This window comes from Dendrobates tinctorius, unplaced genomic scaffold (genome assembly GCF_039654945.1).
Source record: "Dendrobates tinctorius isolate UK_male_01 unplaced genomic scaffold, ASM3965494v1 ptg000104l, whole genome shotgun sequence".
Lineage (NCBI taxonomy): Eukaryota > Metazoa > Chordata > Amphibia > Anura > Dendrobatidae > Dendrobates > Dendrobates tinctorius.
Genome location: NW_027361772.1, coordinates 6,475,440 through 6,547,528, shown reverse-complemented (window position 1 = coordinate 6,547,528; position 72,089 = coordinate 6,475,440). Strand labels below are relative to the sequence as shown.

The 72,089-nt window shown below is 44.9% G+C and overlaps 1 protein-coding gene across 1 annotated transcript; it reads right to left on the bottom strand.

Moving 5' to 3' along the window:
* Positions 1-13,942: 13,942 nt before the first annotated feature.
* On the bottom strand, positions 13,943-70,317 carry LOC141100293 (peptidyl-prolyl cis-trans isomerase-like). The gene is made up of 5 exons (XM_073588644.1): positions 69,281-70,317; positions 36,077-36,107; positions 34,523-34,611; positions 15,214-15,386; positions 13,943-15,088 (listed from the first exon to the last, which is right to left on the bottom strand). The coding sequence occupies exons 1-5, from the start codon at positions 69,347-69,349 to the stop codon at positions 14,938-14,940; spliced, it is 513 nt and encodes a 170-aa protein (XP_073444745.1). The 5' UTR covers positions 69,350-70,317; the 3' UTR covers positions 13,943-14,937.
* Positions 70,318-72,089: the final 1,772 nt, after the last annotated feature.

The window sequence follows — 72,089 nt, the reverse complement described above, 5'->3', positions numbered from 1 at the left end:
TACTACTTACATACAAGCATATATTACACACATATACATGTCCTGTCTTACAGAACTGTCTACAGTTTCCCACCCCACTTTTCTCTTCTAGCTGTTATGACACAAATATTGCCTGGCTTAAGTTACAACAGCTAGTAAAAAAAAAACGGATTACTTACCGGTAATACTCTTTTTGTAGAGTCCAGGACAGCACCCACTGAGAGAGGGGATCCGCCCCTAGGAACAGGAAACCTACAGAGAGATAAATGGGGCGGTCCCCCTCGCTCCCTCAGTTTGGATTACAGAGAACAAAGAGGAACCGCCATACATGTTTTAGTCAATTTGCTAGGTAAATGATTCACATCTATACATATTTATACGTTTGCTATACAAATCTATATTTTTACTCCCAATTCTTGTTTTCCGCCACCAAGGAGAACCACATGTATGTTTCTAAATTAAGGGAGGGAAGTGAACGGGTGCTGTCGTGGACTCTACAAAAGAGTATTACCGGTAAGTAATCCGTTTTTTTTCTCTTCGCCACGACAGCACCCACTGAGAGACTTTCAGAGATAGTCACTTGGGAGGGCACACCGTGTTAAGGACCGATCTACTGAAGGCCAAATCCTCGGAGGAGGATAAATCTAGTCTATAGTGGCTATAAAACCTAGATGGAGAAGACCAAGTTGCAGCCTTACATATTAGCTCAATTGGGACATCTGCCCTCTCTGCCCAGGAGGATGATATGGCTTGAGTAGAGTGCGCCTTTATACCCTGTGAAGGGTCTTCTCCCTTTGCTGAATATGCCATCGTGATCGCATCTCTGATCCACCTGGACAGCGTGCTTCTTGTAACTTTGGACCCCTTCTTGTTACCTTGGAAGGAGACAAAAAGAGCCCTACACTGCCTCCAGGGACTGGTTCTATCTAGGTAGGTTAGGCCTGTTTCACACTTACGTTTTTCTTGTCAGTTGTAATCCACCAAAATGGCGGAGAATGGATCCGTAGGCATCAAAATACCAACGGGAGCCACCGGACCGTTGGTGCGCCGGGATCCGCCGATCTGGGAAAGTTAAAGGAGCTGCGCTGAAAAAAAAATACCGCCGATGTAGCAGAGGAGAGCCGGGATATCGAGGCTCGAATGGGGCCTGAGTGAAGGCATCTAAGATCAAGCTAAGGTTCCATGTTGGTAGCTGAAGGATGTGGACTGGATTTGCTCGCTGACAAGCCGAAATAAACCTGGCCACCCATTTATTGCCTGCCCCATTGTGGTTATATAAGGCTCCTAGAGCCGATACGTGGACCTTTAGGGTGTTAACTGAGAGTTTCAACTCTCGGCCCTTCTGCAGGAGTTCTAGAATAGCTCCAATGGGCAATTCCCTGGAAAAATTTGCAGTGTGAAAAGCTAAAAATTTCTTCCATACTTTCACATAAATTTTCGTTGTGGATTCTTTTCTACTCTGTAGTAGCATGTTAATAAGATTATTTGAGAACCCTCTCAATTTCAATAACCCCCTTTCAAATTCCATGCAGCTAGGTGCAGGGATTTGACTCGGGGATGGTGACAGGGTCCCTGTGAAAGAAGGTCCCGATGTAGTGGGAGAATCCATGGGTCGGCTATTGACATTGCTCTCAACCATGAAAACCACGGCCTCTTGGGCCAAAATGGGGCTATTAGGATGACCTTCGCCCCTTCCTCCCTTATTTTCCTGACCACTGTTGGTAACAATACCATTGGAGGGAAGGCATAGGCCTGTCGGAATGTCCAGGGTGTCTGAAGGGCATCGAGCACGTCTGGATTGTCTGCTCTGTATAGCAAAGCGAACCTTTCTACACGTCTGTTGGCTCTTGTTGCGAACAGATCTATGTCTGGTCTGCCCCATCTGGCCGCTATCATCTCGAAGATGTGCTGACTGAGAACCCACTCTCCTTGATGTAAAGCCTGGCGGCTGAGATAGTCCAATCTGGAATTGTCCACTCCTCTGTTGTGAATAGCGGATAAGGAGCGGAGGTGTGATTCGGCCATCTCTAGAATTCTCTCCGCGATAGACATGAGCGGTCCTGATCAAGTACCTCCTTGCCGGTTTATGTTTGCCACTGAGGTGGTGTTGTCTGTTTGGATTCTCGTGTGGGTACCTTTTAGCTGTGTGAGAAAGTTAGATATAGCATGATATATCGCTGTTAGCTCCTTCATATTAGACGAGTTCTCCGCCTCGGACTACTGACCCTGCACCATATCTTCTTCTGGATGGGCCCCCCACCCCAAGGGGCTAGCATCCGTGGTGACGATTCTAGAGGGGACAATCCACCATGGAACCCCTCCTGTTAGATTGTTTGGGTTCAACTACCACTTCAAGGAGCTGATTACTTCTGGTGATAGGGACATTCTCCCATCCAACCGCCCCTGCAGCCTATCTGTTTCTCGTAAAATGGCCCATTGCAATTTTCTGGAGTGGAATTAGGCCCACTGCACCACCGGAATGCATGATATTAGGGACCCCAACAAGGACATGCCTTATCTCAAGGACATCGTGTTCCTATCACCCGTCATCCGTACCTTGTTAATTATAGCCCGTATTTTTGTTTCCGGCAAAAAGCATTTTTGACTTACAGAGTCTATCTGAAGGCCCAGGAACGTCTGACAGGTTACCGGTTGCAGTCTGCACTTTTCCCAATTGACCAGCCAGTCTAGTGTCTGCAGGGATGAGATAATATCAGCTATCCTACTTTCGCATTGGGAAACCAAATTTCCTACTATGAGCAGGTCGTCCAAGTACAGAACTATTTAGGTGTCATTTAGCCTTAAATACGACATCACCTCTAGCATTAGCTTGGTAAAAACGCGGGGTGCCATGGATAACCCGAACGGCATCGCCTTGAACTGGAAATGTTGTATCCGGCCCTCTAACGAGACCGCCACTCGTAGGAATTTTTGGTGCTCTCTGCATATAGGGAGATGGTAATAGGCATCCTTCAGGTCCAATACTGCCATATAGCACCTAGGAAACAAGAGCTTTATTGCCGAACGTATTGATTCCATCTTAAAGGACCGCAGCCTCAGAAATGTATTAAGCTTTTTTAAATTAATTATCGTTCTAAAGGAACCATCCGGCTTTAGGGACTAGAAACAGGGGAGAATAGAATCCCATTCCCCATTCATCTCTTGGCACTTCTACCAGTACATGCTTAGACAAGAGCCCTTGTTATCTCTATTTCCAAAGCTTCCTGCTGTGTTGGGGACTTCAAGGAAGTCAATAGGAAGGAGTTCAGTGGGTACTGAACAAATTCTAGCCTTAGGCCTGATGACACAATATTAATGGCCCAGGAGTTTGATGTTATTTTTTCCCATTGGTGGCTGTATTTTAGTAGCCTGCCACCTACTGGTGATTTATCGCTACCGGAACCTGTCCACCGATCTGAAGGGACGTTCCCAAATAGGCTGCCTCTCTGCTTGGGATCTTGGGGTTTGAAATCTTTCTTTTTCCCAAATGGAGGCTTCCTGAAGGCTCTCCTGTTGAAGGGAATGTATGGGTTGGGGAATCCCTTTTTCCTCTCACCCGCTTTTGTCAGGATCTCGTCCAACTGTGTGCCAAACAGTTACTTACCCTGACAGGGCATAACGCAGAGTTTAGTTTTTGTCTGCACATCGCCTCTCCACCCCTTCAACCACAAGGCCCGTCGGGCTGCGTTGGTTAATCCTGCCGCTCTGGCAGATAGATGGAGGGAGTCAGCTGAGGCATCAGATAAGAAGGCGGCTGCACCCTTAATCAGGATAGAGGAATGGAGCCTGTCTCTGGATGCTCCACTTTTTATTTTCTCCTCCAATTCATCTAACCATATTATCATGGACCTTGCCGTGCACGTGGCTGCTATAGCCGGTTTGAAGGCCCCTGTGCATGCCTCCCAAGATCACTTGAGGAAAGTATCCGCTTTGCGGTCTAATGGGGCAGATAATGTTCCTGCGTCCTCTACTGGCAAGGAAGACCAGTGGGAGGTGGAGGCTACTGCCGCATCCACCTTGGGGGCTCTTGACCTAGAAGCCAAATCGTCATCGGCAAATGGGTATTTCCGTTTGGAAGCTAAGGGGATAAAGGTTCTTTGCCCCTGTTTCTTCCATTCCTTTTTTACCAGCTCCTTTATTGCTGGCACTACGGGGAAGGCCCTGACCTTCTTTTGGGAGATACCCGCGAACATTATTTCCTGCGGGGTTTTGGACTCTAATATCGGATAGCCCCATGGTATTCCGCACAGATTTGACCAAATTATTCACACTGTCTGTGGGGAAGCAATTCTGCTCTTCCTCTTCTGAGGTTGGATATTCCTGAGACCTATCTGTGTCCAGTTCCCCAGCCTCTGAAGGCGACCTAGACGCCGGTGACATTATCCCCCTAACGAAGGTCTGTCCACCTTGACTACTGGAACTGCCTAAGGCCCGCAGTTCTTCTCTGATTATTGTACGGATATCCTCCTTTCTACCCGTGGACTCCTCCCGTAGGGTCTGCTCAATACAGATCTGACATAACCGCTTAGGCCTCTTTCACACTTCAGTTTTTTACAATCAGTCACAATCCGCCAGGTTTTGAAAAAAACGGATCCTCAATTTTCTTTTGAGGATCCGTTTTTTTCCCCATTGACTTCCATTACTGGCGGATTGTGACGGATTGCCGTCCGTTGCATCCGTTTTCTGGCGGATCCGGACAAAAAAAAAAAAAAACTCCCTCTCTCCCCCTCTCCCTCTCTCTCCGCGTTTCCTTTAAATTTCCTCATTTTCAGGATCCGTCTGAAAACGGATCCTGTGCCATCCGTTCACATCACTTCAGAACGGATCCGCTTGTCTGCCTTTTTGGCAGATTTGAACTGATGCAAAAAACTGAAGTGTGAAAGAGGCCTTAGTGTGACTATCCGGGAGGGGTTGGGAACATAAGGCACATTCCCTGTGTTTATTTTTCTCCGTTCTTTTGGCCTAAGGGTATATAAACAGACTAAAACGGAACGTCATCATCTAGGAGCTTGACTCCAAACACTCACCCGTGAATTTCGTCAGCTTAATACTGGCTGCGGGGTTCGAGACTCAGGCTGAGGCGAAGCGCGAGATGCCTTCTTCCGCTTTTTCTCCAAGACTTCACTCTGCCTAGAGCATCCACTAGTCTCTCTCCTGGAGCTGCTGCTTCTTCTAGTGCTATCACCTCTTGTGCTGCCACTTTTCCTAGTACCGCTCTGAGAGGATTCTCCTGGCTGTACTTCCTGGAGCGAAACTGGGTCGTTTGCTGACGACATGGCTGTGCACCGTTATACCTCTGGCCGGTGCTTTTATGCGGTTTCACTTTATATCCCCTCTTTCTTTTTTTTTCCAAAAACTTTTTTTTTCCCCTCTCTTCTGCACCCGGCGATACCGCAATGTTTCCTCCTGCCCCGGAAGTTCCTCCTCCACTTCCGGGCCGCCTGGTCTCTGAACAATGGCGCCAGCTATCTTACCTCCTCTGGCCACCACGCGTCTCCCGACCGCTGCCCCTGCATCGCCGAAGCGACATACTGCTGAATACCATCAGGTATGTCGATTCTCCCCTTCAGCTCTCATTCCCCGGTTCCCCGACGCTGTGCCGCAATCAGTAATGCTGTATCCCCTGCAGGGGAAATTTTCAGGTGCTGCTCCAATGCACCCTTAGGTGAGCCAGGCACCCTTATCGCCAAGGCCTCACCCACATTACCAGCTGAGGGGGGAGTCCCGGTCTTGGATCCGCCCGTCGCTGCTTCCAGCTCTGGGGCCCCCGTTGCTCATATAATGCCGCGGGCGGCTACCAGGTCAGGAATCCTCTTCTCTGTGGGTTCCTTCTAGGAACAGGAAACCAAACTGAGGGAGCGAGGGGGACCGCCCCATTTATCTCTCTGTAGGTTTCCTGTTCCTAGGGGCGGATCCCCTCTCTCAGTGGGTGCTGTCGTGGCAAAGAGAAAAATAATGTCTATCTCCTGTATCTTAAAGGAACACAAGCAAGAGAAGGAGGGTGGTAGCAGGGTTGCCTGCGCCGTCCTCTACATACCTACCTGGCTTCACCCAGTCACAGTGCTTCCACCGTTCCCCCTGTTATGCCCTTGGCCTCTACCATTGTTCACTCCTGATCTTTTAATTGAACATTTTGACATTGGTTTTGCTATTTTCTTATCATTTATCACATTTCTGTGGATAGGTGATAAATTGAAATCTTGGGAAAGCTCCTTTGAAAGGAATCTATCACCACGTTATTGCTATGTACACTGAGAGCAGCACGATGTAGGGACTGAGGACCTGATTCCAGTAATGTGTCACTTAAAAGTCTGCACTCTTATTTTTTTTTTATACAATCACTTCTCTCTGTTGTATATCTAGCAGAGCTCTGCATGCTGAGCCCTGTATAACCTTACCCACATGCCTGATTGGCTGCTTTGTATTTGTACGTACACTTTACAGAAATCTGCAAATCAGTGGTGCTGGGGGGTTACACAAAGCAAATGACCGGGAGGCACAAGATAACCAGTCCTGTAGTGATAATCTCCTCCTGATTTTTTTGAAACAACAACCCCGCCCAGTAAGTGACACATCCCTGCTGTAAGGCTCTCTGCCCCTGAATCATGCTGCTCTCAGATTACATAGCAACAAACAGCTGACAGATTCATTTTAAAGAAAAACTTGGTGTTCATCCCTGGTAAGTAGGCTAAGAATGTGACCAAGAATAAGGTGACAAGATTAAACTACAGGTGGAAACGTGAGAAATGGACAAATGCAATAATTTTGCTTGTATCCTTAACCAGAGATTACAGACTGTACTACTATATAGTCTGAATGCCATCAACAGATTGTTGTAACTGAAGGCCTGGGGCACGGGTCTGGTTTACAAGACGGCCAGCAGGAAATTTGAGATTCCTTCAAGGGCTCGCTCATACTTGCTTAAAAATCGGACAAATTGAGAAATTACATATCTGCAAGATATCTACTGTATCTATTTATTTATTATCTATCACATATCTATCTATTATCTATCATCTATCTCATATCTATATATTATCTATCTATCTATCACATATCATCTATCTATTATCTATCATCTATCTCATATCTATATATTATCTATCTATCTATCACATATCATCTATCTATTATCTTTCTGTGTATCACATATCTATTATCTATCTAGCTACTATTTATCTATCTCATATCTATCTATCATCGATCTATCTATCACATATCTATAATTTATTATCTATCTATCTACTATCTATATATCTATTATCTATCAATGTACTATTTATTTATCACATATCTATCTATTATCTATCTGTCTCTCTATCTATTTCACATCTATATGTCTCATCTATCCAGTAGTGTAGCTACCAGGGGGGCAGAGGGGACGTTCGCCCTGGGCCTTGCGCTCTGAGGGGCCCACTCGAAGCTACACTAGTGTAGCTGTATCAGTGTGCACAGCACGCTCATACAGTTACACTCTATGGCAGGGCAGGAAGACATGATCTCCTTACATTGCCACCCGGCTGCTATGGGTTGCCTGAGCAGGCGGGGGGCCCAGTGCTAGCAGTACCCCCCGTCCATCATCGCACGTTCAACTGTATCCACTAGATACATTTTAACACATTGATGAGAGAGGGAGTGTTACACTCCCTCTCCCATCATCCCCCTCTGACGTCTGACGCAGACACTGACACTATAGAGTCTGCTTATGGGGGGTGCATTATTCAATAGAATCTGACTATGGGTGGTGCTTTATACTATAGAGTTTGTCTATGGGGATGCATTATACTATAGAGTCTGCCTATGGGGGTGCATTATTCTATAGTGTCTGCCTATGGGGGGGTGCAGTATACCATAGAGTCTGCCTATGGGGGGTGCATTATACAATAGAGTCTGCCTATGGGAGGTGCAGTATTCTATAGAGTCTGCCTATGGGGGTGCAGTATTCTATAGAGTCTGCCTATGGGGGGTGCAGTATACTATAGAGTCTGCCTATGGGGGGTGCATTATACAATAGAGTCTGCCTATGGGGGGGTGCAGTATACTATAGAGTCTGTCTATGAGGAGTGCAGTATACTATAGAGTCTGCCTATGGGGATGCATTATACTATAGAGTCTGCCTATGAGGAGTGCAGTATACTATAGAGTCTGCCTATGGGGGTGCAGTATACTATAGAGTCTGCCTATGAGGAGTGCAGTATACTATAGAGTCTGTCTATGAGGAGTGCAGTATACTATAGAGTCTGCCTATGGGGATGCATTATACTATAGAGTCTGCCTATGGGGGGTGCATTATACAATAGAGTCTGCCTATGGGGGGTGCAGTATACCATAGAGTCTGCCTATGGGGGTGCAGTATACTATAGAGTCTGCCTATGAGGAGTGCAGTATACTATAGAGTCTGTCTATGAGGAGTGCAGTATACTATAGAGTCTGCCTATGGGGATGCATTATACTATAGAGTCTGCCTATGGGGGGTGCATTATACAATAGAGTCTGCCTATGGGGGGTGCAGTATACCATAGAGTCTGCCTATGGGGGTGCAGTATACTATAGAGTCTGCCTATGAGGAGTGCAGTATACTATAGAGTCTGTCTATGAGGAGTGCAGTATACTATAGAGTCTGCCTATGGGGATGCATTATACTATAGAGTCTGCCTATGGGGGGTGCATTATACAATAGAGTCTGCCTATGGGGGGTGCAGTATACCATAGAGTCTGCCTATGGGGGTGCAGTATACAATAGAGTCTGTCTATGAGGAGTGCAGTATACTATAGAGTCTGCCTATGGGGATGCATTATACTATAGAGTCTGCCTATGAGGAGTGCAGTATACTATAGAGTCTGTCTATGAGGAGTGCAGTATTCTATAGAGTCTGCCTATGGGGATGCATTATACAATAGAGTCTGCCTATGGGGGGTGCAGTATACCATAGAGTCTGCCTATGGGGGGTGCATTATACTATAGAGTCTGCCTATGGGGGGTGCATCATTGTATAGAGTCTGACTATGGGGGTGCATTATGCTATAGAGTCTAATATTAAAATATGTTGCATTTTGGTGCGCTTGGCGCACCTTCAAAAGTGCGCAGCGCACGCAAAAATCCTACTAGCGCACGGCCAGCGCACGATCTGCGCACCCTATGCTAAAGATAGGGTGCGCAGATCGCATGCAGCCGTGTGCGATAGTAGGAGATGACCGGACGGGGCGGGCAGGGGGCGGGACTTAGCGGCGCCGTGCGCTGCCTGTAAAATGCGCTAGTGTGAAACTAGCCTAAAATAGGGGGATTTAACAATCCACTGCTCTTGTCCTGTAGAAAGAACAAGAATAGCAAACACCATTTAGTAAAATCAGATATGGGTCCAATTAAAAAATCATATCAAGTCTCCTTAACGGGAAAAGAGAGGAAGGGTTGTTCCCCATGTCTAATGTGTGTTAATTGTTCTCTTATGCTGAAGAGGAACCAGTTTTCAACATCCTTATATCTCTAAAATCTACACAGTTAATGACTTCTTACCATGTAACTCACATTATGTTTATCTCCTCCAATGCCCCTGCAAACTATGGTATGTGGGGGGAACAACTTGTGATTTTAAAACCCGAGTAAATCACCACAGATACACCATTAGAAAGAAAAGGTTAGATCTCCCGGCTTCTCATTGTGACATTTCTTGTTCCTTGCTGTATATTTGAGAGCGGGAGCATCTGGTATGTGGAAGTGCGCATGCGCGAGCACCAGAAGTATGCCACACATACTTAGTGATTGGCCAGCTACCTATGACGCGCTGGAACATGCGTAGTAAGTACCAAGGAACGCAGTCCGCAGTCTGTGGAAATTCACGAGTACACTTCGCCACACTCAAGATGGCTTGGGACCGTCTGAAATGTAGAAGTGCGCATGCGCGAGCACCAGAAGTATGCCACACATACCTAGCTGCCTATGACTGTGTAAGGATGCGCTGAAAAATGCGCAGTAAGCATCTAGGAACGCTGGCTATGGCGTTCTCAGCGTCCTCCATGTGATCGCCAGTAATCCAGACTGGGTGATGAGACACATTTATAAGTATTTACACAGCGGTATTGATTATGACATTATTATCAATTAACCATTACTGGTTTTTAAATGTATGTATAAGGCACGTTACAGCACGGAGCACTCTTCATGATCTAATAAAGTACGGTATATGATTGCTGCACTATGGAAAAAGGTCAAAGGAATTATGGATTTAAACGTATTTTATTGCACTTTATGATGAAATTACAATTAATTGATGTTTGTTAAATAGTATGTGAGTGAAAGACATTGCTTGAAAAAGGCTCAGTGTGAGCTGAAACGTCGCCATGCCATGTGGGTCTGAATAAAATCCAAATTTTTTCACTTTAAAAGTTTATGGAGTGCTGTCTTTCTTTTTCTCTTTATCTATCTATCTATCTATCTATCTATCTATCTATCTATCTATCATCTACTGTATCTATTATCTATCAATCATATATATATATATATATATATATATATATATTATATATCTATCTATTTATCTATCTATCATCTATTATCTACTATCTACCGTATCTATTATCTATTTATCTATCTCATATTTATCTATCTTATCTACAGGTGAATCTCACAAAATTAGAATATCATCAAAAAGTTAATTTATTTCAGTTCTTCAATACAAAAAGTGACTCTCATATATTCTATAGAGTCATTACACACAAAGTGATCTATTTCACGTGTTTATTTCTGTTAATGTTGATGATTATGGCTTACAGCCAATGAAAACCCAAAAATCATTATCTCAGTAAATTAGAAGCTTTAAAAATGATTTTAAAATCCAAAATGTTGACCTACTAAAGTGTATACTCAGTAAATGCACTCAATACTTGGTCGGGCTCCTTCTGCATCAATGCAGCGTGGCATGGAGGCGATCAGCCTGTGGCACTGCTGAGGGGTTATGGAAGCCCAGGTTGCTTTGATAGCAGCCTTCAGCTCGTCTGCATTGTTGGTCTGGTGTCTCTCATCTTCGTCTTGACAATACTCCATAGATTCTCTATGGGGTTAAGGTCAGGCGAGTTTGCTGCCAATCAAGCACAGTGATACTGTTGTTTGTAAACCAGGTATTGGTACTTTTGGCAGTGTGGACAGGTGCCAAGTCCTGCTGGAGAATGAAATTTCTATCTCCAAAAAGCTTGTCGGCAGAGGGAAGCATGAAGTGATCTAAAATTTCCTGGTAGACGGCTGCTCTGACTTTGGTCTTGATAAAACACAGTGGACCTACACCAGCAGATGACATGGCTCCCCAAACCATCACTGATGGTGGAAACTTCACACTAGACCTCCAGCAGCTTGGATTGTGGCCTCTCCACTCTTCCTCCAGACTCTGGGACCTTGATGTCCAAGGTCTAGTGTGAAGTTTCCACAATCAGTGATGGTTTGGGGAGCCATGTCATCTGCTGGTATAGGTCCACTGTGTTTTATCAAGACCAAAGTCAGTGCAGCCGTCTACCAGGAAATTTTAGAGCACTGACCTTAACCCCATAGAGAATTTATGGAGTATTGTCAAGAGGAAGATGAGAGACACCAGACCCAACAATGCCGACGAGCTGAATGCTGCTATCAAAGCAACCTGGGCTTCCATAACCCCTCAGCAGTGCCACAGGCTGATCGCCTCCATGACACGCCACATTGATGCAGTAATTGATGCAAAAGGAGCCCAGAGCAAGTATTGAGTGCATATACTGAGCATACATTTCAGTAGGCCAACATTTTGAATTTTAAAATGTGGCGTGCTAGTTTTTCCAGCTGGTGTTATAAAGTATTCTAATTTCCTGAGATAATGACTTTTGGGTTTTCATTGGCTGTAAGCCATAATCATCAACATTAACAGAAATAAACACGTGAAATCGATCACTCTGTAATAACTCTATAGAATATATGAGATTCACTTTTTGTATTGAAAAACTGAAATAAATTAACTTTTTGATGATATTCTAATTTTGTGGAATGCACCTGTATATCTATCTCATATTTATCTATTATCTGTCTATTATATATCTAATATCTTTCTATCATCTATCTATATCTCTATATAAGATTGCTTAATTATTTATGACAACTGTAAGTTACATAGAGCACTATAGCATGTAAAATAAGAAGTAAAAAACACATTGCATGCAGATTGCATACGCATGTGAGCCAAGAAAATAATCACACACTTACATTGCACTCGCATGAAAAAATGTAAACCATACGGATTCCACTGGTCCAACTTTTCTGGATGAGAATTGGACTGATTTTTTATACTCCAAGCCCTTAGGGTGGACTTCATAAACTGGAAGTCCTGTGTTCTCATATTATACACCTACATTATAACAATGCTTCACCTACTGTAACGTCGACCATCTGACTCCAGTGGCAGGAGCCATGTTGCCTTTATGGCCTTTTCCATACTAACTGTAATTGTATATTACACATCCCCCATCATATACATGCACTGTAGCAACAAGGACATTTCTTGGATATAGGGTTATATCATTATTTCAGCATTTTATTTATAAGTGTACACATCACATAAACATTAAATAAGAGAGAACCCTGAGATGGGTCTTCTAGACGTAAACAGTTGACTTGCGTGGCATTGCCCCTTAAGCAGCGACATGGTGGAGTCAGAAGGCTAGGATTCGTCTTTGGTGTCACGCAGGTAGATCCTGATGCAAAGGTGGCCAAGACTCTAAGGCTCAATTCACAGAGCAGAGCTGCTCGCTATTCCAAGCACTTTGCAATTTTACCTATTTAAGAAGTTGAGAAAACTCCTTAAGGGAACTACTGAATGTCAACTACATGATTAGCTGCACTTAGGCCACGTTCACACGTTCAGTATTTGGTCAGTATTTTATATCAGTATCTGTAAGCCAAAACCAGGAGTGGGTGATAAATCCAGAAGTGGTGACGGGTTTCTATTAGACTTTTCCTCTGAGTGTTCCACTCCGGGTTTTGACTTATACTGAGGTAAAATACTTACCGAATACTGAATGTGTGAAGTGGTTGTCTATTAAAGGGGATGTTCCCTTTCAGTAAAGGAACATCCCTGGCTGTGGGTTATTATAAAGACACAAACCGCACTGTACTCATCTTTCCCTGGGTCCTCCGGTGAGCCTCCACCACTGCTCCTGGTGTCTGGCACTGGCTGTGGCGCTCACGCCACGTCGACAGGGCGGCAGCCAATTTGGTGAGCTCAGCGGCTCCACCAGTGTAGACGTGACGTCAGCGCCAAAGCCAATGTCAGACACCAGGAGACTCACAGGCGGACCTGGTAAGATGGGTACATAGAAGTGTGTTTCCTTATAGCAGTGTTCCCCAACTCCAGTACAACAGATCCTGTTTTCAGGATTTCTTTAGTATTTGCACAGGATATGGAATTATCACTTAGGCAATACTAAGGAATTCCTGAAAACATGCTCTGTTTGGTGGCCCTTGAGGACCGGAGCTGAGGAACACTACTTTATAGAAACCTGCAGCCGAGGACATTCATTTACTCTAAGGGAACATCTCCTTTACAAATCAATTATTATCACAGAATAGGTGAGAAATATATGACTGCTGTGAGTCTGATCACCGGCACCCCTATTAATCCTGAAGACATAAGTCCACGAGTCCAATGTGTGAATGGAGCGGTGGAATATATGTATGACCACCACTCTATTAAAGGGAATCTGTCACCGGACGTTGGCGGGCTATTTAAATGACCTGCCTCCGGTCCGATGGGTGGTGTTTCTTCTTTTTTTTTCTCCACCAATCTTGTCTCGCGCATGCGCAGTATGCTTTGCCCAACTGTGGGCAAAGTCGAAAATCATTACTGCACATGCGCCGGTGCACTATGTCCCGGTACACAGCAAAATACTTCCTGGACACAGTGCATCGGCGCATGCGCAGTAATGATTTTCGGCTTTGCCCGCAGTTGGGCAAAGCATACTGCACGTGCGTGAGGCAAAATTGCTTTGCGCACGCGCAAACTATGGAGAGTAACTCTAATTCCGGAAAAGATCGCGGACGGGGGCCACAGATGGGGTGGAGAAAAAAAAGAAGAAACACCGCCCATCGGACCGGAGACAGGTCATTTAAATAGCCCGCCAACTTCCGGTGACAGATTCCCTTTAATTGCTTGCGGACTACTACTTCATTCAGACATCAGGCTTAATGATTGGTGGGGTTTCCAGTAGGTGGACCCCCAGTAATCACACTTTTATCACCAATCCTATGAATAAATTATGTTTCTGCTAAAACTACTTTATGGCTATTATGGTTTTAAATGGATATCCTAGTTGCCAATTTTGAAAAAATGACTTTGAATTAATCCAAAATCCTAATATGTTAAGGCATCCTGTCCAACTTAGCTAGTTATCACCTTTCAACCGGACAGGGTGATAATATATTGACCTAACACATGGGTTGCACGTCATTGCATGACTTGATTCCGGTGCATGATACAACTTAGCAAATACTTTTATCACTGATCCGTAGGGCAGGTGAAAAATGTTTGATCGGTGGGGATGCCACTACTAGGACCACCACCAATCCAGAGAACAAGGCATTGAAGCTCACTGTTTGCATGCACCATGCTGACCAGCCTCTGTCACAAACACATTATTGGAGCTTTAAGGGCCCATATACTGTTCTTGCACAGGGGCCCTCTTCTGTATGTGTCCGCCTCTAGACAGATGATAACTTGCTAAATTTGGACCACCCCTGTAAGCGGTAGGAGGCAACGTCGTTGATAATGGTAAGGCTACAGTGGTCGGTAGAATGAGATGATGAGTCCTAGCCACATTAGGACGTGGCTAAGAGATGGGCCTGTGATGCCGAGAAGCGTTATGCTCAGCTCTTTAACATGATGAATGCATTTTTGTCACGTATGCCAGTCGTATAGTGTGGTATGCAATGTATGGTTTAATGGAGGGCTACTAAGCAGTGGGTGCCTCTTCTAGCACCCCACAATCATCAATAACAATCTTCTTGCTTGTCTTTCCGCTGTTGGAGCCATAACTTTCCATCTTCTTTATTACCTCCATCCCTTCTACCACGGTGCCAAACACCACGTGTTTACCATTCAGCCTGCGAGGAAGGAGAGAGCAATGGATTATTGTGGGCGATAATGCAGATGAAGAACAAGGGATACTAGACATTGGGTGCATTTTTATAAAACTAATGAATATGTCGCTCAAGTTTGTTCTTCTTACCAATCAGCCTTAATGGTTGAGATGAAGAACTGGGAGCCATTGCTGTTGGGTCCTGCATTGGCCATAGAGATGGTACCTGGAGCGTTGTGCTTTAAGATAAAGTTCTCATCTGCAAACTTACCACCGTATATAGACTTACCACCCGTGCCATTGTGATTTGTGAAGTCACCACCCTGGAGAGAGGGGAACAGAGCAGAAAGACGAGGGTGTGACAATATGTAATGCTGGTGGTTATGGAGAAGAAAAGACAGGCAAAGAAGGAAGACAAGTTGTCCCGGATTAATCACTTGCTGTTTGCTTCTTTTTTTTTATAAAGTAATGCCTATAAGCTTGATGTACAATCCTAAGACCACGAAAAAAAAAGCAAAAACCATGTCCAGAAAAGACCATAATAGGTTACTTATCTGAATCCAGTCCCAATAGCATCGTCCCCTGATGAGCCCTGACACTAGGAGAGGGTGAAACACGTAGGGACGATGCTATTTGGACTGGATTCAGATAAGTAACCTATTATGGTCTTTTCTGGGCATGCTTTTTTTTTTTTTGTGGTCTTGGGATTTATTGTACCAAAGACCAAAACTGTGATATAGGATTCCTGTATTTGATAAGGACTATAAATTACTAAGCATGTTCAGCTATTTACTAGCTGAGTAGCATGTCTGTACATCAAGCTTATGTGCTTTTCATTATAAGAGCCCACTTTCTCTATTGCTTGAGGGAAAGCTTCTAGACTAGGCATATTACATCCAGGTAGTGGAATTCTTGGCCATCTAGTACTTTATCTGGGCCAGTCTACGGGATGACTAGCTGGCGAAGAATGCCTCTTACTGAGGGTCAGTTTTTTATGGGCATTTTCTGAGACAATGTTTTCACCAAGTTTAGTGAGCTATACTATAGTTCACACTGCTTCAGTTTAGGAGCAGGTGCATGTTTCCTCAAAGACATATAACCTCTACTGGCTATTCAGCTGTTTTTTTGTGTTTTTGTGGTTGAGTGGGTGATAGGTTGGTTTTGTTTTTTGTAATATATTATTAATTTATGTCGTCTTTGTAGCCCTCTATTGCAATAGGACTACTTTTATATATTTTTTGTCAAATAAAAATATTGTCTTTATTGGTACTAAGAGGGCTTATATCTGATATTCCCTCTTTTTTTTAGATTATCTGTATTGTTTTTTTCAAAACCTACCTTGTTCTAGGTGCTGTCAGTTATATTTGTCTCGATTGTATCAAAAAATTTTAAAAAAAGGCCTTGGGTTTTCTTTATGGTGGTTCAACTGAGGATACATAGAGGTCCAGGATGGGGGAGGATACATAGAGGCCCAGGATGGGGGGATACATAGAGGCACAGGATGGGGAGGATACATAGAAGTCAAAGATTGGGGGGAATATATAGAGGCCCAGGATGAGGGGAGTACATATAGGCTCGGGATGGGGGAGGATACATAGGAACCCACGATGGAGGATACATAAATGCCCAGGATTGGGGGGATGCATAGAGCCCCAAGATGGGGGGATACATAGAGACCCAGGATGGGGAGGATACATAGAGGCCCAGTATGGGGGGATACATAGAGACCCAGGATGGGGAGGATACATAGAGGCCCAGTATGACTGGATACATAGAGACCCAGGATGGGGAGGATACATAGAGGCCCAGTATGGGGGGATACATAGAGACCCAGGATGGGGAGGATACATAGAGGCCCAGTATGACTGGATACATAGAGACTCAAGATTGGGGGGGATACATAGAGGCCCAGGATGAGGGAATACATAGAGTCCCAGGATGGGGGAGAGTGCATAGAAGCCCAGTGTCACGCCGGCGCTGCCTGTCAGGTCGGGGCCGGCGTCACCTGTCATGCCGGATCCTGCTCTCCCCGTTCCTGCTCCCAGGGTCCCCCCTCGACTCCCCGCTCACCGCTCCAGCCGCCGCGCGGCACCCCCGGTCTCCCGTCCTGCAGCCCAGCACAAGGGTTCCTCCTCCTCTGCTCCTGGTCCAGGCATGCGCCTTAGGCCACGGGCACGCACTCTTCCCCTCACTTAACCCCTTCTGCACCATCCCTGTGGAGCGATCACCAATCAAGCTCCAGCACAGGGTATATCAGGCGGCTCCTCCCTCATGGAGGCGCCTGATTATCGTGTGCCTTCCGTACGGTACTCTGGCCCCATCTGGTCGCTTCTGACTCCAGTCGCTTCTGACTCCGTTCGCTTCTGACTCCGTTCGCTTCTGACTCTGGTCGCTCCTGACTCCGGTCGCTCCTGACCCTCTGCCTTGTTGTCTCATCCACACCTGAGCCGCCCCTCTTGGTATCAGCTGTCGCGGTATTCGACTCCTTCGGGCCTGCTCCTAACGGTCCCTGTATAAGGGTCGGCACCACCTGGCCAGCTCGCCCCAGGGATCCCGGTACCGCGATCCAGAGGGTCCACTCTTGCTACTCCTTACAGTATAATCAGGCCATGGACCCCGCTGGTGCCTCGGCAGCCACCCAAAAAGAATTACTCTTTTTGCGGGAGAACCAAACCCGGATTATGGCTTTTATGACGTCCATGGACACTCGGTTATCCGCCATTCAAACCTCCGATCCAGGGAGCGCCCCTCTGTTGGCGGGACTCCAGCAGGAGCTCGCGCAGCAGCGCGATACACAGTCCCATATTCTTATATGGCGTCTGTTGATGACCGTTTGCAGTCCCTGCAGTTGTCTGCAGCGGCCTCTGCCCCGCCCCACGACCCTGCACCTCACCCACCACCACGTTTGGGGAAGCCTCCAAGGTATAGTGGGGATCCCAAATTGTGCTGGGGGCTTCTCAATCAGTGCCGCCTACATTTCGAACTGCTGCCCCAGCAATACCCGTCTGATAGGGCTAAGGTGGCATTTATCGTGTCCCATCTCCAAGGGGGAGGCCTTGGCATGGGTGAACCCCCTGTGGGAACGGTGGTATCCAGCATACAAGACTTCCTGGATACTTTCCACCGGGTCTTTGACAAGCCTGGGTGTCTGGCCTCCAACACGGAGTCCCTTTTCAATCTCTGACAAGGAACTCTTACCGTGGGACAGTACGCTATTCACTTCCGCACACTGGCCTCAGAGCTGGGGTGGAATAATGAGGCATTGGTAGGGGCCTTTTGGAGGGGGCTTTTGGGGAAAATCAAGACGAGCTTGCTGGTCGGGACACCCCCACCTCTTTAGAGGACCTTATATCTCTGGCTACTCGTATTGACTTGCGGTTCCAGGAACGCTCCCGCGAGACAGTCAGGGAGAGAGGCCCGTCTAGATTCAACCCAGCCCCTAGCCCTCGTTCGACCAAGCCTGCCAGTATTTCAGCCCCGGAGCCCATGCAAGTGGATCGCGTTAAGCTATCGGAGCTGTGGCTCAGGGAAAGATTAGAGCAAGGTTTATGCCTCTATTGTGGTGGAACCAACCACTTTCTGCGTTTCTGTCCGGAGAGGCCGGGAAACTCCTCCGCTTGGCCAGGTAAGAGAGGCCTCTCTAGGTGACTCTGTTCCCTCTCTACCCCTTACTATCTCAGCATTAATTTTCCTGGGTCGGGAGCGTAGATCTGTGGAGGCGTATGTGGACTCGGGTGCGGCGGGCAACTTCATTCGGATGGAAGAGGTGGACAAGTTCCGGATTCCTGTTGTCACCCTTGAAGAGCCGCGTGTGATCACCTCGGTGGATGGCAAGCCGTTACTTGTCCCCATCACCACGGTCACTCTCGAGCTGGAGATGCAGATCGGAGCCCTACACCGGGAGAGAATTGCTTTTTATGTTTTGCCTAATTTGTCTCACGCTCTGCTCCTTGGCCTGCCCTGGCTCAGGTCGCATGAGCCAGTCCTTGCTTGGCGCTCCGGGGAAGTCCTTCGTTGGGGTCACTCATGCCAAGAACGTTGTCTGCTGCCTGTTACCAGTACCAGTCTGCACCAAGTGCCCGCGGACCTTCCTGGGCTTCCCTTGGCCTACCATTCGTTTGCGGTTGTCTTCAACAAGAAGGAAGCTGAGACCCTTCCTCCGCATCGGGCCTACGATTGCCCAATCGAGCTAGTTCCTGGAGCTACTCCTCCCAGGGGGAGAATATACCCGTTGTCGCCTGCAGAAACCTCAGCCATGACGGAGTACATCCGGGAAAACTTGGCCAGGGGCTTCATCTGGAAGTCGTCTTCTCCAGCAGGGACCAGGTTTTTCTTTGTTCGGAAGAAGGATGGATCCCTTCGACCTTGCATTGACTACCAAGGCTTAAATAACATCACGGTCAAGAATAGGTATCCTCTACCACTTATCCCCAAACTGTTTGACCGCCTGCGTGGGGCCCGGATCTTTACCAAACTGGATCTATGGGGGGCCTACAATTTGGTCCGAATAAGTGCCGGAGATGAGTGGAAGACCGCCTTCAACACGCGGGATGGCCATTACGAATATTTGGTCAGCCCTTTGGACTTTGTAACGCCCCAGCGGTCTTCCAAGAATTTGTTAACCATGTCTTCCGGGATCTTCTGTACTCGTGCCTTGTGGTGTATTTAGATGACATCCTCATCTTTTCACCAGACCTGTTCTCTCACAGGAGGAGTGTTCGCCTGATCTTGCAACGCCTGTGGGAGAATCAACTTTATGCCAAGATAGAGAAGTGCCTGTTTGAACAGACCTCCCTACCCTTCTTGGGGTATATTATCACGGACTTGGGGTTGCAAATGGACCCAGAGAAATTGTCCACGGTGCTCAAATGGCCGCGACCTGTCGGAGTGAAAGTCATTCAACGATTACGATTACTGTAGGCAATTCGTCCCGCACTTCTCCGCTTTAACCAGGCCTATTGTTGCCCTTACCCGGAAGGGAGCAAGACCGAAAATCTGACCCTCGGAAGCTGAAGACGCATTTCTCACCCTGAAGCGGGCCTTTGCCACGGCTCCGGTTTTGCATTGGCCAAAGGTCGGCAAGCCCTTCGTCTTGGAGGTAGACGCATCTTCTACAGGGGCTGGGGCGATTCTTTCCCAAAAGACATCTACTGGGCGCTTGGCTCCGTGTGGGTTCTTCTCCAAGTCATTTTCACCCGCAGAATGTAACTACACGATTGGGGATCGAGAGTTGCTGGCCATAAAGATGGCGCTGGAGGAGTGGCGTTATCTACTGGAAGGGGCAGTCCATCCCTTCACCATATTCACTGACCACAAAAACCTGGCCTACCTCCAGTCGGCTCAAAGACTCAACTCCAGACAAGCCAGGTGGTCATTGTTTTTCTCCCGCTTCGACTTTGAGTTCCACTTCCGACCCGGTGACAAAAATACCAAAGCAGATGCACTTTCCCGATCCCTGCAGTCACTCGAAGTGGAGGAGGCTCCGTCGCATGATATCGATCCTGCCGGGTTTATCACAGTAGCTCCTGTGAAACTTCATTCCGTGCCGCCTGGCAAGACCCTTGTCCTGCAAGGCAAAAGGGTAGAAGTACTACGCTGGGGTCACTCCTCCAAGATCGCTGGACATGTTGGCATCAAGAAGACCCTTGCGCTGGTTTCCCGCTATTACTGGTGGCCTTCTCTTCGCCAAGATGTGTTAGACTTCGTGGCCTCCTGCTCAATTTGCACCAGGAACAAGGTACCTAGAAGCTTGTCCTCCGGCCTCCTTCAGCCGCTGCCTGTTCCTGAAGCTCCTTGGCAACACATCGCCATGGATTTTGTTACCAACTTACCCCGCTCTTCCGGATGCACAACTATTCTGGTAGTAGTCGATCTGTTTTCCAAAATGGCCCATTTTGTTCTGTTACCTGGCTTGCCCACGGCCCCTGAATTGGCTAAAATCTTCATTCATCAGATTTTCAGATTACATGGGCTTCCTCAGCGGATCGTGTCTGACCACAGGGTACAGTTTACCTCCCGCTTCTGGAGAGCACTCTGTAAACTCTTGGGCATATCTCTGGATTTCTCTTCCGCTTATCACCCACAGACAAACGGGCAAGTCGAACGGGTCAACCAAGTCTTGACCTCCTACCTGCGGAACTTCTCTAACGCCCATCAAGACAATTGGGTCGATTTTCTTCCGTGGGCAGAGTTCGCCCATAACAATCATTCCAATGAATCCACCACTAAGTCTCCATTTTTTGTGGTCTCCAGTCAGAACCCAGGTGTACCTCTTCCAGTATCTTCATCCTCTGGCGTACCTGCTGCCGATGCCCTCTCCCAAGAGTTTTCCCAAGTCTGGAGGAAGACCAAGGAGGCTCTCATACAAGCCGCGGTCCGGATGAAAAGACATACCGACAAGAGGCGGAGGGATCTCCCACCATACCATCCAGGAGACAAAGTCTGGCTGTCGAACAAGCACATCCGCTTGAAAATACCTTCTTATTAGCTGGGTCCCCGGGACATCGGCCCCTTCGAGATTCTTGGACGCTTCAACAATACGGCCTATAAATTGAGGCTGCCTGCTTCACTCCGGGTCCATAACGCCTTCCATGTCTCGCTCCTGAAACCGGTCATCCTCAATCACTTCTGCCCTGCGCCTCCTGTTATTCCTCAGCCAGTAGGGGCTGATGACGTCTTTGAAGTGAGAGATATTTTGGCCATGAAAACGGTTAGGGGAAAGACCTTTTTTCTCATCGATTGGAGACGGTTCGGTCCTGAGGAATGGTCTTGGGAACCGCGAGAGAATGTTGATGCTCCACGCATCATGGACAGATACTTGGCTAATCTCAGAATGAGGAGACGTAAAGGGGGGGTACTGTCATGCTGGCGCCGCCTGTCAGGTCGGTACCAGCGCCGCCTGTCAGGTCGGGGCAGGCATCACCTGTCATGACGGGTCCCGCTCTCCCTGCTCCTGCTCCCTGGGTCCCCCTCGGCTCCCGGCTCCCCGCTCACCGCTCCAGCCGCCGCGTGGCACCCCCAGTCTCCCGTCCTGCAGTCCAGCATGAGGGTTCCTCCTCCTCCTCTGCTCCTGTTCCAGGCATGCGCCTTAGGCCACGGGTGCGCACTCTTCCTCTCACGTAACCCCTTCTGCACCATCCCTGTGGAGCGATCACCAATCATGCTCCAGCACAAGGTATATCAGGCGGCTCCTCCCTCATGGAGGCGCCTGATTATCATGTGCCTTCCGTACGGTACTCTGGCCCCGTCTGCTCGCTCCTGACTCCAGTCACTTCTGACTCTGGTCGCTCCTGACTCCAGTCACTCCAGACTCTGGTCGCTCGTGACTCCAGTCACTCCAGACTCTGGTCGCTCCTGACTCCAGTCACTCCAGACTCTGGTCGCTCCTGACTCCAGTCACTCCTGACTCTGGTCGCTCCTGACTCCAGTCGCTCCTGACTCCAGTCGCTCCTGACTCCAGTCACTCTTGACTCCAGTCACTCCTGACTCCAGACACTCCTGACTCCAGACACTCCTGACTCTGTTCGTTCCTGACTCCAGTCGCTCCTGACCCTCTGCCTTGTTGTCTCTTGGTATCAGCTGTTGCGGTATTCGACTCCTTCGGGCCTGCTCCTAACGGTCCCTGTATAGGGGTCGGCACCACCTGGCCAGCTCGCCCCAGGGATCCTGGTACTGCGACCCAGGGGGTCCACTCTTGCTACTCCTTACACCCAGGATGGGTTGGGATACATAGACACCCAGGATGGGGGGGGTACATAGAAGCCCAGGATAGGGGTGGATACAAAGAAACTCAGGATAGGGGAATACATAGACGCACAAGATGGGGGATATATAGAGGACCAGGATGGGGGGTGATACATAGAGGCCTAGTATGGGGGCATACATAATGGCCCAGGATGGGGGGGATACTTTAGGGATCCAGGATGGGGGAGGATAAATAGAAGCGCAGGGTGGAGGAGGATAAATCGAAGCCTAGGATGGGGGGATACATAGAGACTCAGGATGGGGGGGATATATAGAGACCCAGGATGGTGGAGGGCTAATAGAAGCCCAGGATGGGGGAGGATAAGTAGTAGCCTAGGATGGGGGGATACATAGAAGCCCAGTATGGGGGTTTACATAGAGACCCAGGATGGGGGAGGATAAATAGAAGTCTAGGATGAGAGGATACATAGAGGCCAAAGACAGGGCCATTCATAGAGGCCCAGGATGGGGGAGATACATAGAGGCCAAGGATGGGAGGGATACATAGGGACTCAGGACAGAGCAACATAGGGGCTTAGGATGGGTGGCATTATCAAGTATAGGGGCCAAGGATGGGGATATAATTAAATAAAGGGGGCCAGGATGGGTGACAATTACTGTATGGGGCCAGAATGAGGAACGTACATTATTTATGGTGGCAAGTGGGGACATAATTACTGTAGGGGCCTATTAGGGGTTATTGCTGCTATAATATAATTTACTTTTGAGGATACTGTCTTCCATGGGGGAAACAAAAGGTAGGTCCTGTTACTGTGCAGGGCGGCACCATGTGGCTTTTTTCTTCATCTGACGTAGTGTATTCCATTAGAATGAAGTGGCATGTGCAAATTGAGCACTGATACATTCATTCCCTCAGTAGCTGCACGGTGCACTTGGCTTTTCTGGAAGCCCTTAAGAGGATGAATGGAGCTGCGGTCAGACATCTGAGCTGCCACCGCATTGTAAAATGGGGATAAAAATGCGCTGTGATTTATAAAAGTTCCCTGTTTTTCCTATCGGTGCTGTTTTCAGTTGTTGGATTCCGCCGATCAATACATCATCACCTACCTAACCTGTGAATCGGTGATAACGTTTTTTCACCAAAGAACACCTTTAATGGAAACTACTGTAATTGTACATCCCAGTTATAGCAGGTGCACAGGTGATATGCAGGATCCGCTTGTGTTTTCCAGTCGGTGCTTCACTATAACATGGATAACAGCTAACAGGTATTTGCATAGAGCAGTGGGCCCCTAGAGTTAATTCCACCTGTGGGCCCCAGACACACCAGTCTAACCCTGGCAATCTTTACCGTTAACTCTCACATAACTGTCCCTGTTATCTGTTGCTGGGTAGAACTTAAGCTTTCATAATGTGAGGACATTATGAGAAACTGGATTTAGGGACATTTTGAGGGTCTGGATGTGGGGATTTTATGAGGGGCTGGCTATGGAGACGTTATTATGGGATTGCTGTGGGGACTTTACAAGAGGGGCTGTGGGGACATTACAAGAGTGTGAAGAAGGCACCGAATGGATATGGAAAGGGGAAACGTGAAATGGGGGCATAGTATTAAGAGAAAATAGCATGGTGGGTGATAGTGTGCTAATATAGAGATTGTAAGAGAAAACGGGACAGCCATAGAATCATAGAATGTTAGAGTTGAAAGGGACCTCCAGGGTCATCGTGTTCAACCCCCTTGTCAAAGCAGGATTCCCTAAACCATGTCAGACAGATGTTTGTCCAGCCTCTATTTTAAGACTTACATTGAATGAGAACTCACCACCTCACGTGGCAGCCTGTTCCATTCATTGATCACCCTCACCGTCAAAATTTTTTTTCTAATATCTAATCTGTATCTTCTCCATTTGTTTCATTAAATTGCTTCTCGTGTTTCCATGTGTAAAGGAGTATTATGATGATCCCACTGCACTGTGACAGCCCTTCAGATATTTGTAGACAGTTATTAAGTCTCCTCTTAGCCTTCTTTTTTGCAAGCTAAACATTCGCAGATGCTTTAACTGTTCCTCAAAGGACATACTTTCCAGTCCGCTGTCCATGGTATACCATGGTATGGGTCGTTTGCCATGGTGTAGGTCGTGGTTCATAAGGATAAACAGTGTGGCTGTTATAGCTGGTAATGGCTGACAGTGTGGCGGGTGAAGCTCATAAGTGCAGACAGTGTGGTGGTCATATTATGGACACAGTATGGACAGATATTTTCATGCAGAGGACATTTTAATAACACTTTTATTTTTAAGGGCACCATGTTGTGATTTGCATCAAAAGAGCGGAGCAGTGGGAAATCTGCAAAGAAGAGCTGTGGATGTGAAAAGTCATCATGGCATCTGGACAAGATGAAGATGAAAAGAAGGTAACAAAAGGGAAGGTGTCACCTTTAAGGTACCTGGATGAAAATGTCTACTTATTGATACTGACTACATCTCTTCAGTACTGTGGTTTCTATATGGTCCACAGTCTGATAATGACTGATAACTCCCAGCATCTCCTTACTCCTTACTATTGTTTAAGACATACTGTGAGTTGGAGTTTCATGAGATACAAATGTATATAGTCCTGGCTTGACATTACAAATTATTACTGTACTAAACTTGGTTATATAGTCATGTACTGATGGTGGTTCTGCTGACATATGCATGTACTGATGATGGTCTTGGTGTTGTATGTATTTACTGACTGTGGTTCTCGTGATGCATTAATGTACTGATGGAGGTTCTGGTGACCCAATAATGTACTGATAGTGGTTCTAGTGATGTATTCATGTACTGATGATGGTTCTGGTGATGCATTTATCTACTAATGGTAGTGGTTCTGGAAGTTTCAACCACCGTACCCCAGACCAGATGTACCTCTTAACACCTTCAGTCCGTGTAAGTGTCATCCCCAATGAGTATTCACTACTTATTTTCCATTTCAATAACACAGCATTCATCTGATGAAGGTCCATTGGGACCAAAACGTCATATCTACTAGCTGTTGATCTATGGATTGATTCACTGTAAATAAAGTCACCATTTTTTTGCAACATATCCTTTTGAGTGTTGAATTTTACTACTATTACTGTCAACTAAACGTGTGCTGTCTTGCTCAATGGAATTGTATTGAGCTGCGCCTCACAAGCCTAGTCGGAATGTGGTCGGAAGTAGAGTGACTGTAGACTTGTAGCCTAAGGCTGGAACAACCCCTTTAACCCATTCCTGACTTGCGCCGTACACATACGGCACCGCAGGAGCTGCGCTCCCACAAACCGCTGTATAGGTATGGCACCGCGATCACATGGGCTCATGTTGAGCGCCGCCTCGATTAGGTGTGGGTGTCAGCTCTATGTGAGACTTGACACCCTGCAGCAATGCACACGATTGGTGTTAGCACTGATCATAGATGTTTAACCCCTCTGATGCCGCTGTCAATAGTGACAGTGACATCGAGGCGCATCGCAGAGGGAGTGAGCACTCTGTCTGCTTCCATTGGCACAACACAATGAGATTATGTTGTGTCAATGGTCTCCATGGTGTCCCCCGACTGCGGGGTCCTTCAGGGTCCTGCAGGGAAGGTGGCCTGTGAGCGCCAGCTAAGAGCAGGAGCTGACACGCCTCCTCCCCTGCCTGTCAGACGCTCCTCTGATGTCCTGCAGTGCGATCTGTTACTATACAGTGATTTCCCATCCTGGGACAATGTAAAAAAGTTTTTAAAAAGTTATTAAAAAATGTAAACATATTTTTTAAAAATCCCCAAATAAAGAACAAAAAAGGAGAAAATATTAGTCCAATAAAAGAAATTTATTTATGTAAAGAAAAGTACTCATATTTGGTATCACAACATCTGTAATGACCTGACCTATAAGACTGTCCCACTAGATAACCCCTTCAGTGAACACCGTAAAAAATAAAAATAAAAAAAGACAATAAAACGATAAAAAAGCGAATGTACATAAAAATGGTACTGCTGAAAACATCATATTTTCCTGCAAAAGACAAGCTCCCATAAGCTCCATCAGTGGAAAAATAAAAAAGTTATAGTTCTTAAAATAAAGCGATGCAAAAATAATTATTTTTTCTATAAAATAGTTTATACTGTGTAAAAGCACCAAATATATTAAAAAAATTATATAAATGGGCGATCGCTGTAATCATACTGACCCAAATTGCTGGTTTTTGTTCATTCAACCCCCCAAAAATCAGTAGAACGCGATCAAAACATGTCACGTGCCCAAAAATCGTACCAATAAAAACGTCAACTCTTCCCGCAAAACAGAAGCTGTCACATGACTCTGTTGGATGAAATATGGAAAAATTATAGCTCTCAAAATGTGGTGATGCAAAGACTAGTTTTCGCAATAAACAAATAGAAAAACCTGATATAAATTTGGTATCGCTGTAAGCACACTGACCCGAAGAATAAAGACATCTAATCACTTATACCGCATGAGGAACGTCGTAAAAAATAAATAAAATCAATTTCTCACCTGCTGTTGACTTGTTCATTCTGCCTCCCAAAGATCACAGTAAGGCTCTGCGCACATTTATCCTGTGCTCTGCGCTGAGTGCTTGCATCCTGGTTTCCTTGTAAATCTCTGAAATACGTAATTCAGACGGAACCTCTGATGGAAGATTCCCTATAGTGAGGTAAATGGAGGCACTGTGGACGCCATAGGACCTGTGATCTGGTTGTGTCTGTCTTTTTAGGTGAGCAAAAAAGTGCGGTCGACCATAATTTTGTGCACTTCTGAAAAGAAGGACAGAGGCCAGACGGAGTCACTCTGAGGCCTCATTATAGTGAATAGATCTCTTGGGGGTTTTATCTGAATCACATCACTCGGAGATTTAGGCACAAACTTCAAAGTAAGTTCTCAATGTAGAGCACCAGATAATTGTGATCCTAAAAGTTATGTAAAATGTTCCCAATAAAAGCTTCAACTCAATCCACAAAAAAAGAAAGCCCTCACTCAGGTCTGTCATCTGTCGATGGAAATATAGGGAGTTTCCATGTTACTGGTAGTACAAAGGCTCCGGAAAAGCAAAATGGCTCCTCTCCCCTCAAAAGAAATTCAGCAAATTCTGAGCTCCCAAATCCAAATGTCCCCCTCCCTACTGAGCCCCAGTGTGCCTAAACTACATTTAGCACCCACATGTTTGTCAGTTCTGTAGTGAGGAAAACCCGCATAATTTACAGGTGCATGTCTCCAGAATCATAAGCTGGGCATAATGTACTGGTAACTACAATGTACTGGTCACTACAATTCCAGTTTGCAATTTTCACTCAGCAACATCCACTACTGCTTGTTTCTGGAAAACACTCATGGTGTCAAAATCATCACTACATCTGAAGATAAATTTCCAAAGCGGTATAATTTCCAAAATGGCATCACGTGAGGGGAAATTCTGCGTTTCTAGCACTTAGGGGCTCTGTATATGGAGTTTTCTAGGAAAATCTGTGCTCCAGGAGGCAAATAATGCTTCGTCCCTCCTGAGTCTCACCATGTGGCTAAGCAGTACTGTACAGCCATATATAGAGTATTTCTACATTCAACAGAAATTATGGGACAAATCTTTGTGCCATTTTACACAGTATGAAAATGTAAAATTTGAGTATAACACACAATGTTGGTGGTAAAAATGTAAATTATTTTTTCTTCACTGCCCAAATGGTATAGAATTCTGTGACAGACCTGTGGTGTCAATATGATAATGCACCCCTAGATGAATTCATTAAGAGGTGTAGTTTGTAAAATGGGGGTCCTGCTGTTCTGGCACTTCAGGGGCTCTGCCAATGTGACATAGCATATGACCTAATAGGGGCTGGACAGACATCTGTCTAAGATGGTTTAGTGAATCCTGCATTGAGCAGGGGGTTGGACATGATGACCTTTGAGGTCCTTTCCAACTCTAAGATTCTATGATTCTATGGCACTCTCAAACCAGTGAAGCAAAATCTGCACTGCAATATGGCGCTCCTTCCCTTCTGAGCTTTGCACTGTGCCTCAATAGTAGTTTTCAACACATATGGGGTATTGGTGAACTGAGAAGAAATTGCACAACACATCTTGGGGTCCAATCTCTCCTGTTACCCTTGTAAAAATACTAAATTTTGACTTAAAAAAATATTTTTGTGGGAAAAATTCAAATTTTTTTATTTTTATGGCTCAAAGTTATAGAGCTTTGTGAATCACCTGGGTGTTCGGAGGTGCTCAAATCACTTCTAGATAAGTTCCCTGAGGGGTCTAGTTTCCAAAATGGTGTCACTTGTGGGGGGTTTCCACTGTTAAGCACATCTGGGACTCTCCAAACGCAACATGGTGTCTGCTAATTATGCCTGGAAATTTTACATTCAAAAGTCAAATGGCGCTCCTTCCCTTCCGAGCTCTGCCATGTGCCCAGTGGTTTTCCCCCACATATGGGATATCGGCATGCTCAGGAGAAATTGCACAAGAAATTGTGTGGTACATTTTCTCCTGTTAAGTAAGGTAAAAAAAAATTTAGGTCTAAAGGAACTTTTTGTGAAAAAAAAGTTAAATGTTTTCCTTCCACATTCCATTAATTCCTTTGAAGCACCTGAAGGGGTAATAAACTTCTTGAATGTGGTTTTGAGCACCTTGATGGGTGTAGTTTTTAGAATGGTGTCACATTTTTTGTATTATCTGTCTTATTAACCTCTCTAAGTGACTTCAAATGTGATGCGGCCCCTAAAAATAATTGTTTTGTAAATTTTGTTGTAAAAATGAGAAATCGATGGTCAGCTTTTAACCCTTATAACTTCCAAACAAAAAAAAAATTGTTTCAAAATTTGTGCTGATGTAAAGTAGACATGTAGGAAATGTTATTTATTAACTATTTTGTGCGACAACGGCACTGTAGTTGTTCAACTGGAAAATTACGGTAATCATCGGAAATACAAATTGACTAATAATTGAACAGACTGCGTAGATCACAATCTAGGACAAGATACAGAACCCCCATTTTTATTTGGCTATGGCTACTGCCCTCTTATCTATATGTCACTGCTTAAAAACAGAAACTATATAAAAATGAATTTGAGTAATGGGAAAATATAATAATAAATTTTATTTCTATAGCGCCGACATATTCCGCAGCAATATATATTAATACATATGAAAAAATAAAATGTGTTATCCCAAGAACCATTTTCATACCAAAGGACCTAAAAGTTTGGCAATAACTGTTTAATGGTAGTATTTCTAGCATAAAAATAGTTTGCTAATAATTTTTTGCTGACGTTCCTTTTTTATCGTTTGTGGAATCTTCCCCTTTCATTTATAATTAGCTCTGGAGGCGGATTCTCAGGGAGATCTATGTCCGGCCCATAGATCTAAACAGCTAATTTACATATTAAGAAAAACATGGATTTCTCTGAAATAAGACATCGGATCACAGATATCAAGGCATCATTTTACTCAGCTTCCTATGACCTGCATGCCCATATAGATGGATGAGGAGGGTTCATCCTACACACAGATTCTCTTTAACCCCTTACCTACAATTGACGTAATATTCCGTCCATGTGACCATGGACCTAATTACCATGGACGGAATATTACGTCATCGCGATCAGCGGCGCCCACGTGGTGAGCGCCGCTGATCGCGGCCGAGTGTCAGCTAATTATCATAGCTGACACCCGGCACAATGTGTCAGCCCGACACGTAAACTCCTTGCACACCGCGATCAAACACGATCGCGGTGTACCGGGGGTTAAAGGGAAGCATCGGCAGGGAGGGGGCTCACTCCTTGCTTCCCTGAGACCCCCACGGCAGCGCAATGTGCAGCGCTGCTGCGGAGGACTCCTTTCCTGCAGGTCCCCGGATCCAATATGGCGACGGGGGCCTGCAGGAAGCTGGCTTCCTCAGTGCCTGCAAAGCGCAGGCATGAGGAAGCCTGTGCAGTGCCTGTGACAGATAGCTGATCTGTCACAGTGATCTGTGATGTGACAGATCAGCGATCTGTCACAGGACAGTGATGTCCCCCCTGGGACATTGTAATAAAGTAAAAAAAAAAATATTCCCCAATAAATTCATTTTTTGGAAATAAAAAAAAACAAAAACAATAAAAGTACACATATTTGGTATTGCCGCGTCCGTAACGACCCGCCCTATAAAACTGTCCCAATAGTTAACCCCTTGAGCGAACCCCTTAAAAAATAAAAATAAAAAACGAAGCAAAAAATAATGATTTATTATCATACCGCCGAACAAAAAGTGCAATATCGCGCGATCAAAAAGACGCATATAAATATCCATGGTACCACTGAAAACGTCATCTTGTCCCGCAAAAAACGAGCCACCATACAGCATCATCAGGGAAAAAATAAAAAAGTTATAGCTCGCAGAATAAAGTGATGCAAAATAATTATTTTTTATATAAAATTGTTTTCATTGCATAAAAGCGCCAAAACATAAAAAAAGACCTAAATGAGGTATCGCTGTAACCATACTGACCCGAAGAATAAAACCGCCTTATAAATTTTACCGCACCCGGAACGGCGTAAACGCACCACCCAAAAGAAATTCATGAAACGCTGGTTTTTGTAAATTCTGCATCCCAAAAAACGAAATAAAAAGCGATCAAAAAATGTCACATGCCCGATTATGATACCAATAAAAGCGTCAACTCGTCCCGCAAAAAAACAGACCTCACATGACTCGGTGGGTCAAAATATGGAAAAATTATAGCTCTCAATATGTGGTGATGCAAAAACTATTTTTACAATAAAAAGCATCTTTTAGCGTGCGACAGCTGTCAAACATAAAAACCGCCATAAATAGTAAATCAAACCCCCCGTTATCACCCCCTTAGTTAGGGAAAAATAATAAAATAAAAAAAATGTATTTATTTCCATTTTCCCATTAGGGTTAGGGCTAGGGTTAGGGTTAGGGCTAGGGTGTCACGTTTCCGCCTGACTTAGGGCCTGCTGTTCCGGTCGCGGCCACTAGGAGGCGCCGGACCGCCACTTTATTGTCAGACTCAGGGACGGCTGTTCCTGCCTCGGCCACTGGAAGGGGCCGTGGTTCTGTCACGTCAGGCTCAGAGCCTACTGTCCCGGCTTTAGCCTCTAGGAGGCGCCGGTCTGTCACGTCGCCGTTAAATTCTGGGTCTGCTGCTCCTGTCGCGGTCACTAGGAGGCGCCATGGCTCGCCCGGGAGTTATGGTGCTGACAGAGTAAGGGCACCTGCGCAGGCATCTGGTGGACGCAGGCTCCACCCCTCTGTCAGTCATCAAGAGGTTACTGCATCTCCATCTGGCCTGGTCCTGGGGGCGGTACTGATGACATCATCAGTCCAGGAACCTATGAGGGGTGACCTGATCCCTGAAATACCTTGGGACTGGTCTTGCAAGCCGCCGGATATATTCTTGGTTCCCCTGTGTGTTGCTGTGTGAATTACTTTCTGACTGACTGACTTTGGCCTGGACTTCTGACTCTCCTTCTGCCTAACGATTCTGTACCTCTGCGACTCTCCTGGTTTATGACTTTCGGCCTGAATCTGACTCTGCTTCTGCCTAACGATTCTGTACCTCTGCTACTCTCCTGGTTTATGACTTTCGGCTTGAATCTGACTCTGCTTCTGCCTAACGATTCTGTACCTCTGCTACTCTCCTGGTTTATGACTCTCGGCCTGAATCTGACTCTGCTTCTGTCTACCGTTTTTGTACCATTGCTGCCCGACTGGTTTAGACCCGCATATCTCCACGTTTGTGTCCTGTATTGGAACACCTTTCTGACGACCGTCCTGCTCTGGTCACTGCTCCTACTCAGACAGCGCCTCCTGGGCTCTGCTATAAATCCAGATCCCTGTATAGGGGTAAAGGGTATCAGTGTTTCTCGGGGTGTTGCCTGGCTGCAGCCCAGACCCGCAGGCGGACGTCACATTGGGTTAGGGCTAGGGTTAGGGTTAGGGCTAGGGTTAGGGTTAGGGCTAGGGTTAGGGTTAGGGTTAGAATTGGGGGTTTCCACTATTTGCGCACATCAGGTGCTCTCCAAACGCAACATGGCATCTGATCTCAATTCCAGCCAATTCTGCGTTGAAAAAGTCAAATGGTGCTCCTACCCTTCCAAGCTCTGCCATGCACCCAAACAGTGTTTTACCCCCTCATATGGGGTATCAGCCTACTCAGGACAATTTGCAAAACAACTTTTGGGGTCCTATTTCTCCTGTTACCCTTAGGAAAATAAAACTTTTGGGGCAAAAATATCATTTTTGTGGAAAAAAATTTTTTTGTTATTTTCACGCCTGGGCGTTATAAACTTCTGTGAAGCACTTGGGGGTTCAAAGTTCTCACCACACATCTAGATAAGTTCCTTGGGGGGTCTAGTTTCCAAAATGGGGTCATTTGTGGGGGGTTTCCACTGTTTTGCTACATCAGGGGCTTTCCAAACGCGACATGGTGTCCGATCTCAATTCCAGCCAAAAAAGTCAAATGGCGCTGCTTGCCTTCCGAGCTCTGCCATGTGCCCAAATAGTCATTTATACCCACATATGGGGTATCAGCGTACTCAGGACAAATTGCACAATAACTTTTAGGGTCCTGTTACCCTTGGGAAAATAAAAATTGGGGGTGAAAAGATCATTTTGTGGAAAAAATATGATTTTTTAATTGTACAGCTGTACATTATAAACTTCTGTGAAGCCCTTGTGGGTTCAAAGTTCTCACCACATATCTAGATAAGTTCCTTAGGGGGTCTAATTTCAAAAATGGGGTCACTTGTGGGGGGTTTCCACTGTTTAGGTACATCAGGGGCTCTCCAAACGCGACATGGCGTCCAATCAGAATTCCAGCCAATTTTGCATTGAAAAAGTCAAACGGCGCTCCTTCCCTTCTGAGCTCTGCCATGCGCCGAAACAGTGGTTCCCCCCCACATATCAGGTATCAGCGTGCTCAGGACAAATTGCACAATAATTTTTGCAGTCCAATTTCTCCTGTTACACTTGGTAAAATAAAAAAAATTGAACCTGAAGTAATTTTTTTTGTGAAAAAAAGTTAAATGTTAATTTTTTTTAAATATTCAAAAAATTCCTGTGACGCACCTGAAGGGTTAATAAACTCCTTGAATGTGATTTTAAGCACCTTAAGGGGTGCAGTTTTTAGAATGGTGTCACTTTTGGGTATTTTCTATCATATAGACCCCTCAAAGTGGCTTCAAATGTGATGTGGTCCATAAAAATAAAATGGTGTTGCAAAAATGAGAGATCGCTGGTCAACTTTTAACCCTTATATCTTACTAACAAATAAAAATTTTGGTTCCAAAATTGTGCTGATGTAAAGTAAACATGTGGCAAATGTTACTTATTAACTTTTTTGTGTGCCATATCTCTGTGATTTAAGGGCATAAAAATTCAAAGATGGAAAATTGCGGAATTTTCAAAATTTTCGCCAAATTTCCGTTTTTCTCATATATAAACGCAAGTTATATGAATGAAATTTTACCACGAACATGAAGTACAATATGTCACGAGAAAACAGTGTCAGAATCACCGGGATCCACGGAAGCGTTTCAGAGTTATGACCTCATAAAGGGACAGTGGTCAGAATTGTAAAAATTGGCCCGGTAGTTAACGTGCAAACCAACCTTGGTATTGAAGGGGTTAAGAGCCTGTAAATGGAAAATGTTGCTCATACATATTATCTGCGCGATGAATGTGATATGTAATGGTGTGACAACCACTTTTAAGCCACAGTTAATTACCTGGCACATGAAGTTTGGGATGATGCGGTGGAAAGTGCAGCCCTTGTATCCAAAGCCGACTTCGCCTGTGCAGAGTTTAAGGAAATTTTCTAGAAACAGGAAACAAAATGAATGCAATGAATGGCCCATTCAAAGGCTTAGAATAAATTAGGTCTCCAGGGAAAAACAAGCCAACATATTAATATCTGTCTATATATTTCGAGCAGCATAGTCGCTCATTGGTTGGCACAATTTCCTTGCAGAGTCCAGTCTTATATATGTCTAAGACCATGATGTCTGTATGTTCGGCCCATTTTTTGTGCATTTCCTCTGAGTATCTTAATTTATCACATATCCTCTAAATATATAGGTAGGATATCTAGCCGTCTAAGAAAATGGCTCGTGACAGCTAATAGAACTACGATATTTTTTGAGGACAGTGAATGTGATTGATGAGGAGCACTGAACAACGCGGCAGAATATGTTGTCCATGGCCGCCACACCAGAGCACTGAAAGCCTCCTCCTACCTGCCAGAATCCTTAGTCCCACTTCTGATTAGTATGACTAGAGTGATGTCATACGTGGCTAGTGCCACAATGGTGACATCGAGCCGGGTCTATGAATCAGAAGATGCGTCCAATGGCCATTGACTACTGACGTGGCCACTGGACCAGGGTCAGGAAAATCTTTTTGATCATCTCTATTTCACTCTAAGGCCAATGGCTTCTGGTCCTCCAGAATATTCGTAAAATATCAACATGGTCTTTGGACTGGTTTTAAAATTGTACGGCCATTTATGACTATGATAGAGACAGGATAATCCAGCTCAACGGACTCGAAATCTTATTTATTCAAGTAGGTATCATACATCATGGTTAAGGATGCTGTGGCACCTGAAACGCGTAGACATCATCTTTTATCCTAACATGTTGTCCTCTTTATGATACCTACTTGAATAAAGAAAATTGCATGTCCATTAGGCTGGATTATCCTTGCTCTATCATAGTTACCTCGTGCCAAGGCAAAGCCTCTCTCCATACTCAAGTCTCCATAGGAATAATCTCACAGTGAGCTGGAACATTCTTTTTCTATCAACTATGACTATACCACCGGATAGGTGATCAATGTATAATTGGGGGGGATCCCAATAATCTCAAAGTCCTGTGTGAAAGAAATGGTTGCGTGGATGCGTGACCACCACTCCATTGACTTCTATGAGTCTATTGGAGCAGAAGTGCAAGTATTTGACCACTGTTCCCATAGTGGTGATGATGAATATAGGCTACCGCTTCCTCTAAATGGGAGTATCTGAACCCCCATTCATTTTTTGACTTGTGGGGGGGCTCCACTAGGATCATACTTTTGATCACCTATGTATAGGACATAAATGTACAGTTTATATCATCTGTTTATATCACGCACTGGAATCAGATCATGTAATGATGTGCTAAAACACACTAATGGCCCCGTTACACACAACGATGTCCCAGCGATCCCTCCAACGATCCGACATGGATGGGAAATAAGAAATGCTTTCATATCTCATTGATCTAAAACCGAAATGTGCTATTTACCTGCAGTCTTGGGCACTACATCAAAGCGGAGCTAAGGAGAAATAGGAACACGGATTAGTCCACCACATTACATACAGTATGTACAGACTTATGACTGAGCTACAGAAGCCATTTCTTCCCACGCTAGTTTCTACAGATACAACAATCAGCGCTCAGACTCCAGCTGGACACAGATACTATTCTTACCACTTTTATATAATTTGTAGATGCCTATCCAAAGGCATACTGGGTCATGGCAGTGATATGTTAGAGGGGTATTCCAGTTTCAGTAAAACTTACAGTAAAGCTCAAAAGTTTTGGCACACCTTTTTATGCAATGATTTTCCTTGTTTTTGTTGGAAAGTGCACAATATAGATTCAGACCATAGGCAACAAAACTACACATGGAAACAAGGTTGAATAGAAACACGTCAAACAAACCAGAATATCTCTCAAACCTTAGACCCTCTCAAAGTGCCCATCTTTTAGTCTCTTGGCAGCTTTACACCCCTTGGTATTCTATCAAACAGCTTCAACTGGTAGTCATCTGGAAAGGCTTCCAATGAACAAGTATGACATGTGAAGAGTTAATCTGTGGAATCACCAGCCTACAGGATATGTTTTCAACCACAGGTGTTTTTTACGAGGCACAATTAGTACACAGCTCCATACAGTGCTAAGTCCTGTTATACAACTGGTCTAAGCCAGAATAAGGCAAACACTACTAAACTAAGGAAAGAGTAATAACAGTCCATCAAAGACATAAGTCCAGTCAGTCAATACAGATAATTGCTAGAACCTTGAAGGTGTCCTCAAGTATAGTCATGAAACTGGAGCAAGTTCAGAGAAGAGCTACCAAGATGGTGAGCGGACTGCAAACTATGACCTACGAGGAACGGTTAAAGGCTCTTGGAATGTATAACTTGTAAAAAAGAAGGCTAAGAGGAGACTTAATAGCTGTCTACAGATATCTGAATGGATGTCACATTGTGGAAGGATCATCATTATTCTCATTTGCACACGGAAACACGAGAAGCAATAGAATGAAACTGAAAGGGAGAAAATACAGATTAGATATTAGAAAAAATACATTTTGACAGTGAGAGTGATCAATGAGTGGAACAGGCTGCCATGAGAGGTGGTGGGTTCGCCTTCAATGGAGTTTTCAAACAGAGGCTGCATAGACATCTGTCTGAAATGTTTAGTGAATCCGGCATTGAGCAGGGGGTTGGACACTATGACCCTGGATGTCCCTTCCAACGCTAACATTCTATGATTCTATGAACCTATCAAACACTATGGTAAGGACTGCCTCAGTAAAGGAAGACTAAGAATTACTTCTGCTGCAGAGGATAAGTTAATTAGAGTTACAGTACCAGCCTGAGAACACTCAAATTGACAGCACATCAGAAACAGACATCAAGAAAGATCTCAATATCAGCTTTCCAGAAAAGACTATGAGGAGCAGGCCTTTATGGTCAAATTGCCACTAGACATTAGTTCAGTAGAAATCTGTACTGTGGTCAAAATGTCAGATTTTTAGTAACCAACTGCCATGTTTTTATAAGAAGCAGAAAGGTGATTTCAACATGTGTGGTGCCGACACTGAAGCATGGAGGGTGAGGTGTGATAGCGTGGAGGTGCTTTTCTGTTAACACTGTTGGTAATTTATTCTAAATTCAATGCAAACTTACCCAACATGACTATCACAGCATTCTGTAATCTCATCCCATCATCAGTGTGACCATCATCATCAAAACACAAGTCCAGGCTATATTAGGGCTGTGTGATCAAGAAGGAGCGGGATGAAGTATGGCGTCAAATGACATGGCTTCCACAATCACCCAGCAATTACCAAATTTTCGATGGCTTGAGATGAGCAGGAGGTCGACAAGTGCTCAGCACCTCTGGGAACTTCTTCAACACTGTTGGAAGCCATTCCAGATGATGACCTGATATGGCTGCTTGAGAGAAAGCAATGTGGATGTAACAGGGGGTGCTTTGAGGAATCTAAGGTTTATCACATATTCTGATTTGTTAAACACGTGTTTCTTTACTCCTTGTTTCCATATGTGTCCCTCCAGGGATTTGTTGCCTCCTGAATCTACAATGGCTGAGTGAGGCTGCTGAGTGGGACTCCAGTAGGGGCACCTACCTTCACCTGCTAACACCATGACTTCAGGTATACCTTTTCCCCTTTCCTAAAGGTTTTTTTTGCATTATAGCATAGGTTACCACTTATTAAATGAGAATAGGCTAGTTTTATTCATTGATCTGGTTGTTTTATTATATGGCATTGTGTATTAGCAAACCAGTCATATTGCACTGTCTTTCTATTGAGCCCCAGTAGGTTTATGCTCCTATTTTGTAGTCCCAGTCGTTCCTGTTATGTAGTCTCATATTATGTATCAGCTCTCACAATTATTGTAATGATCTATTATTAAATACATTGTAAGTACTTTTCTAATAAATTTTGTACTATTGATTAACATCCTTTTATGGTGACCTTATTTCTATGTAGTTAATTTACTCTTTAGATTAAGTGTTCACATTTTGCTTTATACCAATAGATAACCATGAACGAGCATTCTTAAAAATTCTTGTTTCATTATTACATTGCAGTGTAAGCAAAACGCTCATTCATTGGATGAAATGCAAAAGATCATCATTCTCGGCAGTGCATCGTCCTGTATAAATAGAACTCACACTGCCGAGAACTTTGGATTGCCCATATAAACCGGCTACTACATGACCGCTGATCGGTTAAGGTGTATTGACCAGCGGTTGGATCATGCCGCTAGTTGGCCCATGTAAACGGACCCTTGAGGCCCCGTTACACGCATCAATGTCCCAGCGATCCTACCAACGATCCGACATGGATGGGATCGCTGGGACATAGCTGATCGCTGGTGAGCTGTCACATAGACAGACCCACCAGCGATCAGGACCAGCGAGCAAGCTGGTATCCAATGTAAACAGCGGGTATCTAAGAGCTGCGCGGCTCTTAGATACCCGCTGTTTACCCTGGAAACAGCGGGTATGATTACGTTGGATACCAGCTCCCAGCGTCGCTGATTATTGCTCTCCTGCTGCCACACGCAGCGATGCGCGCTGGCCAGCGGGAGACCAACGATCAAAAAATGGCCCAGGACGATCCTGCACGATCAGCGATACCCGGCAGGGGGGCCAGTCGCTGATACGTGCCACACACAGCGATCTCGCTGTGGCGTCACAAACTCAGCGATCTCGCTGTGTGTGATGGGGCCTTTATCCTGACTCTTCCACAACATATAATGTCCAGGGAAAGAAGGATCAGGTTTGTTGAAATTCCACATCTGTTCTTTTTTATCTTTTGATTCTCATTGGAGATAATCCATCTCCAGAAGTGTTTGCACTGGCTTAGTTGCTTATATGCTAGCCTGCCAAACTAAGGGTACCGTTACACTAAGCGACGCACCAGCGATCTCGACAACGATACGACCTGGTAAGGATCGTTGGTGCGTCGTTAACTTACATGATCGCTAGTAAGCTGCCAAACAGGCAGATCTCTTCAACGACGCAGCAACGATACGGCGATCCGTATAACGACCTCGGCGGTCGTTGGGACCTTGTCACACAGCAGCTATTCTGACAACTCACGCCTGCGTCCATGAGTTCTGCGTCGCCAACGAGGTCGCTCATCAGCGTCAAACACAGCGATGCATGCTGGCCAGCGGGACGCCAACGATCAAAAAATGGCCCAGGACATTCGAGCACGATCAGCGATATCCAGCAGGGGGGGTGACTTTTCAGCGATCTCGCTAATGGTCTCGTTATGTGAGACGGGGCCTTAAGTCTGAATATACTGTATTTAGGTGCGGAGGGGAGTAGCAAACCGCTGCTGAAGACATACGAGCATCCTTACTTTGACTGAATATCTGACGTAATGATCACACACGGTGCAAGTTCTCACAATCATGAGCTACATACGAGTCTTCCAATATCCTTTTATTTCTTGCTTTTATTTTACTGGTAGAATAAAAGGAAGGAACCTGCAACAAAGGAAGGATCTTGTCGGGCAGGAGAATGCATAACCTGTTAACCATGCATAAAAAGGACATTGTTTGTAAAAGCTGGTTTTGCTTCCTTATTGAAAGGGCTAAAGAGAACGGTACTGCACCACGAGTATCAGAATCTAATGTAATGTCACACATGCACACTTGTAAGATGCCCCAGTCATGGGTGAGCTTCTGTTCCCTGCTGGTTTTGGCATCCTACAGACAATACATGTTCCAGTCCCGGTGTGCTGCTGCGTGAAAGGTGCATCTCATTTGCTTCAGGGCAGCAGGCCTCTTCTGAAACCAATCCAGGAGACAACGAGGTCCAGAAAAACAACCAAACTTTTACTTGGAGAATGGCAGCATTTACAGGCAGGTATAGAGGATAAGGCCTAATGGGTTGTCATCTTTCCCACAGGTTCCGGATGCAATTTCAGTCCTAGTTCTCGGTATAGGTAAAACATCCCTTTTTACTATCTTCTCTAGCTCTAGGGGATCTTCTCCTTTTCTAGCAGTATAACTGGATTCCATCTCACTCCGCCTCTTATTATTTGATTCCAATTTCTCCTGCAGCTTCACAGGAGTGTGCCTTCGGGCCCCGATGTCTATCTCGAAGTTCCTAGGCCGTCAAAAAAGGGACTCGTGCAGAGGGGTTCTCTGGCAATCCACTGCCTTGAGGTTTTAGGCTCACACTGTCCCTAGCAGCCCCTGACCTGAGCCTGATTCCTGTTACTGCTCCCAACTGACTGTCACTTCCTGTACTTGACACTAAGGCTAAGTGCACACGTAGCACAAAATTTCTGCTGGAAAACCTGACTCCCTTCCCAGAAACCGCGCGTTTTTTTCTGCGGTTTTTATGCGCATAGAAATAGTCAGAAACGCGGAAAAATCCACGAAATTAAAGAGCATGTTGCGTTTTTTACCGCAATGCGGTTTTTTTGCGGTAAATAACGCATCAGTATGCACAAAAAGTGCAAAATGCATAGAAATGACTGGGAAGCTTATTTTTAGCGGTTTTATAACGGTTTTATTGGCAAAACCGTTAAAAATACCGCTAAAAAAGCACTGTGTGTGAACACAGCCTAAGGCTATGTGCCCACGTTGCGTGTTAAAACGCACACAGAAAACCGGACTCCTTTCAGAAATTGCGCGTTTTTTTCAGCACGATTTCACCGCGATTTTACCGTGATTCTGTTCGTGATTTTGCCGCAATTTTCTCAAGCACTTTCCAAGCGATTTGAAGCATCGCTTGGAAAGTGATTGACAGGTTGGTCACACTCGTCAAACATAGTGTTTGACAAGTGTGAGCAGCTTTTTACTATTGAGGCTGCCTATGCGGCATCAATAGTAAAAGATAGAATGTAAAAAATTATAAAAAAATAAAAAATCGGGGTATATTTACCTTCCGACGTCCCGCGCTGCCATCCCGGGCCTCAGCGTTCCCAGCGATGCCTCGCGAGACCTGTGATGACGTTGGTCTCGCGTTACTATAGCGATCTCGCGAGACCGCTAGTCACGCGAGACTACGTCATCACAGGACCTTGCCGCAAGGCATTACTGGGAACGCTTAGGCCGGGAATGCAGCGCGGGACGTCGGAAGGTAAATATACCCCGATTTTTTATTTTTCATTCTTTTTTTTACAGGGGTATGGTACCCAGGGCCTGGAGGACAGTCTCCTCTCCTCCACACCGTGGGTACCAACCGCACATGAGACGCTTCACTTCCCGCATGGTGGGCATAGCCACATGCGGGAAGTAAGCGATTCTCATGCATTCCTATGGGTGCGGAATTGCGACAATTCTTTGCGATTCTGCACAAAAGAATGATCATGCTGCGATTTTTTCCGCGATGCGATTCCGCCGCGGAAAAAAGCGCAGCATTAGCACAGCATGTGCGGAATGCCATAGGAATGCATGGGGTGCGTCATGTACAAGATTTTTAAATGTTTTCGCAGCGTTTTTGCGCCGAAAATAGCGGCAAAAACGCTTAAAAATCGCATCGTGGGCACACGGCCTCACTCTCAGTTCCCCCTCCCAAACTGGACTGGCCCTTACAGTTAACCCTACCTAAACAAAACTGCAGCCCCAGTGAGTGTCGCCCTTTTATAGCATACATGAACATCAAAAACATTTAACCCTTTAGAGTGTCAGGGAGCAGATCATCAGCTCCACCACTCACACACTCAAAACACTAAACTTCCTATAACTGACCCAAGCATAGAAAAGGCATCGTACTCACACAGCTAATGCCTTGGGCCAAGTTATACAGGGATTCGAGTGGTAGTATAGGTCTGTGCCCGTTACTGATCCAGCCATGGTGCCATCCATGTGGTCCATCAAAAGTCACTCTCATCTCATCAGTCTATAAAACTTTTGAAAAATCTGTGTTCAGATATTTCTTGGCCCAGTCTTGATGTTTCCACTTCTATGTCTTGTTCAGTGGTGATCGGGTGTCAGACTCCTCACCTTGGCTAAGTCTCTGAGCACTGAACATCTTGTATTTCTGTCTCTTGTTCAGTGGGGGTCAATGGGAGTTCAGTGGGGGTCGCGTATCAGTCGCCTTACCTCAGCCATGTCTCTGAGCACTGAAAACCTCATACTTCTGTGTCTTGCTCAGTGGTAGTCGGGTGTCAGCCTCCTCACCTCGGCCATGTCTCTGACCACTGAACACCTTGTACTTCTGTGTCTTGCTCGGTGGTGGTAGGGTGTCAGCCTCCTCACCTCGGCCATGTCTCTGAGCACTGAACACCTTCTACTTCTGTGTCTTGCTCAGCGGTGGTAGGGTGTCAGCCTCCTCACCTCGGCCATGTCTCAGACCACTGAACACCTCATACTTCTGTGTCTTGCTCAGTGGTAGTCGGGTGTCAGCTTCCTCACCTCGGCCATGTCTCTGAGCACTGAACACCTTCTACTTCTGTGTCTTGCTCAGTGGTGGTCGGTGTCAGCCTCCTCACTTCGGCCATGTCTCTGAGCACTGAACACCTTGTACTTCTGTGTCTTGCTCAGCGGTGGTTGGGTGTCAGCCTCCTCATCTCAGCCATGTCTCTGAGCACTGAACACCTTGTACTTCTGTGTCTTGCTCAGTGGTGGTCAGTGTCAGCCTCCTCACCTCGGCCATGTCTCTGAGCACTGAACACCTCGTACATGTGTGTCTTGCTCAGTGCTGGTCGGGCGTCAGCCTCCTCACCTCGGCCGTGTCTCTGAGCACTGAACACCTTGTACTTCTGGGCCTACAGGGAGGCTGCAGTTCTGGAATATGACAGCACTGGAGGATAATGTGTGTCTTCTTTTCCTAACATGTTTTTTGCAACCCTGTTGACTATTTTCAACAAAACTTTTGACGGTTCTGTGATTGCCCCAATATCTTAACAATTACGATAATGATGAAGTAAGACTGGGGAATGGGGTACATCAAATAATAATTAATTGAGACCGGGGGATAGGGGACAGCAAATGATTATGAATTGAGACTAGAGGGTGGGGAACAGCAAATGATAATGAACTGAGGGTGGGGGGAGAGCAAATGATGAATTGAGGAGGAGGTCCTGTTACTGTGCCGGGCAGCACCAGGTCGCTTTCTTTTTAGCTGACATAGTGTAGAAGTTGGGGAAAAAGTGGGGAATGTGCTCTGGAAGCTGCGCTTTAGATAAGTGTAATCTTTTGGCCAAAAAGCTGATGGCTATGTATATGATATGGTGTTCAATAGGGACTGTTAATGTGTGATTGGTGAGGACGTGGTGCAGAAGTGTGGATTTTCCAAGAGTGGACGGTGGGACCATGGGAGGTTCGAGAGGTGGAGGCAGAGCTGGGGTGGAGCCTGAGCAGAGTCTCGAGGGGGCCCAAATTTTTTGCCAGTATTGGGCTATGAAATTTCTGTTGGCAGCCCTGTCCATATAATAGCTGCACGGGAGGTGTGAAAGATGGCATCAGAGAGATCACACAGAATCCCACTGCTTCTACCACTTGTGAAGGATGACACCAGAGAGATCACCCAGAATCCCACGCTGCCACCACTTGTGAAGAATCTGCACCTCCCCACCCCACCTGATGTCACGATTATGTCAGATGGATCTTATAGTGCGTTATTCCCACTTTCACCAACGTGACGTTCTACACCCCCTGCGGACACGTGAGGTCAGCTTGGTACAGTTTTACACAGATATCCAAGTCCACACCGGCCCAGGGAGGCATGTGGAGTGAGAGGATATGGCCCATGCAGTCACTGACGTGGCAACATACTCGCCCACAACCCTGACAGTCTGAGAGGCCCCTTTTACTAGCACCAGTGAAACAGAGCACTACCAGGCCAGTAGGACAGCCACCAGTTCCTCGTTAGATATAAACATGGTCCATTAACCAGAAACCAGCCCCGGTAGTATGGAAAGTTAAATGGATGTGTCGATTTGTGAATCGAAATAAAAAAGAGCAGCCCAAGGTTAAATTATATATTTAATCGTCTTAAGGGCTCACTAGACAATACACTATATACACAATAGCTATACATATACAATGGTCAGATATGCAAATACAATAGTGGTAGGACAAAAGATATAAGCAGATAAACAATGTCAATTACCAGGTGATATTCAATCAGAGAGAGAGACCACATGGCCTTACACTAGCCTTTATCCCCTTTGGGTCACATCCCTCCTGCCCTCTGGGCTGAAATTAAATCCCCCTCTTGCCTCTAGCAGCTAAAAACTCCAAAAGCTAAGATAAAGCCCCCGTTACACATAGCTGGCTTTGTGACGCAGCAGCGATATTGCTAGCGCTATCGCTACATGTGATACTTACCTCCGACCGGCTCGCCCGCTGGTTATCGCTGATTGCGCGAGAAGGTCCTGGCCCATTTCTCGTCGGGTGCTTCCTGCTAGGCTTCCTGTGGCGCCGACGAGCAACGCGTGGACACGGGCAGGAGGACGTCAGGATCACCGCATCTGACAGGTAAGTAGCGACCCCCGACTGCTGCTATGTCGCTGGTGAGATCTGCCTGTGTGGCAGCTCACTAGCGACCACTTAGCGATGCACCAGCGATCCATATCGTTATCGGGATCGCTGGTGCATCACTAAGTGTAACGGTACCCTAAATCATAATTCTTTAATAGACGGTCCTTCAGAGGCGATTTTGGCACCACTGGATCTGGCTGGGCACCTACTATGCATTTGGACTAAACATATCTTGGCTATCTGGTTCCTATTAGCTGTTCTATGTTCTCCATAGCCCTGAGTGTTGGAAAGGGTCGAGACGGATGTTCCCCATGTTCTGGGGATCTCGGAAATATGGACAATATACGGGTAGGACGTATAGTATCACCATAACTCCTTATGGAATTATGTTTCTGGAATGTTTTAGAAGGTGTCTCCAGCTTTTCAGCATGACTATATTGCAAGCAAGTCTTTGTCCTGAGCTGAACTGCTCAAGGTGTGAGATCTGTCACTCCCCGTCTTTGAGGCCTGATCCCCCTGCTGCTGCTAAGTGTTCTGTTACAGCTGCACACTGAAGAGATTTTTATAATCCCATGACACATTACAAATGATTGACATGAAATTATATCTCCAATTTTCTTCTCTGGAGGGCATATAGGGAGTCAAGCAGTGTGGGGAAGGGGAGTCAGACAGCTTTAAAAGGGGGCTTGCAAAGAAACAAGTCTCTAATAGATCTGGCAGTGAAAGATGGGTTTAACATGCTGCCTGACATAACAGGTTATGAGTAAGAACTGTATAGCAACACCACCAGACCCGACGCGCGTTTCGCTATTGAAAGCCCCAGGACGAAGCTTTCCTTAGCGAAATGCACGTTGGGTCTGTTGGGTCCCTGGCTTGCGGCTACTTTTGGGTAAATATTATTTGTGCATATTGTGTGAGGGGTTAGTTCTTTACTTTGTATTACTTCATATACTTTGATCTGCTTTAGCCATGATTTCTCTTGAAACCACAATACTTTGAGTTTACTTTATTCATATAATTTCTTTATTTGCATTGTACTTTGTTTATTTGTGTGTTTTGGTTTCCCTCATGGACTAAGCAGAGCTGATATATTATAGTATTTGTATGCACATTATTCTGATTGTATGTATTGACATGAGCACTTGCACTTTATAATATATAATACGGTACCCCTCAATTATGCAATATATATTTTGCCATACTTAGGCTAGTTTCACATTAGCGTTTTTTTGCGCAGCACATCGTGCGCATAAAAAACGCAAAGAAAAACGCAAAACAAACGCGTGTTTTTTTAGCATCATGCGTATGCTGATGCGTAAAAAAAAAACGCAGCGTTGCTTGCGTTTTACATGCGTTTGCGATTTTTATGCGCATGTGTTTTTAGGTGTGACATTTTTTCCATTGTCTAGACCACATTCCAGACTTGTTTACCTCAAAAACGCATGTGCAAAAAAACGCAAGCGTGCGCAAGACCATGTGCACGCATGCGTTCCCATAGACTTCAATGTGTTGTTTTTGCGCATTCCGTGCGCAAGCGTTTTTTTGCTGAGACAGGGCGGACCAAAAAATGCAACATGTTACGTCTGGCGCGCCTGGCGTGAAAGACAAAAAAACGCATGCGCACGAAAACGCAAGTGTGCGCAAGACCATGCGCACGTCATGTTAAACATAGGTGCGCAGTGCGCATGCGCATGGGTGCGCACGATGCGCTGCGCACAAAAAACGCTAATGTGAAACCAGCCTTAGCCATACCCACCGTCTTCTTCTGTACTGTGTTATCCCCATTAGTGTTTTATCTTTTTATGAACCTTTGTGGTTCTTATTTTATTGAATGTTAATAATAAACTTTATTCATTTAATGGTCACTTTTGTAAAGCTTCATTGTTGGTGTTGCTTGTGTATTTCTTTACTTTAAGGTGGCATACATATGATTGAGTTCACATTTTGGTGTATTTTAAGAACTGTACGGGTTTGAAATGCGTCAATATTTTCGGACCCCTTTCTTGAACTTGTTGATGTGTAATGTGGTGCGGGGCAGGAGCCATGGGCGAGGCACTCATCTGTCATGCCCCAGCACTTTACTTAAAAGTGGAAGTCCTGGCTGGGTGTGTGGACTTGTGTTGTGAGGGCGCTACGCCTGTGCAGGACGCATGTAAAGGGGGTTTTACACTAAGTGATATCGCTAGCAATATCGCTAAAACGTCACTGATTTTGTGACGTTATAGCGATATCGCTATGTGTGATACTTACCTCCGACCGGCTCCCCCGCTGTCCATCGCTGATCGCGCGAGAATGTCCGGCTCCATTTCTCGTCGGGCGCTTCCTGCTGGGCTTCCTGCTGTGTGAGACAAGCGACCCGTGGAGGCTGGCGGGAGGACGTCAGGATCGCTGTGTGAAAGGTGAGTATCGTGCGCTGCATCGCTGCTGCATCGCTGTGAGATCTTTCTGTGTGACAGCTCACTAGCGATCATTTAGCGATGCACCAGCGATCCTGACCGGGTCGTATCGCTGGTCGGATCGCTGGTGCATCGCTAAATGTAAAAGGGCTCTAACCGATGTTGCTGGTTTCCCAGGACCACATGATTCACAGTTCAGTGAGGGAGACCACCAGTTAAAAATAAGCTCTTTACTGAACGGGAACTTGGTAGGGAATACACTCGTGGTCAAAATTGTTGGTACCCTTCATTTAATGACAGAAAAACTCACAATGGTCACAGAAATAACTTGAATCTGACAAAAGTAATAATAAATCAAAAATCTATGAAAATGAACAAATGAAAGTCAGACATTGCTTTTCTATCATACTTCCACAGAATGTAAAAAAAAAAATAAAACTCATGAAACAGGCAGACAGAAATGATGGTACCCCTGAAAATAATGTGACAAAAGGGACATATTAAATCAAGGTGTGTCCACTAATTAGCATCATAGATGTTCACCATCCAGGGACGGTTTTAGGCAAAGTGAGGCCCTAGGCAAAGTTTAAAATGGGGCCCCAAATGCTAGCAAATTGCACATCACACAGAAGCATTTCTGTTGTAGATACATGCACTGAGTTCAGACCGCTAAATGAGTGTGATCAACAATATTGAAATCGTTCAACACTTGTTTCCCGGTCTCTTTCCACCATCTGAGAAAGAATGATGGGGACAGAATGATCACTAATGGATCACTAACAGATCACCATACAGTATCATGTTATCAGCAGCACAGCTACAGTTTACACCCCATAGTCTTCCATATACTATAATGTGCCCCATAGTCCTCCATATAGTATAATATACGTCTCAGTCCTCCATATAGTATAATATACTCCTCATAGCCCTCCATATATTAAAATACACTGCTCAGTCCTCTATATAGTATAATACACTCCTCATAGTCCTCCATATAGTATAATGCACCTCCATAGTCATCTATGTAGTACAATTCACTTCCCATAGTATAATGCACCCCATAGCTCTTAATATAATGTATTCCCCATAGTTCTCGATACAGTATAATGCAGCCCACATATAGTATAATGCAGCCACCCCATAGAGCATAATGCAGCCACCCCACAGAGTATAATGCAGCCCCACTATACAATATAATGTAACCCCCCATAGAATATAATGCAGCCCCCCTCTTATAGTATAATGCAGCCACGCCACAGAATATAATGTAACCCCCCCATAGAACATAATGCAGCCCCTCCATAGAATATATGGCAGCCCCTCATAGACTATAATGCAGCCCCTCCATAGAATACAATGTAGCCCTCCTCATATAGTATAATGCAGCCCCCATAGAATATAATGTAGCCCCCTCATAAAGTATAATGAAGCCCCCAATAAAATATAATGTAGCCCCCAATAGAATACATTGTAGCCTCCTCATAGAGTATGATGAAATCACCCCAAAAGAATACAATAAATATAATACAGCCCCCCATAGAATATAATGTAGCCCCAAATAGAATATAATACAGCCCACCTCCCCATAGAATATAATGTAGCCCCCCATATTATATAACACAGCCTCCCCCCATAGAATATAATGTAAAATGTACCCCCCATGGTATATAACACAGCCGCATAGTATATAGCCTAGCACCACATGGTATATAGCCCAGCCACACATGGTATACAGCCCAGCGCCACATGGTATACAGCCCAGCGCCACATGGTATACAGCCCAGCGCCACACGGTATACAGCCCAGCACCACATAGTATATAGCCCAGGCCACACGTGGTATATAGCCCAGGCCACATGGTATATAGCCCAGGCCACATGGTATATAGCCCAGGCCACATGGTATATAGCCCAGGCCACATGGTATATAGCCCAGGCCAAATGGTATATAGCCCAGCACCATGATATATAGCCCAGCCACACATGGTATATAGCCCAGGCCACATGGTTTACAGCCCAGCACCATGATATATAGCACAGAACCACATGGTATATAGCCCAGCCACACATGATATACAGCCCAGCCACACATGATATACAGCCCAGCCAGACATGATATACAGCCCAGCACCACATGGTATAAAGCCCGGCACCACATGGTATATAGCCCAACCACACATGGTATACAGCCCAGCCACACATGGTATATAGCCAGGCCACATGGTATACAGTCCAGCATAGTATACAGCCCAGCACCATGATATATAGATATAGCCCAGCCACACATGGTATACAACCCAGCACCATGGTATATACAGTATATATAGCCCAGCCACACATGGTATATAGCCCAGGCCACATGGTATTTAGCCCAGCACCATGGTACATAGTCCAGGCACACATGGTATATAGCCCAGGCACACATGGTATATAGCCAGGCCACATGGTTTACAGCCCAGCATGGTATACAGCCCAGCCACACATGGTATACAGCCCAGCACCATGGTATATAGCGCAGCCACACATGGTATACATCCCAGCACCATGGTATATATATATATATATATATATATATATATATAGCCCAGCCACACATGGTATACAGCCCAGCACCATGGTGTATATGTGTGTGTATATATATATATATATATATATAGCCCAGCCACACATGGTATATAGCCCAGCCACACATGGTATATAGCCCAGGCCATATGGTATACAGCCCAGCACCATGGTATATAGCCCAGGCACACATAACATATAACCCCCCCCACCGAGAATGGCCCCACAGTCCAGTACACACAATATATTTAAAAAAAAACAAAAGAAAAACCCTCTATCCTCACCTCTCCTCGTGCCCGCACTGCTCCTGGCTCCTGTCTCCTGCACTGCCTGGTACACAGTGAGTGCGCGATGACGTCATTGCGCACCCGCTGTGTTAAAGGCGGAGCTTGGAATGATAGAAGAGGGAGCGTCAGCTGTTGCTCTCTCCTCTATCATTGCTTTGAACTGTACAGGCGTCTATGACGCCGGTATAGTTCAATGCGGCAGCGGGGGGCAGTCGGCGCTGGGGGGCCCCATAGCGACGGCATAATGTGCTGCTAGCTGGGGGCCCCTGGGGGAGCGGGGGCCCTAGGCAGCTACCTGGTCTGCCTGCCCCTAACGCCAGCCCTGCCACCATCTTGGAATCAGTGAGTGGCCTGTATAGAGGGCTACAGATACTCACTGTGCTGTTTGGTGACATGGTGTGTATCACACTCAACATGGACCAGAGGAAGCGAAGGAAAGAGTTGTCTCAGGAGATTAGAAAGAAAATTATAGACAAACATGTTAAAGGTAAAAGTTATAAGACCATCTCCAAGCAGCTTGATGTTCCTGTGACTACAGTTGTACATATTATTTAGAAATTTAAGCTCCATGGGACTGTAGCCAACCTCCCTGGATGTGGCCGCAGGAGGGAAATTGATGACAAATCAAAGAGACGGATAATACGAATGGTAACAAAAAAGCCCAGAAAAACTTTTAAACAGATTAAAGGTGAACTTCAAGCTCAAGGAACATCAGTGTCAGATCGCACCATCCGTCGCTGTATGAGCCAGAGTGGACTTCAGGGAGACGACCAAGGAGGACACCATTGTTGAAAAAAAATCATAAAAAAGCCAGACTGGAATTCTCCAAACTACATGTTGACAAGCCACAAAGCTTCTGAGAGAAAGTCCTATGAAATAAAAATGGAACTTTTTGGCAAGGCACGTCAGCTCTATGTTCACAGATGGAAGAGTGAAGCATATCAGGAAAAGAACACTGTCCCTACTGTGAAACATGGAGGAGGCTCTGTTATTTTCTGGGGCTGCTTTGCTGCATCTGGCACAGGGTGTCTAGAATTTGTGCAGGGTACAATGAAATCTCAAGACTATCAAGAGATTCTAGAGAGAAATGTGCTGCCCAGTGTCAGAAAACTTGGTCTAAGTTGCAGGTCATGGGTCTTGCAACAGGATAATGACCCAAAACACACAGCTAAAAACACCCAAGAATGGCTAAGAGGAAAACATTGGACAGTCTTGTATGAGCCTTGACCTAACTCCTATTGAGCATCTTTGGAGGGAGCTGAAACATGCCGTCTGGAAAAGGCAACCTTCAAACATGAGACAACTGGAGCAGTTTGCTCTGGAGGAGTGGGCCAAAATACCTGTGGAGAGGTGCAGAAGTCTCATTGACAGTTACAGGAATCCTTTGATTGCAGTGATTGGCTCAAAAGGTTGTGTAGCAAAATAATAAGTTAAGGGTACCATCATTTCTGTTCAGGCCTATTTCCTGAGTTTTATTTTTTTTAGAAATTATGTGGAAGCATGGTTGAAAAGCAATGTCTGACTTTCATTTGTTCATTTTCATAGATTTTTTATTTATTATTACTTTTGTCAGATTCAAGTTATTTCTGTCACCATTGTGGGTTTTTCTGTCATTAAACGAGGGGTACCAACAATTTTGACCACGTGTGTATATATAAGAGATAGGGGGTACACAGACTTTATGAACATTTCCTTTACAACTTGAAGCATTTTCCACCCAGTTTCTTTCCTTCGTTTCTCTATTCTCTATATCCACTGTTTCTCACTACTTCACCACAACCCAGCTTTATCACTAGAGTCCTGCTTAGCAAGTGTCGTTTACTTGTCCCATGGTTCCACGTCCTCTTCTCCTTCTAGGGTGTCAGTATGGCCGGTAATGCTGACGCTCTGGAACTCCTGCCAGGGACACTATACTCATCTCACGTACTCAATCGTGTTTAGTCTTCTTACCTTCAAGCGTTATAAACTCCGGGTCCTTGTGGCTTGGCGTCCTGTTCCAGGACCCGTCTCCAGAAGGTCATTTTGTCTCTTAGTCACTTTTGCTCCGGATCTCACTATCGCTTTTTTTTGGCCTCCTCTCACTTAGGGTCACCCCAGAATACTGCACTGCTCACCTTGGACCTTTAGGACCACTTGCTATGCACTCCAGTCCCTATCTGACAGGAAATTGTCACTTTTCCTGCAACTCAACCCCTCCCACTTGGGCTAGTCCCAACCATCAACCATTATCTCTAACTGTCCCTATGGCCAAACTACATACACTTTCAGTATTGCTGACATCTTTAACGTACATCACAGTTCACATTGCATCGCATAACATTTTATGACAACAAACTTGTTTTTTCAAGAGGGAAACGTGGGCAGCATGTCCATCTCCTTATATTTGCCCCAAATGACTTGATTTGCACATATTTTTATATGGATTACAATAAAGACAAGATATTCTCTCTGGCGAGGACATATTCTGGGTGTCTTGTCTGACGCTCGCACATCTTGCACAGTATGGCGTTCTGCTCCCACACACGGTGATGTCATTACTCCACCCGCTGACAGCTTTGTGCCATAGCACCGTCCCTGGGGCGACACACTCTGCAGCGCGCTCGGCCTACATCTTGCAGTAGGCTCGCTGCAGAGATATTTCATGCTGTCATGATTTATTTCATTATTTTCCATTATTCCCTTATATTCTGCAGCCGTATACACAGTGCATTCACCCACATCAGTCCTGGTCCCCAGTGGGGATCACAAACCGGTCTCATAGGAAGTCAAATGACCCATCAGTATGTCTTAGAACTCTGGGTGGAAACCATAAAACGCACACATCATAAGAACGTATGCCATCGAGACCTAGATGCACGCGGCTGGATGGGGCCGCAATTATTTAACCCCTGATCTGCTAGTACAATAATCCTGGGATTGTAGCGAGGCATGCTCCGGGCAGTAGGAGTTTAAAAGCGGCTCCAATGCATCTGTCTGAGGATTAGTCAGATTTGGGATGTAATTCCCTTTGTCCCTCGTTTTAATCAGTTGACGTCTGCTCCTGTATCATTGCGATTCTTATTTGATACCTACATTGAGCATGCACTAACAATAAAATGCTGGTCTCCCTGAAATCTTCTGCACCTCTCTATCCATTGCTAGGGCTACGTTAATATTTTCCTCACCGTAGACTGTCCTATTATTACAGCATATAATACTATTGGGCTCTTCTCGAAAATCTGTCATTGTGGAGGGGGCTGGCTGGATAATTCTTAACTTGAAACTGAGATGTAAGCCTATACCCTAGGCATAGAATTGCTTCACTATTAAGGTGGGGTCACACGACCGTATTTCCTCTTATCTGAGAAAATCGGTCCAATAGTGCTAATCACGCCCTGATCAGAGTTTGATCAGAGTGTGATCTTAGAATGATGTGGAGAAGATGGGAAAAACATGTCTTCATCTTCTCCATTTTGCTAATCCGTGAAAATCAGGCTGCACTCTGATGTCATCTGAGTGCAGTCCAGTGTTTTCCACAGACTCAATGACTTAAATGACTGAGTGCGATCGGAATATTGGATCAAACTCGGGCATGCAGCAATTTTTTCCTGGGGCAGACGCTGTTTGAGTAAAATATCAGACATGCGCACAGCTCCATACACTTTGGTCCGAGTGTGATCCAACATTTGGTCGGATCACACTCTGACCAAAAATACGCTAATCTGCACTTGTCCTTAGAGATAAGAGAATCAATTTGAGGCTAATTACATTCGCTTAAAATGTCACCAATAATCCAGATTTTTCGAGAACCTAATTTTTTGAGATTTGCTCAAATATTTTTAGGCCTTGGAAGTGGTTATAAAAAAAAATACATTATACTTACCTCACCCCTTACCTGTCCTTGCACCCCAGCTCTTTTGCCGTTCCTCTGTTAGATTGCTTCCTACCTCCGCCTCCAGTTTACTCTTCCACCTTAACTCTTTGGCCACAACATGATGTCATGCAAGCACCGAAAAATGAAGAAGACTGAAGATGGAATAGAAGACTGAAGATGGATAATGGATAATAGAAGACTGAAGATGGAATACAAGACTGAAGATGGAGTACAACAATGCAGATGGAATAGAAGACTGAAGTTGGAATAGAAGACTGAAGCTGGAATAGAAGACTGAAGCTGGAATACGAGACTGAAGATGGAATACGAGACTGAAGATGGAATACGAGACTGAAGATGGAATACGAGACTGAAGATGGAGTACAACACTGCAGATGGAATAGAAGACTGAAGATGGAATACGAGACTGAAGGTGGAATACAAGACTGAAGATGGAATACAAGACTGAAGATGGAATAGAAGTCTGAAGATGGAATAGAAGTCTGAAGATGGAATAGAAGTCTGAAGATGGAATAGAAGTCTGAAGATGGAATAGAAGTCTGAAGATGGAATAGAAGTCTGAAGATGGAATAGGAGCCTGAAGATGGAATAGAAGACTGAAGGTGGAATAGGAGACTGAAGATGCAATACAAGACTGAAGATGGAATACAAGACTGAAGATGGAATACAAGACTGAAGATGGAATACAAGACTGAAGATGGAATACAAGACTGAAGATGGAATACAAGACTGAAGATGGAATACGAGACTGAAGATGGAATACGAGACTGAAGATGGAATGGGAGACTGAAGATGGAATAGAAGTCTGAAGATGAAATAGAAGTCTGAAGATGGAATAGGAGACTGAAGCTGGAATAGAAGACTGAAGCTGGAATAGAAGACTGAAGCTGGAATAGAAGACTGAAGCTGGAATACGAGACTGAAGCTGGAATACGAGACTGAAGCTGGAATACGAGACTGAAGCTGGAATACGAGACTGAAGCTGGAATACGAGACTGAAGCTGGAATACGAGACTGAAGCTGGAATACGAGACTGAAGATGGAGTACGAGACTGAAGATGGAGTACGAGACTGAAGATGGAATACGAGACTGAAGATGGAATACGAGACTGAAGCTGGAATACGAGACTGAAGCTGGAATACGAGACTGAAGCTGGAATACGAGACTGAAGCTTGAATACGAGACTGAAGCTTGAATACGAGACTGAAGATGGAATACGAGACTGAAGATGGAATACGAGACTGAAGATGGAATACGAGACTGAAGATGGAATACGAGACTGAAGATGGAATACGAGACTGAAGATGGAATGGGAGACTGAAGATGGAATAGAAGTCTGAAGATGGAATAGGAGACTGAAGGTGGAATAGAAGACTGAAGGTGGAATAGAAGACTGAAGGTGGAATAGAAGACTGAAGATGCAATAGAAGACTGAAGATGGAATAGAAGTCTGAAGATGGAATACAAGACTGAAGATGGAATACAAGACTGAAGATGGATAATGGATAATAGAAGACTGAAGATGGAATAGAAGGCTGAAGATGGAATAGAAGACTGAAGAAGGAATAGAAGACTGAAGATGGAATAGAAGACTGAAGATGGAATAGAAGACTGAAGATGGAATAGAAGTCTGAAGATGGAATAGGAGACTGAAGATGGAATAGGAGACTGAAGGTGGAATAGAAGTCTGAAGATGGAATAGAAGTCTGAAGATGGAATACAAGTCTGAAGATGGAATACAAGTCTGAAGATGGAATACAAGTCTGAAGATGGAATACAAGTCTGAAGATGGAATACAAGTCTGAAGATGGAATACAAGTCTGAAGATGGAATACAAGTCTGAAGATGGAATACAAGTCTGAAGATGGAATACAAGTCTGAAGATGGAATACAAGTCTGAAGATGGAATACAAGTCTGAAGATGGAATACAAGTCTGAAGATGGAATACAAGTCTGAAGATGGAATACAAGTCTGAAGATGGAATACAAGTCTGAAGATGGAATACAAGTCTGAAGATGGAATACAAGACTGAAGATGGAATACAAGACTGAAGATGGATAATAGAAGACTGAAGATGGAATACGAGACTGAAGATGGATAATGGATAATAGAAGACTGAAGATGGAATACGAGACTGAAGATGGATAATGGATAATAGAAGACTGAAGATGGAATACGAGACTGAAGATGGATAATGGATAATAGAAGACTGAAGATGGAATACGAGACTGAAGATGGATAATGGATAATAGAAGACTGAAGATGGAATACGAGACTGAAGATGGATAATGGATAATAGAAGACTGAAGATGGAATACGAGACTGAAGATGGAATACGAGACTGAAGATGGAATACGAGACTGAAGATGGAATACGAGACTGAAGATGGAATACGAGACTGAAGGTGGAATACAAGACTGAAGATGGAATACGAGACTGAAGATGGAATAGAAGTCTGAAGATGGAATAGAAGTCTGAAGATGGAATAGGAGAATGAAGGTGGAATAGAAGACTGAAAGTGGAATAGGAGACTGAAGATGGAATAGGAGAATGAAGGTGGAATAGAAGACTGAAAGTGGAATAGGAGACTGAAGATGGAATAGGAGACTGAAGATGGAATAGAAGACTGAAGGTGGAATAGAAGACTGAAGATGGAATAAGGAAGCGATCCAGAGATCCCAATAAGTGAGGGATGAGGTGAATATAATGATTTATATGTTTTAACCCTCCAGTAATTATGTTTTGGGGTCTGGAGAGATAAATCTGATTCAAATACATTTTATTTGTGAGTTTTACTGAATCCAACAAATTGAATTTCCGTATATTTGTTCACCCTATTTGCTACACTTTCATGTCGTTATAAGAAATACCGTATGCGACCCATTCCTGTTGCTTTACGAGACATTTTATGAGACAAGTCCCCCCCCTCCTTCTCATATAGGTATGTACAGGATAAAACTATTTCACACCTATATACCTTATATTATAGACTACAAAAGCAGAGACATATCGAGACAAAAGAGAAGCGGCTCAGATTCCTGTCCCCAGGAGCTTACAATTTATTAGCGATGCGTAACTGATAGCAGAGGAGCAGCTCACACTGACATGCCTTTGATCCTTGAAAAGAATGTATTCCCATTATTTCAAGCTTAAGCAGCCACGGGGACATCCCTGATAAAGGATGGAATTTATTTGTCTTCTGTAGCGTTATAGGATTTAGGGCATTGGCATTGTCTTCGTAACACATATGACTTTGTGTTAAGTCTGTGCGACTATGGATCATTGGAGCCGCCGCTGCTACTATTATTAGATAATGCAAAGGAATTTACAACGACCCTTTTTATTTGGGCAGTGTGTGGTCTGGAATCCCAATGTCTTCATGTTGCATATATGTTAAATATGTGGATATTAATATCATGTGATTTATTATACCATTTAAACATGTGTGCTCTATCCGGTATCTCCGGATCTGGAATCACTTTAATTGCTGCCTTACTTACTATGCAGGTACAACAGGGTTGCCGACTTGAGTTTTTATTTATTTCTGGATAGCTTGTCAAAGAATCACAAACAGCCGTTATCATTTTACAGACACTTTGGAACACCTTAAAAAAACACAAAGACTGATATTCAGACATCCTCGTACTCCAAAAATCCAAGACACTCAGTATCTTCGTTCCAAAACAATTATTTTTGTTGACACCAGTGTACACACATGAAAATTAGCAACGCTTCGGCCATGCAGGGCCTTTGTCAAGCCTGGAAAAAAAGTTCAGACATCAATGTAAAACTTTCCACAGGTCTCCTGACCTGAACTTGACAGCCTCAAAGGAGTATATGAGGCTGTCAAGTTCAGATCCGGAGACCCGCGGTCTGCCCATTCATCAATCACGGCAACAGCTTGAAGGATCAATTTGCATCGGAAAGCCAAGAAGGTTAGAGATTAGCAAGCTTTCCATCCAGCGGCTAGAGACTACGGATTCAGTCAATGGACTAGAGTCTTATGAATCAATCCGTCCAACACTATTCAAGATCTGTTTTACATGTGTGAACAGGTTACTAGAATGCAACTCACAGATTGAGATGAGACAGAAGTAAGCAACTAAGCCAACGGGGGTCACCTCTCTTTCCTGGTAGGTCACAAGTCTTTAGAAGCCAGTCACCTAATACTCTATGTGTGTTCCTCACACTGACCGGCCCTTGTCCTTTCTGTTGCGTGACCCCAACCCGCACCATGTACCGTGTGTCTGCACTGGAAGTGATGACCTGGTTGACTCACGTTTCCTTTTCACCATTGCAGATGTCCGGCCCAGTACAATGATCATAGTTTGACCTTCAGGGCTTGACCAGTGTCGTCCAAATATCAGGTCTTGACCGACAGTCTGGGCTTCGGATTTTCACCGGCGTAGTCTGGACTTTGGTGCTTGACCCACGATGTCTCACTGATCTTGGTCCCCAGTCACTCCTCGGTGGCTCTCCCTCTGTGTTCCACTGTCCAAATGTCTTTATTGTCTAACTGGTTGGCGCCAACTGCTTTCCCACCTTGCCGTTCTGCCCTTTTATATTTGATAACTGTGGCATAGCTAACACCTGACCCAGTGACCTCTTCAAATTCGCCCTCCCAGAAATGCTTCAGTGTTGCTACAAATGTTGCGAACATTGGAGGAAGATAGGAAGATGAGATGGTCCAAATTCATCCTGGAGTTGGTGTGGTCGTACAATACTCGAGTCCATGCCACCATTGGGTACACACCGTATATGTTGCTGTTTGGATGGAATGATAGAGAAATCATTGAGTTAGAGCTGTATCCTGAAAACAACTGTATGAGGAACAGCCTCAGCATCTGGGTCTGAGAGCATAAACATCGGCTCCAGACAATGAAACGACTGAAGGATAAAAAATTTTGAGAGCTGGAACATCAGGATGTGACCCCAGTGCAGGAAGAGCCACTCCACCCGGGATTGGGTGCTGGTACGAGCCAAACAGCCCCCCAAAAAGTTAGATTACTGCTGGGATTCAACACCAACGAGTTAGAGAGTAAAGACGTGAGAATTATGGAGCGCAGAGGCAGAGCGACCGGGCATTGGCTGATAACCAAGACCAGCGGGACATTCTGGGTCAAGCAACAAAGTCCAGACTATGCCGGTCAAGACTCAAAGCCCAGACTGTACCGGATAAGACCCAAAGTCCAAACTGTGCTGGTCAAGACTTGATGTCCAGACGCTGCAAGTAAAGCAACAAAAGTCAAAGTCTGATTATCGTATGAGGCCAGAAATCTGCAGTGGAGACGAAGATAAACCCGGTACAGGATGTCGGCCAGGGACGTGAAACAGAAGAGACCAGGGCTGGTCAGTGTGAGGAGTGCACATAGAGCATTAAGTGACTGGCTACTAAAATCTTGTGGCCTAGCAGGAAAGAACTATGACCCCCGTTAGTGGTAGTATAATAATCAAAATCGCTTGAAGGACTATTGTAGTGACGAGCCCAGGCCCGGATTGGTAATATGCTGGCCGCTTGCCAGCTGATGCGGCCACTGGCCTGGCTGTTGTTCCTGCTGCTGGCCCTCTGCATGCATGGTGCTTATAGTTTCAAACCCTTCCAGGATTTTTCTGTCCCGCACTGCAGGGAGATAAGCCCCCACGCACCCCATCCTCACCCTAGCATGAGACCTCCCCCCAGCCACTCATAGCCTCGCTTGGCTGCTCTCTTCTCTGTACACAGGACCTGTGATGAGGTCACAGGAGGGGAGGAGTCAGGGGGTCACATGATCAGGAGCCTTTGTCCAGACGCCTGATCATGTGACCCCTGACTCCGCCCCTCCTGTGACCTCATCACAGGTCCTGTGCCCACAGCCCTGCCTCTTGGTGTCTTCAGGACTCTGCTGTGCTGGTTGTCATGGTGCTGGATGAGGAAGTATGTGTGGGGTCAGGAGAGGTTTACAGTGTGGATGTAGCAGAGCCGTGTCTGTACGAGGTGTACGGAGCGGAGCCGAATGTGTAAGAGGTGTACAGAGCGGAGCCGTGTGTGTGAGGGGTGTACGGAGCAGAGCTGGATGTGTACGAGGTGTACAGAGCGGAACCGTGTGTGTACGAGGTGTACGGAGCGGAGCCGCGTGTACGAGGTGTACGGAGCGGAGCCGCGTGTACGAGGTGTACGGAGCGGAGCCGCGTGTACGAGGTGTACGGAGCGGAGCCGCGTGTACGAGGTGTACGGAGCGGAGCCGCGTGTACGAGGTGTACGGAGCGGAGCCGCGTGTACGAGGTGTACGGAGCGGAGCCGCGTGTACGAGGTGTACGGAGCGGAGCCGCGTGTACGAGGTGTACGGAGCGGAGCCGCGTGTGCGAGGTGTACGGAGCGGAGCCGCGTGTGCGAGGTGTACGGAGCGGTGCCGCGTGTGTACGAGGTGTACGGAGGTGTACGGGGTGTACGAGGTGTACGGAGCGGTGCCGCGTGTGTACGAGGTGTACGGAGCGGTGCCGCGTGTGTACGAGGTGTACGGAGCGGTGCCGCGTGTGTACGAGGTGTACGGAGCGGTGCCGCGTGTGTACGAGGTGTACGGAGCGGTGCCGCGCGCGGAGCCGTGTGTATACTTGGTGTACGACGCGGAGCCGCGTGTGTACGGAGCGGAGCCGTGTGTGTACTTGGTGTACGGAGCGGAGCCGCGTGTGTATGGGGTATACGGAGCGGAGTCGTGTGTACGGAGTGAAGCCATGTGTGTACGGAATGTACGGAGCAGAGCCATATGTGTACGGGATGTACGGAGTGGAGCCAAGTGTGTACAAAGCATACAAAGTGGGCTTTTCACACGGACACAGGAGTACACAGCGGAGCCCCGAGGAGCATTTTAAAACCCAATCATGACAGGTATAGTCCGAAGCCATGAAGTAACAGTCTCCGAGTTGCCGAATGCCGGACTGGTCCTGAGAATTACAGCAAGATATATGAGATATTAGGGAAGAATTACACAGCATCAGAGGAACCCCCGCAAATACTGCAACGCCTAGCACTGAGACCTGGTATGAGGAAAAGTCTGAATGGAATTTCTCTCTCCTGAGGTCAAACGCACCAATCGAGTCGCGCACCAGAGGAATGGGGTGTAGAGTGCTGGACTTGTGGTGGAAGTGGGCACAGATTGACTGCAGACTTTTCAATTAGAGCAGACATCCTCTTTAATGATCTGTTAGAAAACTGCAGATGTTTTAATGGCTATGCAGTCTTTGTCTGTATTGTCGTTGTGTCTCAGCCACCCAGTAGTCACCTCCTTTGTTTATACTCCTATGATCTGTTGGTTTTATAGAGCAGAAAACTTTTTTTTTATTCTTCCATACCTAAGATAGTGGCAACCACCAGTAGAACAGGCCGGTCACTTTTTTTTTAGCCGCTTCACAGTTTTTGAAGCCTGAAGCTGTTAAAGGAAGTTACAAAAGATGGAACATGTGCACAGCAGGTTGTTTTGACATTGCTTTGCACATATTCATTCCTCATGGCATTCTATGTTCGTTTTTTTTTTTCTTAGGCTACTTTTACACTTACCACATTTTTTGCGGTCTGTTATTGCAGCCCGTTTTTGCGGGCCGTATCGCCGCATTTTTGTGGTCTGCCGCAATAACGGACCACAAAAAATTTTGCAGATCGACGTGTTTTTTTTCCCCAATACTATGGAAATAGTATTGGGAAAAAAAAACAGCTTTCCGCAAAACCGGAAGTCCCGGTGCGCCGCAAAAACAAACTTCCATTTGTTTTTGCGGCCACATTGATTAAAATGGGGGCCGTGTCCATACGCCGTATAAAAGATAAAGCAAGCTCAATCTTTTATCACGGCCGTATGGCACACGGCCCACAGTGGAATTTTTGCGGGCCGATTTTGTGGCCCCATAGAAATCTATTGGAGCCGCAAAATTGGCCCGCAAAAACGCGGTAAGTGTAAAAGCAGCCTAAGATGGGTTCTGCCTGGAAAAGATGTTGTGTGCACATACCAGTAGAGAGTTCACAATTATGATGATCAGTGTAGGTGCCAGTGGCTAGCCCACCATCGATCTTTAAGGTATCATTTATCCATTGGATAATAACCCTAACAAAAAGGCAATCCTCGCATGTGTTCAGGTTGTCTAACAGCCGCAAACCATGCAGCTGCAGGGACTCGAACATAATATATGAGCGCGCCCAAGATACTCGGAGAACACTCGCACATGCTTGGATAAGATGTTATCCGACCACGATCACTCATCACTATAAGTGACCACTTGACATGAGTGATTTGATGTAGCAAACACTTAGGCCTTTTGCACTTGTTCGGTATTTGGTCAGTTTTTTTTACCTCAGTATCTGTAAGCCAAAACCAGGAGAGGGTGATAAATACAGAAGTGGTGACGGGTTTCTATTATACTTTTCCTCTGGTTGTTCCACTCCTCTTTTTGACTTTCAAATACTGAGGTATAAAACTCGCCAACGTGTGCACAAGGCCTCAGACTCTGATTCATCAAGATGTTTTTGTCAAAATTCTGGGTTAAAACTGCTTGAAATGCTTGATATTTTTGTTGTATTTTTTCCAGTTTTGACCATTTACCACCAACTTTTTGAAACAGTGTGCATTTTGCCAGAAATGTAATCTAGTCCTCGACTGAAGTACACTTCTTGCTGTGGTGCACAGAAGTTGAAAGATGCGCCAAATTCAGTACTAAGCGCACGCCTCTTAATGAATTTGATGCGACTTACTCCATTGTGCTATTTACCAAGACTTTTGTTTTTATAAGCCCCAAATAATATGAATGGCACAGGCGCTGAAATTTGGTAAAAATAAAAAATCGACACCCTAATGGTGTTGCCACATATTGCATTTTTCTTAATTTTTTTTGCTTTTTTTTTTTTTTTTTTCAAAAAATGAAACATGAAAAATATCTGAAAAATATGTTCCAAATGTCTAATTGAAAACCCCCTGGAAAAAAAATTGTAAAAAAAAAACCTATATGAAATTCATGGCCTTTTAAAAAAAAAAAAAAAAAAAAAAAAGCTGAAGAAAGAATCAAACAAGTGACATAAGAAGAAAAATACGGTGGTCTCTGGAGTGGTTATGCAGCTGATTCCTCCATCAGATGTCACACAGCACAAGACTCATCTGAACAGCAGGGATCTAGGGATGACTGATGAGACAGCTTGGAATGAAGGGAGGGGTTGAAGAAGTCTCCCCCCCCACCCCGTTAAAATGCAAGGTTTATGCGTGACACCATGCATTTCAGGGGAGCCACAAGCCAATCCGTGCACTTCCTTTTATATCACCCACAAACTGTACAAATCCATTGAGAAACAAACTAAAATCATTTTGAGGGGAAAAGGAAAACATAATAAAATTAAAATATGGTTGCATAAGTGTGAATACCCTCTTATAAATGGGGATGTGGTTGTGATCAGAATTAGCCAAACAGATTGAAACTCATGTTAAATAGTAGTCAGTACACAGCTGCCATCATTTACAGTGATTCTGGCTATCTCTACTATATATAAAGTTTAGCTGTTCTAGTAGGATTTTGCTTTATATTTTCTTAGTTGCATTTTATAGTAAAACCTATGGTCCTAAACAGCTGGCGACACACTAAGGGGATCTCATTGTTGAAAGTTATCAGTCAGGAGAAGGGTACAAAATAATTTCCAAGGCATTAGGGTACGTGCACACGCTGCGGATTCCGCTGTGGATTAATCCGCACGGATTTTGCAAAAACCGCAGATAATCCGCAGGTCAAAAGACCTGCGGATTATCTGCGGTTTTGCCTGCGGTTTGGTCACAATGGTGGAGATAGGAAACCGCAGCGGATTCCGCAGAAAGAATTGACATGTCAATTCTTTCTGCGGTTTCCAAACCGCAGCAAATCCGCGCGGATTTTTCCGCTACGTCTACACAGCGGTTTTTTTTTCCATTCATTTGAATGGTACTGTACACCGCAGCTAAAACTGCTGCGGGTCCGCAGCGGCCAAAACCGCTGCGGAAACGCAGCGGAATCCGCAGCGTGTGCACGTACCCTTAGATATAACTTGGAAAACTATGAAGATGGTCATTAAGAAGTGGCTTTAATTTGGCACAACAGTGACATTACCTAGAACTGGACATCAAGAAGAAAATTGGTCCTGGAAGCAACCAAGAGTCCTACAGCAACAGTAAAAGAGTGCAAAAAATTTCTGGAATATACTGGTTTCGTACTGCAAGTGATAACAGTCTCCCTTATTTTTCATATGTCTGGTGTGTGGGGTAGAATGGCAAAAGCTTTCCTTACAAAGAAAAATATCCAAGCTGGGCTATGTTTTGCCAAAACCTACATCAAGTCTGCCAAAAGCATGTGGGGAAAATGTGTTATGGTCTGATGGGGCCAAGGTTGAACTATTTGGCCGTAATTCCAAAAGGTTTGTTTGGTGCAAACCTAACACTTCGCATCACAAAAGAACACCATGCCCACAGAGAAGCAGGGTGGAGGCAGCATTATGCTTTGGGGCTATTTTTCGCCCACTAGAACTGGGGCTTTAGTCGAGGTAGAGGGAATTATTAACATCTGCCAAATATCAGTCAATTTTGCAACAAACCTTCAGGCCTATGCTAAATAGCTTAAGATGAAGAGAAATATCAAGTTTCAGCATGACAACAACCCTTAACATAATTCCAAATCAACAAAAGAATGGTTTCGCCAGAAGAAAGTCAACGTTTTGGAACAGCCCAGCCAGACCCCAGACCTGAATCCAAAAGAAAATCTCTGGGTGACATGAAGAAGGTGCTGTACACAGGAGATTCCCTCACAATCTGACAGATGTAGAGTAGAACTTCAAGGAAGAGTTCCACGTGCCATGCTGATAGACTCCTACCAAAAAGACTGAATGTTGTCCTAAATTCAAAGGACACTTCAACAAAGTATTAGTTTAAGGGTGTGAATATTTATGCAACATCATTATTTTATTTCTAGATATTTCTTTTCCCTCCTGAAAAAATTTCAGAGTTTTTTTTTTCAATTCAATTGTAAAGATTAGAGATGACATCATTATGGCTGGATAAAGTTCTGAAATGATTCTTCTCGGTATGATTTTTTTTTTTACATAACAAAAATCTGGAACTTTAAAAGAGGTGTGTAGACTTTTTATATCCACTGTAAGTAAGCAATATTAATAAAAAAAAAATATTATTATTATAACGGAACTAAGTAGTTGTGTTGGCAAAAAAACAAAGGGGTAGGGGAGAGGAAATATTTATTGCCACATTGTATTCTGGTCCGGTAATGTTACAATTTTGGCAAATATTGAACAAGAGATTAGGATGAATAGCTACAGTGTAATGTGAGCCTAATAGTGGGATTTCCTTCTTAGTATGTCATCTGTTACATTAGACACAGATTATACTGGACTGAATGGTGCCGGGAAACAAGCAGTGACTTGAGTTGAACTCCGTCACCTCGGTAGACCCATTAAGAGACCTTACTGGCTCTGTTGGCCAACTCGGTCCAGTTACTGCAATGTACGCAGGGCCAGAAGACCACCAGGTGTTACTAAAGTTCTATCAGTATGCTCATAGCGGTGTAGAAGGAGGCGTGCATGCTCATCGATGCAGAAATAGCATAGTCCAATGCTCCGCTCCACTCCAGATTATCGAGAATGGCCCCCCGGAAAAAGAGCACATTGTGTAGATAATCAGCATTAAACAAGCTGCTTCTATGAGTGTTTCCTCCCTTTGACGTTCCCCGTTCTGCTTATGCATTGCTCCATGAGATGTTTTAAGAATGAGTCATGTGACACAGACGAACGGATCATCCGGATCTAGACAGCTGCTTCGTAAATTAACAGCGCCCATGTAACTATCCCAGTTATCCCCTGTTACTTACGAAGGAATCACCATAAGACCTCCCTATGTCAACAGTAAAGCTCAATTGGAAAGCTGGAGGCCGACTATGAGATCCGGCAAGAATGAGCTGTGATAATGACTGATGTGTCTAGTTTGTGACGGCAAACAACAGGTGGAGGCGAGGGTAGATGTACCAAATGGCACAATGGCGGCAGATCACGTGGCCGCTTTTGAGACCAGAGGACAATAACTCATGCGGACAGACCATTGGACACGGCATGGGTCTTTAGGCAAGAAACACCCTTGTACCAATCACCTAGTTATGGACATGCTTATCTGTGAGTGGTGGCTCACATGATGTTCTCATAACAGAGAGGAATGGCAGGGTCGATAATTACTTACAGTGACATGTAAAAGATTGGGCACCCCCTGGTCAAAATTACTGTTATGATGAACAGTTAAGCCAGTTGAAGATGAAATTATCTCTAAAAGGACTAAGTTAAAGATGATACATTTCCTTTATATTTTAGGTAAAAAAAAAATATAGTCTTTTATTTTTTCATTTTTAAAAATTACAAAAAGGCAAATGGGTCAATGCAGAAGTTTGGGCACCCTTGGAGATTTGTATGCTCAGACAACTTTGACCCTAATTAGCCTGTTAGGGCTATAGCTTGTTCACTATCACCTTTAAGAAAGGCCAGGTGATGCAAATTTTTCCCAGGTTTATAAAATCCCAGCAGCCATCGAACTTTTAAGCAGCTGTGTAGAACTATGAAAATGGTGGAGGCCCACAAAGCAGGAGAAGGCTATAAGATGATAGTAAAAAGCGTTTTCAAGTTGCCCTTTCCTCAGTTTGAAATGTAATTAAGAAATGACAGTGGAGGTCAAGATAAAGTCTGGAAGATCAAGCAAAATTTCATGAGAGCTGCTCGTAGGATTGCTAGAGAAACAAATCAGGACCCCTGCTTGACTGCCAAAGAACTTCAGAAAGGTTTAGCATACTCTGGAGTTGTTGTACATTGCTCTACTGTTCAGAGACACCTGCACAAATATGACCTTCATAGAAGAGTCATCAGGAGAAAACCTATCCAGCGTCCTCAACATAAAATTCCGCTTAAGAAGTATTCAAAAGAACATCTAAACAAGCCTGATGCATTTTGGAAACAAGTCCTGTGGACGATGAGGTTTAAACAGAACTGTTTGGCCTCAATGATCAAAGGTATGTGTGGAGAAAATAAAGGGCACAGAGTTTCAGGAAAAGAACATCTCGCCAACCATTAAGATGGTGGTTGATCAATTACATTTTAGGGCTGTGTTGCAGCTAATGGCATGAGGAACATTTCACGGATACAGGGAAGAATGGCGTCAATGAAATTTCAACAAATTCTTGATGCAAACATAACACCGTCAGTAAAAAAAAAGTTGAAGCTGAAAAGAGGATGGCTTCTACAAATGGATAATGATACTAAACACATGTCAAAATCCACAATAGACTACCTCAAAAGGTGCAAGCTGAAGATTTTACAATGGCCCTCACAGTCCCCTGATCTGAACATCATTGAAAATCTGTGGCTAAACCTCGAAAAAGCAGAGAATGCAAGACGACCAAGGAATCTCGCAGAACTGGAAACATTTTCCAAGGAAGAGTGGATGAAAACCCTTCAAACAAGAATTGAAAGACTGTGGGCTGGCTACAAAAAGCGTTTACAAGCTGTGATACTTTCAAAAGGGGTTGCCTATGCCATTAATATCTCGCATGATCATACCCCATTAAATCTTCTTGCAACCCAAGGGATTAGCTCAGTCTGACAATAAGGCCTTCAGAAGAAAAAGGTTCTGCACCTAGTAAGAGTCGAGCAAAAATATTTGCAGCACCCTTCTCAAACAGCCATGTCAGTAGTCTATGGCCACCGGACCATAGCTCTGCAAACCTTCTCCTACCTGGTGGCATTCCCGCTGCCTCTTCTAATTAGTAGGACCAGTGCAACATCATCGTTTCAGCATGACGCAATCATGACGTTGACCCACTGATGACGATGACCCAGGTCTAATTAGAAGAAGTGTTGGAAGTGCCAGCAGGTCGAAGGAGGTTCGCAAGACTCTGGTCTGGACTTACAATGTGGCCACTGGACCAGGGTCAACTCTAGCACTTAGTATGTGGCGCTACAGGGCCATAAAATGGTTAAACATTGTGAGGGTATTGGGAGGTTGATATGTTGTGATTCCTCAGTAGATCGGTAGCATTTATATGTAACTTGCTTCCAGGATATGAATTCTGTATACACAGAATAAATATATATGTACACAGTTTGCATGCATCCAATTGGGGTACTTGGTTTACCAAATAGTGCTTGATGTTGAGTTATCCCAGTAATTATTAAAAACATTGCAATATAATCCATGTAATCCATAAAGAAGGGCCTAGGCTATGCATGGCACGCAGATAGGCTGATGAGGAATGCATGTGTGTTGCCAGCATGGCTATGTGCACATCCAGCGCACATTACATGGGTCTGGATGGGTACAATAGCCCCGCGAGTGGTGCTGTTTTATGTTGAGATGGAAGAAGCCATGACAAAACCCAACAGACCCTGTTATAAGTAAGTGTGGCGCATCTGTTGTCATCGATGACCATTGAGTGATGGGTCAGACACTGCGTTGAGGACACCAAGATTGTGCATAAATACTGTATAGTACTTATCCAGGTTAAAAGAACTAGAAGCCGAACCATAACTTTGGAAACTCAGCCATATATACCCAACAGTAGCCAAGTATCTATACATGCAGTGGTCTATTAAGTTCTCAACACTCAAGGACTAAAAACTAACCCGAACTCACCCAAGGACTAAAAACTAACCCGAACTCACCCAAGGACTAAAAACTAACCCGAACTCACCCAAGGACTAAAAACTAACTCCAACTCACCCAAGGACTAAAAACTAACCCCAACTCATCCAAGGACTATAAACTAACCCCAACTCATCCAAGGACTAAAAACTAGCCCCAACTCATCCAAGGACTAAAAACTAACCCCAACTCACCCAAGGACTAAAAACTAACCCCAACTCACCCAAGGACTAAAAACTAACTCCAACTCACCCAAGGACTAAAAACTAACCCCAACTCATCCAAGGACTAAAAACTAACTCCAACTCACCCAAGGACTAAAAACTAGCCCCAACTCATCCAAGGACTAAAAACTAACCCCAACTCACCCAAGGACTAAAAACTAACCCCAACTTATCCTAATCCTTGAACCCAACTTCCCCGAGCCCAAGAGACCCGGCACTATATCATACCCATCGTACCTCAAACACAACTCGGCCCAAGGGGATTTCGTCTGCCGATATGGTAAAGAATACCCGTTTATTCTCCATAATGAGGTCCGGCACGCTGTGAAGTCTCAGAGATGCTGAATTAGAGTCTTTGTGTCCACTGCCTTATATACCTAGACGTACTACTGCCTGCTATGTCAATCACACACAATAACACATAATGCCGCCCTCCCCTTCCCCCTGAAGCAATGAACCCTGGAATATTTGATACCAGCTCAGTATATTCCCTGTCTAATCCTGTTGGATATATCGTGGGTAGCACCAAATGCTGTGTGATTAGGGTGGGGGTGGTGAACGCAATGAACACAAAGCTATTTCAGTAACCTCATGAACATCTGACAACTGAACGTGTATTGTTCAGGCTCCAAATATCCCAAGTGTCCGTGTTTTCAGGGGGCAATGCCCGATGGCATAACCTATCCCTCTTTTATTACACATTTTAGAACATTGTGCTCATAATAAAGAGAATGGAATGGCTTTTCATTTGACTATATGGCCCCAATTTGTTAGATATTTTTGCATCAGGATTTGGGTATGATGCCCTACATTCAGATGTCTGCCAAGTTATTTCCACAACTCTCTCTCTCTATATATACCTAATCCCTCCAGGATGGGAGAGATGGCGATTTTTCTTTCCTAATATTTTTGCTACTTGTAATCCAAGATTACATGATTCCTTAAACAAATCCCATATTATGTCCCCCATCCAATACTAATAAATCTGTCATCTAAACTAGAAATGAGCAGTCGCCATAAAAAGGCATAACAAACAAAAGCAAGGGGTAGCGCTATTATTAACTTACTGTAAGTCCACCATTAGGCAACCAAGTGCTAGAGAGATAACAGTAGCTAGATGCCCTCAACTCTCCCAACATCGAAAGGCTGGAAAAAGAGACATATACTGAGGAGTGCACAGCACGGTAATCTCTGTTTTACGCTGTCACTGCCCTAATTTTGGACAATCCTTTATACGTGTCCATAGAGAAATAAAAATTTAGTAAGGCCTTCAAGTATTCCCACACAATACCCCCAACACACATTAAGAAACCGTCTTAGGTCCCCACACACACTGTATGATGCCCCCACAGCAACTCCACAGAATAATGCCGCCACCAAACACACACAATATGTTGCCCCCAGTCTCCACAACCTAGTGTGATGCACCGACAGTCCCACAACAGTGATACCCTCACTGTCCCCCAAAAACTATGATGTCACACAGCCTTCCACACACAGTCCAATGCTTCACAGAACCCGCTAGATACTGTGATTCCTCAACAGTCCTACAGCACAGTATGATGTCCCCACAATACAGTATGACACCCCCCAACAGTATGATGGCCCAACAGCCTCCTACACACAGTATGATGCCCCCCACACTCATTCTCACACAGTATGATGTCCCCACAATACGATGCGACAACAATATGCCCAGCTTCCGACACAATATAATGCCCCCCATACTCACACGTTCTGATTCCACCACAGTACCTCAACACTGTAGGATTCCCCCACAGCCATAGAAACATAAACATATGAGTCCCCAAAGTCCCACAATACAGTAAGATAACCCCACAGTCCTACAACATAGTATGATGCCCCCAAAGTTCCACACACACACACACACACACACTCTGATGCCCCATCCAGCAGAGGTGTAACTAGAGTCCTATGGGACCCAGTGCAAAATTTGAGTCTACCACAATATACCAATAATATAACAATAAAAGGAATAAATACCTCCATATCATGACAAGGCCACACATTACAACCAAATAATGACCTTACCATACTGATAATTAACAAAAAACACAGCAATAAGGGTTCATTCAGACGTCATTGGTTTTTCACCAGTACTTGTACATAGAGCGCTTTCACATTTTCGGTCGTCTATGCCTACTGGAGGTGGACACCCAGACGCAGTCTGCTATGTCTGAATATCCACCTCCAGTAGGTGTACATGCTCAAAAATGATGCACTGAAAAGAGCACATTTGCTCTGTGGACACCATTATAGTCTATGGCTCAATCGGCGCATACGTCTGAATCCTGTTTTGCCTTTTTGTGGAGGTTTCAGACACAAGACCTGTTGTGAGCCACTGAACAGGTGCCTAAATGAAATATGAAAGCACCCAATGACAAAACCAGGAGTGTCTCCTAAACACAAAACAGGTGCCGATGTTTCAATTCTAGTTTTTCTCTGTAAGTTCCACTCCTGGTTTTGGCATGCAAACACTGATGCAAGATCACTGACATTTCAATGAACCCTAACACTAACATTATCACCAGTGACAGTTATACATGGGAGCTCTATAGATAGTATATAGTGTAAGTGTACAGGTAATACAGGAAGCACCAGTGATACTATACACAGGAGCTCTGTATATAGTGTAAGCGTACAGGTAATACAGTGATCAGTGGTGACATTATACACAGGAGCTCTGCATATAGTGTAAGCGTACAGGTAATAGTGATCAGTGGTGACATTATACACAGGAGCTCTGCATATAATGTCAGTGTACAGGTAATACAGTGATCAGTGGTGACATTATACACAGCAGCTCTGTATATAGTATACAGTGTATAATGTCAGTACACAGGTAATACAGTGATCACCAGTGACATTATTAGGATCTCTGTATATAGTGTCAGTGAACAGGTAATACAGTGATCACCAGTGACATTATACACAGGAGCTCTGTATATAGTGTATAGTGTACAGGTAATACAGGGATCACCAGTGACATTATTAGGATCTCTGTATATAGTGTCAGTGTACAGGT

Excerpts from the sequence above, each read along its gene's own strand:
- LOC141100293 (XM_073588644.1), bottom strand. The coding sequence starts at position 69,349 with ATGGAGAATAAACGGGTATTCTTTACCATATCGGCAGACGAAATCCCC. Across the intron at positions 15,387-34,522 it reads TCCCAAACTTCATGTGCCAG|GGTGGTGACTTCACAAATCA; the intron begins GTAATTAACTGT and ends CCCTCTCTCCAG. Across the intron at positions 15,089-15,213 it reads TCAACCATTAAGGCTGATTG|GCTGAATGGTAAACACGTGG; the intron begins GTAAGAAGAACA and ends CCTTCCTCGCAG.